Genomic DNA, 66,326 nt, shown 5'->3' on the forward strand with positions numbered 1-66,326 from the left:
ACCCCATCCAGAGGGGAGCAGTGGTCTGGGGAACATCCATCCCAGCATCTCTCGTCTCCTTCTAGACCCTCCTGTGGTATAGAACCCCTCACACCTACCCCAGAGGAAGCCTGTGCCCCAGAGTGTCCTAGAACCTGGCCATGGGTCACCATGGTCCAAGCAGACCCCAGGCCAGCTCAGGGTTGGTTTTATGAGGGCATCTAATGCCTTGTTGGACATTATATTTCTGTTTGTTGTTCAGTCGCTCAGTCATGTCCAGCTCTCTGCGACCCCATGGACTGCAGCACGCCAGGCTTCCCTGGGTTTCACTATTTCCCGGAGTTTGCTCAGACTCATGTCCATTGAGTTGGTGATGCCATCCAACCATCTCACACTCTGTTGCCCCTTTCTCCTCCTGCCCTCAGTCTTTCCCAGCATCAGGGTCTTTTCCAGGGTCTATGCCTGTCATTCAATCCAAATACCTAAATAGGAATTTTCAATCTCAAATTTGTTTATTTATGTTTACCAAGTTGCCTGGGTACAAAATCCCTCTACGTGAAGTCTTCTAACTCTAGAGTGTCAGATTTTGCTACAACCGAAAGGAAGGGCCTCCGTTTATTCTTCATCTTCAAGTGCTTGACTTTTGTCAAAGGTGTGCAGGCTTGGGGAACCAGGGACACATAGCTGCCCTCTGTTCCCTCACCTTCCTTCTCTCCGTGTCCTCCAGAGCACTCCTCCAACTCAGCTCAGTGGAAAAGTACAGCGATTCTTGCATCACGTGGGCTGGATCTCTTGCCTTAACTCGCTGGGACCGAGTCACTGGGACCAAACTAAAGATGCTTCTTGCCGTAGGTTGCCTAAGCTGTCCAGCATGTCATTTATGAAGCCAAGAAAATATTGAATTAGGATACATGAGGACTGTGGATCCAGATGTCCAGCCGGTAGAAAGATCGGTAATGAGGAAACAGCTGACCTCTTCCAGCAAAGCGAGGAAGTGGCAGGGGAATGAGAGAGGCAGCTGCTCGCCGTTGGCAGCTGCCTCGAAGGGCAGTGCTACGGAATGTCAGCAAACGGCATATTTCACGGCCGCTTCTCCACTGCCCTTTAATGATTCAGGAGCAGAGCCATCTTTAACGGCGCTTGGCATGCTGTCTGGTTAAAAGGCAAATAAAGTGTCCTCATTCCAGCAGCCTTTCCAGAGAAAGAGCTGATGGTCAGAATGTGTCCTTCTCATGGGTCACTGGAAAATCAGTTTGCCTAGAAGCGGCACGGGTACACTCCCCTCCTCCACCTTTGCCTGGGAAATAATCTCCCACTTGGCTTTGAGAACACCTACTAAGCTATTTTTAGACCCCAGTTTCACCGTAGCCTCTAAATACTCTAACTAATGTGGATCATAATTTGAGGTTATAACACCAAGTTAAAGCTGAGAGAATTTCTACAGCCAAAAGCTCTAACTAGGGCTCTCCTAATTTAACAGAGAATAAACTTGATTGTCATTCATTGTGACATATTCATTTAAAATAAGCTCTGTCCTTAAAAGTGTCCTCCCCACAGAAGTCACTAAGTCACAAAGATGTCACAAAAGCCATAAAGATATTTCCTCCTAGTTCAACTTTGTATGCATAGCATGAATAAGGAGGATTTAGTGATTAATCATATTTGATCAAACTCAAAGCAAACCAACTAGCGAGCTGTTAAATCAGTCAGTCATAAGGTATAACACTTATAACTTTTACTGGATGTTGACTAGACCTGAGTTCCACAGAAGAATCTCAAGGTTCTTTAATTGATGGCATTTCTGTCAATGTGATGCAACCCAACACATAAAATGTGTTGCGGGAAGTGTGTTGTGTTGTATGAAGTCACGTTCATGCAAGATGCTGTGATTTTGAGACAATTGGCTTGTCAATATCAATTCTGAAGTGCATCGCAAATAACTTGTCGCATTTAATTATTGAAGCAGTTGGGTTTTAAAGTAATTTGCCTTTTGTATTGGCCATGTTTATAAATTACCATTTGTGTGTGTGTGTGTGTGTGTGTGTGTGTGTGTGTCCCTAATGCCACTATTCCCATACATATTCCCTTCAAATTGCTCAAAAAAGAGAGAGAAAAGAGTGATATTGGAGAAATAACAATTGAGTCAAAACGGAGTACAACCAATGGTCAGCAACCATTGTAACTGCCTCCAATAATACTTTCAAATGAGCTCCTCTAATTACCATCTCATCCAGGAGGCCATCTCCCACCTGCTGGTCCTTGCTGGTATGCCCCAAACCCAGCTGCTCTCACAGCCCCCACATCTGAGGGAGACGCCAACCACGGGCTCAAGGTGCTGCCTGCCCTTGCTGGGGATATGCAAGGGAAGGAAGCCCTTCAGAAAACAGGCAGTCGTCCCCATAACTACTGACAGAGAACATCTTCCAAAACTTGCCAACCTAGATGATAACCTTTAAAACTCAAACATCTGAGGCGTGGAGACGATGGGCTCCCTCCAAAGCTGAATTAAAGCAGTGATGGACACAACTTCTGAAATAGTCCAGATTGAACCCACAGTGAGACTTGAGAAGATGGGAAGACGAAACAAGATCAACAGAGGAACAGAATGAGAACAAGGACAGACTCTTGGGAAGACAGAACGAAAAATGGATGGTATGACTTTCCACCTAGAAGAATCGTAAAGGCTAGCTGGAAAAAACTTTTTAAAGCTATGTGTTTTGGCAAATTGTTGAGTAGAGGTGATTATAGAGCTTTTTAAATCTCCCTGAATCCCACCACCACAGAAAAAGAGAAACAAGGATCACATAACGAAGCAGACAGTGATAACGTCTGCAACAAAACTAGATGATATGATGTCCCCAAGAACCTCCAACAGGAGCCAGTGGGAACAAATAGGGCCGCAAGATCCCTGTGGCATCAGCAACTGTGCAGAAGGACCCAGAGGGAGGGGACAGGTGTCTGCCAGCCTCAGAACAGAAGGACGCCACCACAATCACCAGGAACTTTTCATCATTCAAACTGACCTTCAAACATAACGTCTGCAGAGAAGCTGTCGTGTACATTTGAGAGCTCTGGTATGTGTCCCCATGATCCTTCCCTAGAAACACACAGGAAAATGAGCTACAATCAACCAAAAATGACCTAAGAGACCTCGACGATGGGACTGGAAGGGACACAGGCCACAGGGGAACATGGTGAATGACACCATTGGATTCAAACATGAAAATCAATGTATAGGGAACTCTATAGGAAAGGGGGTGACTTTGTCAACAGCAACAAACAAAAAAAGAATTGGGGGTGAACCTATAGATTAAAAAAACACCAAATAATCACCATGTGTTGAAACTGCATGTGTGCAAAGTCACTTCAGTCGTGTTTAACTGTTTGTGACCACGTGGACTGTAGCCCACCAGGATGCTCTGTCCATGGGATTCTCCAGGCAAGAATACTGGAGTGGGTTGCCATGCCCCTCTCCAGGGGATCTTCCCGACCCAGGGATCAAACCCATGGCTCCTGCATCTCTTGATTTGCAGGGGGATTCTTCATACACTGAGCCACTTGAGTTCTGTGTATGTTTGCAATTTTCTATGTTAAAAGCAATCAGAAAAACAAAAATAGATAAATTCTTTAAAATCAGAGACAAATACTAGTCCACAAATTATCATTTGGGTAATATTATGAGAAAAGGAGGCAGCCATCTTAGTAGCAGCAAAAAAAAAATGTATATATATATATAACATCTAGAAATTAACTTAAGAAGTAGAAAAGACCTATAAGGCAGAAACATAGAAGAGCTTAATCAGTAAAGAGACATTTTATGCTCCAAATGGGAAGTCACCATTTAAAGATTTTTCCACAAATGTATCTATTAATGCAATACAACTTCAATCAATATGTAACTAGATTTTTTGAACTGGACCAATTAGTTATAAAGTTCACCTATAAAATAAAAGATAAAATGAGGAGAAATTTTTGGAAAAGAATTAAGAAGAAAGAATATTTGGATTACCAGTTAACAAAATACATTGCAATACTGGAGAAATTAGAATGGTGCTGTGCTGTTTTGGCCTAGACAAATCAATCAGTGAAATAGAACAGAGATTTTGGAAAGAGACACAGTCATTTATAAGAATTTATTATAGAGTAAAGATGGCATTTCAAATCAGTGGAAAAAGGATGGATTATTCAATAAGCCCTGTTGGTACCACTGGATCTCCTTTTGAGAAAGAAATAATGTTAAATTCAATTCTCTGCAAAAATAATTTCCAGACATTAAATATACAAATACAAAAGTTAAAACTCTCAAAATATGAGGAGTTATTTTTATAATTCTAAAAGATGGAAAGCTTTTCTCATCAAGACACTCTGCAGCTTTAAGGCTGTATGTACTGGTATAGAAAGAACTCCAAGCTGTACTGTTAATTTCTTAAAAAAAAAAAAAAGGTACAGAATAATGTATATAACTTACCATCATTTGTGTATAAAAAGAGGAAAATAGACATCTATATTATCTATATTTGTTTGGTTCTGTGTGTACTAAGTCACTTGATCATGTCTGACTCTTTGCAACCCAATGAACTATAGCCCTCCTCTGTCCTTGGAATGTAGGCAAGAATACTGGAGTGGGCTGCCATTTCCTCTTCCGGGCATCTTCCCGACCCAGGGATCAAACCTGGATCTCCTGCATCGTAAGGTGGATTCTTTATCACTGTATCACCCAGGAAGCCCATCCATTTCTATACACAAATATAAACTCTGGAAAAATACTTAAGGTACTAATAATAGTATCTGTCACAACTGGGGAGTACAGGTTCTGAATAGGGGATGACAGGACTGGGAGAAAGATTTTTCACTATACAATTTCACTTTGTGTTTAATTTTTGAATTCCATCAGTGTATTGCTCATCTCAAAAATTAGAGAAATAAATTCATGAAAAAATATTTTCATAACATATTATAAACAAATCGAATAAACAAATGACAGAAGAGAAAATGTCGCCTAGATGACAGAGTTTAGCTCAATATACATAAACCTCTCTATACTAAAGAAGAGAAAAAATAAACACCTGAAGAGAAGAAAAAAACACAAGCAAAACGCACAAACAATGTACTCCCTAAAAAATAAACCAAACAAAGCTCAAAGCCTTAGAGAACTTGAATTCAGATAGGTATTTTTGCATTTCAAATCAGCAAGGAACACCTGGTCTAAGCTGTGGAAACAGCTGGAGCCCCATTCATTCCCCAAATTCCTTCTTGTCTTCTGTCCACGCAGTCTTCACACGGTGGCCCTCGGCTTTAGGGATGTAGGTCTGATCCTGCGCCTCCTCTGACTAAATTCCTCCAGTGGCTTCTCATTGTTCTTAGAGTAGAATCCAGACTTGCTACCAGGCCCTGTGGTAGCTGGTCCCCACCTGCCGCCGGGGTCTCCTCTCAAACTGCTCTGCTTGGAGCTGAGTCAAAGGATGTGGTAGCTCTGTGTGTATTGATATAGGGACAGATCCATGCTGTTTTCAAGGTTTAAAAGCAGGTTACTTTTGGAGAAGACTCTTGAGTCCCTTGGACAGCAAAAAGATCCAACCAGTCCATCCCAAAGGAGATCAGTCCTGCAATGTTCATTGGAAGGACTGATGCTGAAGCTGAAACTCCAATACTTTGGCCACCTGATGGGAAGAGCTGACTCATTTGAAAAGACCCTGATGCTGGGAAAGATTGAAGGCGGGAGGAGAAGGGGACCACAGAGAATGAGATGGTTGGATGGCATCACCGACTCGATGGACATGAGTTTAAGTAGGCTCCAGGAGTTGCTGATGGACAGGGAAGCCTGGCGTGCTGCAGTCCATGGGGTCGCAAAGAGTCGGACATGACTGAGTGACTGAACTGAACTGAACAGGATGATCCCACTTGGAAAAAGATTTAGAGAGATAGATAATGTATAATATATTATACGTTATATGATAGGTAATGTGTATGTTATATGATAGGTAATGTGTATGTTATATGATAGGTAATGTGTATGTTATATGACAGGTAACGTGTAGTATATTATATGTTATATTTTACATGCTGCATATTGTATTTTATGCTATATGCTATTACATAGTATATAGTATATACCTGAGAGTCTCCAAGCTGTTAATCGTGTTTTCTTTGTGGATGCGTTTCTGTAGGGGGAACCATTTTTCTTCGTTATATACTGTCCGTAGATTATACAATAAACATGTACCGTGTTTGGTGATAAAGACAACATTTAATCCCATATAAAATGCATTTAGATTCTGCAGTTTTGTGGGGCTTCCAGCTTGCAGTTTCACAGTTTATGCTGTTAGATTTTTCTGTTGACCCGAGGAGGAAGTGATGCAGCTATAGGCAAAGAAACACGCTTGACGGGCACGCCCACCTCTTCAGAGCACACCAGGGAGAAGGGCGCCAGCAGCAAGCTGGCTAGCCACACGCCAGCTCTTATTTCAGAGTCAAAGGCAGACAAACGATGAAATGAATGAAGTGGTCAGTGACATCACCATCATAAGAGCATTCTGAAAATTAATAAATTCTCAGGCAATTTTTGCGTGAAATAATTTTTACTTGTTCTTGTTCTTTAACGACACATACTTTCTATTTTGTTAAAATTACTTACGGAGTGAAACAATCTGGAAGCTTGAAGTCTCTTTTCATAAATTCAATCCTGTTTTCAAAATTAGATAAGCCATATTTTCTTTGTAAAAGGACAAGTTTTGAGATCTTGAAAAGACTGGTTCATTACTCACACGCTTATACAACATATTTTACGAAGGCCATAAAAATGTGATGTCATTGGCTTTACTTCTCTGCAATACTCTGTGGGGATTCATCAAAATCCAGAAGGATACATGCCAATGCGTGCTATCACCATCACGCATACACAGCCGAGAAAGGGAGGGGGCTTCAGAACCGCTGCTAGTCTAACAAGCAGAGGTCAAAGCCTCATATTTGGCATCTTGACCTTGGCACCAGTTCCATGACTGCCGTCTGGAAAGCTGAAATTCTACAGTTCTTTTCCCTCCATCAATATATGGTCAGAATGCCAACGTTGCAGCATCAAAGCAGTTGCTTTAAAGGTCCTCTAAAGGATTACACACACACTGGGTTTTTGCCTACAGACACTGGAGGCTTGTGCCCAGAGGGAAGCCCTTGAGCTGACCTTAGTTATGAATCCGGTGGTGGAACAGCTCCCTGTAGACCCGGGAAAAAGGTACACGATGGATGCATGTGCCACCTGCCCCCCCCCACCCCCCACCCCCCCGTCCAAATACCCACAGCGACGACAGTGATCACCAATAACCGTAAATCCTAACCAGTGTGACTTCAGAGCTTAGGAAGGGCAGAGCCGTTTTCGTTAAATCCCTGCCTGCTGGTATGGCGCTTTCCCAGTGGCTTAGCAGTAAAGGGTCTGCCTGCAATGCAGAAGGTGCGAGTTCGATCCTTGGGTCGGGAAGATCTCCTGAAGGAGGGGATGACAACCCACTCCAGTATTCTTGCCAAGAAATTCCCACAGAGAGAGAAGCCTGATGTGCTACAGTCCATGGGAGTCACAAAGAGTCAGACACGACTAAATCAACTGAGCATTCTGGGGGATTAAAAACAAGTTTATGAAATAAATGCAAGATGTTAAGCAGTTTCCTCACCACCGTCTCTATCATTTCTCAGCTAATATTCCATTCCTCCTGAAAATGTCATGGGCAATTGTTTTGTTACAACACAATCTATTTTCCATCTCCTCCAGCTGCTTAGAACTCCTGAGAGAAAATGGCACGGGAAGAGTTTATTTTGTTTTTTCACTTCTGTATTTGTTGTTTTTAAAAATGAGGCCGTTTCAAGCAGTGGTGATGGAGGAGTTTGTCTCTTTGCTTGGGGTTATCTATTTATCGGTTACTCTTTTGCCCTTCCTTTCAGCTCCCCTGTGACACACAGGTTGCCTGCATGAACAGCCCTCTGTAGCAGGGGTCCCCAGCCTCCGCCATCTAACGCCTGATGATCTGAGGTGCAGCTGATGCAATAATAATAGAATAAAGTGCATAATACATGCAATGTGCCTGGATCATCCCCAAGCCATCGCACCCCCTCCCCAGTCCACGGCAAAATTGTCTTCCACAAAACCGGTCCCTGGTGCCAGAACCGCTGGGGACTGCTTCTCTGAAGTATCTCAGCTCTCCCGACAGATGCACTTCAGTCAGCAGGTCTACCAACAGGAAAAGCAAAGAGGGGGGCCCCAAGTTTAGGATCCAGTCTGCACACAGAACCACACTGGCCTTCAGTTTCTTCTTCCTCCGTCTTCACCTCCTTGCCTCGCCCGGCTTTGTCAATGATCCCTGAATGTTCTGAGAGCTCCAAAATCATGTGATCATTGGCGTGGGCTGCGCCTGAGGTCTGAGCAGCGCCTGGTGGTCTGTGACTCGGTACAGTGACGCTCCAGTGCCCATGTTCTGCTCAGGGTCCACCCACAGGGGCCGGTGAACCCCACCCGGCTTTGGTCCCCATCTCTTCAAGTCTTCAGTCGGTTTGAACATCCACTTGGAGTCACTCAAGATGCCCAGTCTCCTGGCACAGGGCCCCCTTAAAATCCCATTCTGCACCTTCTCCTCATTTCCTCATTTCCGAAATTCTGAACCTTCTCCACATTTCCTTATTTCTGAAATAATGATGGGCTCCCCTGAGACTGAAAGGAGGGGAGACTGTCACACCCACACACCTCCCAGAGGTGTTCATGACCTATACACGAGCGTCTCCCTCTACTCCAGGCCACTTCCGGCCTCGTATGGGCTAATGGAAACACCAGCAGCCACAGGTGGCCCGAGAATATCCAGACCCAGCCGGGGTGCAGGGGGGTCCCTGCCGGCAGGTCAGGTCACAGCCCACTTCCCTTCTCACGGGCCATGACCGCAGAACAGCTGCTCCCTCCAACTGCAGAGACGGGCAGAAACATGCCCCTCTCAGCCCTCGCACCCTGCTGTCCTCTCTGGCTCGTTCTCAGGCTGACCAGTGCAGGACGACCGTTGGCAAGGGGCTGCGGCAGGCTTTCCAGCTCAAGGGCACGCTGAAAGGAACTGCTACACGTCTTCTAAATGTATACAGTTGACCTTTGAACATTGCCAAGCTTAGAGGCACCGACCCCCCAGGCTGTCAAAACTCTACATGCAACTTCTAGAAGGCCCTGGTATCCACAGCTCAGCGCCCACAGACTCTACCAACACCAGACCACACGGTATCACAGTGTTTACTATTGAAAACAATTCACCTAGAGGTTGACTCACACCCTTGAAGTTCGAACTCTGTTGAGGGCCAACTGCAGTTGTGACCACTCCATTTCCCAGTCCCCAGTTTCTTCCTCTGCAAAATAAAATAAGTGAATTAGAATAAATGATCTTTAATATCATTTCCAACACCACCCACACGGACTTTTTGTGAGTGAAGATGCTGTGTGTGGACACAGGACCCATTTCTGGAAACTTCTGGACAACATGCAAACCAAGTCAACTTAGCTTATGCGTTGCCTTCAAGCTCCCTGTCGTTATAAGCAAACAATCTCTATTATTAAGGGCTTTTTTCTGCATATCTCTAACGCTAAGTTAACAAATGTTCATACCTTCCAACTTGAAGTGCAACAAAATCTTGACATGGTCAGAGGGAAAACACATTCAGTTTAGTTCTGTTAGACTTAAATAGTGTCTTTGGAAAATCAATTCTGTCTTCTCTATACTATCAGAATGTTTTATTTTAAGCATTCTGGAAAACAGCTAGTTACCACGAATAAGTGAACCTGTACTTCTATCAGTGACACAATGAGAACATTTTGGCTTTCTGGAGTTGGGTCTTTAAGACTACTTTTTGATAATAAGCTTTTCCCTATCAAATGTTAAGAATTATTAAGCATTCACAGGAAACTCATTTTGATCCTTTGCCATAAACTGGTAAATTTTGATGTCTAAGAAGCTTCAAATCTGAAATACTAAAATAGGACCTATCTTTTACAAATGTGTACAAAGTACTAAAAAAAAGCAATGGGAGCCTGCTGAACGTCGCAAAGGGTCTGCAGACTCTCACTGGACAGGCCTCTTATGGAAAAGCTCTGGGGTTTTCCCTGGTGGTCCAGTGGTGAAGACTGTGCTTCCAAAGCAGGCAGTTTGGTTTTGATCCCTGACTGGGGAACTAAGAGCTCACATGCTTCATGAGAAAAAAATTAAATTAAAAAAAGAAAAACTCTGCAGAAAGGCTTTGATTCTGTCCTGTTATGTGTGCATTGATTGAAGACTGAGCCATACAACCCCCTCATTGACAGTCTTATAACTGACCAGATCTACAATGCCATCAATCAGACTTGGTTTTCACATAATTATGATCCCAAAGGCGCCATGCTTTTGCATTCCTTTATCTCGAGAGTCCGGACAGCAAGGAGATCAAATCAGTCAATGCTAAAGAAAACCAACCCTGAATATTCATTGGAAGGATTGTTGCTGAGGCACTTGGGCCATCTGATGTGAAGAGCCAACTCCTTGGAAAAGACCCCGATGGTGAGAAAGACTGAGGGCAGGAGGAGAAGAGGGCAGCAGAAGATGAGATGGTTAGATAGCTTCACTGACTCAATGGACATGAATTTGAGCAAACTCCAGGAGATAGTGAAGGACAGGAAGCCTGGCGTGCTGAGGTGGATACGACTTCGCAACTGAACACCAACAGCATCAGTCATTGGGAGCAGCAGGTTAGCTGGCAGGGAGGGTGGACATACTGTCCCTAATCTGGACAAAGGGCTCCTGTGGGTGGAGGGAAGGCTCCAGACAAGGCTATAGCCGTGCGCCATCAGCAGACCACAGGGGCTGGAGGCCCCCCCTGGTACCGTGTCCCGGGCAGAGCCCCGAAGCCTCCACGCCAGAGGGGCCACCGCTGATCTCCTCCGGGGCTGTGGGGACAGAGGGACCGTCCTCCCAAGGCCAGCACGAGCCGTGTGCTCAAACTCACAGGAGAGCCGCAGTGCTTCCCAGTTGGGAATTTTGTGAGGGTTTTTTTTTTTTTAAGTAGGAAGAGAGGGTAACAATAAAGTGCTACCCTTGGAAGCTGTCAAGTTCTTCCCCGAGTTGATAGACTCAGAAAATATGTCCTGAGTGCCTGCTTTCTTCTAAGCCAACTGTGGAGCTGCAGAGGTGAAGAGGCCTTGTCCCTGCCCTTACGTTGCTCGCCGTCTCTTGGGAGGGTGGCCATGGAGACGGATGATGGCTGTTGACTTGGAGATGTGTGATGGCAGGGATGCGGGGGCACCTACCGGGGAGAACGGCCGCCTTGCTCTTGTACCAGGGACCCGCCTACACGGGCTGTGTTCCCACAACACCATGAAGAAGTCCGCCCGGGTTATCACTGAGTACTGCACGCGCCTGAGCAATGACTTCCACACCAACAAGCACGTGTGCAAGGAGATCACCATTATTTCCGTCAAGAAGCTCTGCTGCAAGAGTGCGGGCTACAGCCACCTCTGATGATGCAGGTTCAGGGAGCCCCATGAGAGGGGTCTTCTTGGAGCTGCAGGAGGGGTGGGACAGAGGAGAGACAATTACGCGCCTGAGGTCCCAGCCCAGGATCAGGAAATCACTGACGTAGGTCCTGACGCTAATGCTGAAGCCCTTGGACTTGGGCAGTCTGTCCAACCTGCAGGTCACTTGGCCTACAGGTGGGATGAATCTCAAAACACCACGTGGAGGCGCTTGAGTCTTTCTGCTATGCTGTAATGGGGCCCCACTCCAGTGTTCTTGCCTGGAGAATCCCATGGGCAGAGGAGCCTGGTAGGCTGAAGTCCATGGGGTCGCTAGGAGTCTGATACAACTGAATGACTTCACTTTCACACATTGGAGAAGGCAATGGCACCCCACTCCAGTGCTCTTGCCTGGAGAATCCCACGGGCAGAGGAGCCTGGCGGGCTGCCGTCTACGGGGTCCCACAGAGTCGGACACGACTGAAGCGACTTAGCAGCAGCAGCTGCGCTATAATATTTTCAATAAACCTGACAACAACACAAAAGGAGACAGGAAGGGAGAAGAGGAATCGCTGCCTTATTCTGTGTTTCTCTGTTCCAGGTGCTAGAGACATATACATACACTGTCATTTAACCGCCACAATGGCCCTATCAGATGAGCTTTTTTATTTTCATTCCCCTAAAGCATTTGAGGGCTGCCCAGGTGACTCAGTGGTAAAGAATCTGCCTGCCAATGCAGGAGATCTGAGTTCGATCCCTGGGTCAGGAAGATCCCCTGAAGGAGGGAATGGCAACCCACTCCAGGATTCTTGCCTGGAGAATCTCATGACAGAGGAGCCTGGAAGGCTGCAGTCCATGCAATCGAAGAGAGTCGGACACGAGTGAGCAGCGATTCAACAACAGTGACGCGTACGGGACCCACAGAGATTAGCTGACTTGCTGGCGGTCACACAGCTGGAGGTCTGGTTTCCTAACAAATCCCCAAGTCCGTGCTTCTGACACACAGATGCTGTCACATGGTATGCTGGGAGGGCAAGGAGAAGGCACAGGAAAAGAAGCCCCCTGATAACTTAAGCTGGGAATCCCACCGTAGGGAGTCAACTGGAAGGGGGGGGATGGGTTGTGCTCAGATGGAGCCCAGTGAAGTTCATGGTTTTCGCATTCTAAGCAATTGGCATATTTTAGGAGCAGTCTTGAAAAAGAGCAGGACCCTGTGGCCCTTGCCCCCTCAGTGTCCTTTGCCTGCCTCTTGTCTATGGAAAACTTTAGTCTAAGAATAAGCTTAATCAGAGAAATAAGAAATGCAGAAACAAGGGAAAACAGTCGAAGGAGACCAGATAATAATACTATGGTCATTAAGCATAAACAAGGACAGTCAGCTCCTTCTCAAGGGCTGTAGATAACAGTCAGAACCATATGCTATGAGCTGTCACATAGATGCTAAAACATCAAATGGAGAAGTTAACTACACGACCACCGGACTGTAGCCGTGACATGAGCCGCTACAATTCTGAGAACGGGCCTCGAAGAAGTGGAACAAACGGCCCCTGGAACTGTAGATTAACTGAACCTGAAACAACCAAGGGGACTCTGGTCAGACCACCGACGACCAATTTCAAGACGGCCGACAGAGACGACTGCGCTGTTTCTGCATGAACCCCCCCACTCTGTGTAAAAGTTCTCGCCCCATTGGTGGCCAGTGTGGAGGAGTCGGCCTGTGGACAGACTGCCCCCACCCCAGTCGCCAGCATCTGAAATAAAGAAAATTTCCTTTCCGCCAGCTTGGTCTGCTTCTTCGTTTTTGAGCGGTGAGCAGGCGGACCCCACACCTTTCGGTAACAGTTTCATGGACTGCTCCACTAACAGTTTTGACAAAGAAAAATAAGGTCATGTGCCAGCCCGATACATCTTATCTGCTGAAGCAAGGTAAAACTCTTGCCTACATGGTTTTGGGTTTGTTTTTTTTTTTTTTGCTAAAATAAGGGAGATATATTATCACTGTTGCAATCAAAGTGTCTGTGAATGCAGAAATTCTCATTATTTATACAGCAACGTGAATGCATTTGGCAATTTACCATACATAGCACCTGCTGAACAAACATTCCTCTCCCCCAAAGAGCTGAGGGAAGTACAATATAGGGCAAAACAATGCAGGAAAAAGACAATCTTAGACAAGCAGAAGGGAGTTTGTGGTCTTTATGGCCAGAAAGCTTCATGGAACAGAAATCATTCCCTGTTTAAGTTTTCAGTGCTGAGACTCGGGACACTGTATTTGCAAAACACAGAGTTGCCTGATCAAATCTATCATTTTTACCTTCTTCAGGAAACCGATGAAACCACATTTCAGAATCACCTCTTTGGAAATCAGAGTTGAGGAAAAGCCAGTGGTTTCGGAAATGGAGCTGAGAAGTGGACATAAAAGGCAAAAGGGGATTTAAAATTAACGCAGAGGGGTCATGATTTAGAAAGGATTTGCTTAACAGCTTAGAGAAGGGCTGTGTGTCTTATAGAAATGTGTTCCTGGGTTGATCAGAGCAAGATCAGCTGGCCCTCTGCAAGTTACTTACCTTTCCCAGTGGCTGCTGATTCCGGGTCCATGGTCTGCCCAAGCAAGTCATAAACGTGGGTAGTGGATCGCAGCAGGAAGTGGGCTGGAATGTGGCTTGAAGGACAGAGGTCATCACTATTCGAGACAAGTAATTCAAAGTAGCTATCATGATGGTGGTAATGAATCAAACTAGCCACTATTGAGGAGTTATTTTTAAACTGGTAGCGCTAAAGTTGAGTAATGCATATTATTTAAAATGGTGTGGATGCATGGTTAAAATACCCATTGGTCAACTAATACTAAGTTTACAATATTAATATTAATTTGTTATCTAAACCAGGACACTTTTGTTGATTAAAACAAAAAGGTACTATTAATAATCACCCCAACACATTACGGGCAAACCATGACTGTTTCCAGCAAATCTGGACCTATGGTCACCACAGCCATTTGTGAGCCGTGTACAAAATGAAGAAATGACCAGGTTACCAAGAAACAATCTGTGAAACCTGAACCTTCTTTATTCATCTTCAGCCGTCAGGGAAGGCATTTACCCTCCAGAGAGTATGAGGAATACAAGACTGCACTCCACAGAGCCTCCTGGATGGGAGCCAGAATTAGGTTTCAAACAAGTTCTTACAGAGCATTTGTCCTTATCGCCCACTGCATTTCTTAACCAGTTTCACTGACTTCAAAGAAGCTTTGAAGAAAAAAGAAGAACCTTTGAGATGTGTGTGAAAACCACAACAGAAAGGGCATACTTGGCAGCATTTCTGGCTCATTGCTTAAGAAAATACTACCTGGTGAATGTGAGTCAGCGTTTATCCATTCAGCAACGCTCATTACTGTTCAACAGACGTTAAACTACAGGCCAGCGTTCCTCAACCTTGCCAATAGCGAAATTGGAGCTGGATAATCCTGTGTTGGAGGGAGGCTGACCTGTGCATTATCGTGTTTAACAGCATCCTTGACCTCTACTCGCTAGATGCTAATAGCACCTTCCCCTGAGTTTTAATGACCCAAAACGTCTCCAGCCATTGCCGAGTGTTCCCTGGGGGTGAAAGGGCCCACAGTTGAGAACCACTGGTGCAGACCATGACCTCTCCGTGCCATTTTGTTTGCTACTAACTTGGCCCATGCTCTAAAGGTACAAATCCTCACTCAGCAGGAGGGGATCTCAAAGAAAATGACTCCTCTCTTCCACATGTTTATTAAAGCCCCTGTAACATTCCCGCCATTGGAAGGACTGAGGCTGAAGCAGAAGCACCAATACTTTGGCCATCTGATGTGAAGAGCCTGATGCTGGGAAAGACTGAGGGTAGGAGGAGAAGGGGCAACAGAGGATGAGATGGTAGGATGGCATCACAGACTCAAAGGACATGAGTTTGAGCAAGCTCTGGGAGATGATAGAGGACTGGGAAGCCGGGCATGCTGCAGTCCATGGGGTTGCAAAGAGTCAGACACGACTGAGCAGCTGGACAACAACAACAACAGCAACATCCCAGGCGGGTGGTCATCCAGATTCCGCTTGTCTCTTCCAACACCAGGAGCTCACTTCCTCCTCGCGACACAATCTCTTTAATGGTTGGCGCTTTGAATATGAAGACGTCTTTAATGCTGAGCACAAATAAGCTTCCATCCTAACTTTACCCAAGGGGCACTGAGCAAAGTATCTCCTCCTCGGCTAGTACTCTGCCCTTATGCACGGAGCCTCCTTTCTTCCCAGAGAAGCTCCCCTGCTTCCTTCCACAGCACCTTTCTTAATCCACCAGCATGTCTCTCCACCCCAAGACTTTCCCAATAATCAAAATGATTACGGTGAGGATGATGATGACAATGAGGATGACGGTGGTGGTGTTAACCATCATTTATGGAGTTCCTTCTATGTGCTATAGGCTCTTTATCCATTACAATGTCATCCAGTGTACCAAGCATAGTAACTGTTTGCTTCAGTCGCTAAGTTGTGTCCAACTCTTTGCGACCCTGTGGACTGCAGCATGCCAGCCTCCTCTGTCCTCCACGATCTTCTGGAGTTTGCTCAAATTCATGTCCGCTGAGTTGGTGATACTATCTAACCGTCTCATCTTCTGTCACCCCCTTCTCCTCCTGCCCTCAGTCTTTCCCAGCATCAGGGTCTTTTCCAAAAAGCCAGTTCTTCACATCTTTCCCAGCATCAGGGTCTTTTCCAATGAGTCGGTTCTTCACATCAAGTGGCCAAAGGATTAGAGCTTCAGCTTCAGCAACAGTCCTTCCAATGAATATTCAGGGTTGGTTTCCTTTAGGATCTACTCGTTTGACCTCCTTGTCATCCAAGGGACAAACATAGCAACTACCCCCAAAAGAAACTGGCAGATTGAACTATGATTCCCACCACGTCTTGCCGTAGCTCGTGAGCCTGACCTGGCTCTCCGCAGCACAGCTCCCCCCCCAGACTTCCAGAACACTTCCAGAGCTGTCTGAGCCCATAAGCTTCTCCACTTTACCGCCCGTGAGCATCCAATGCCATCTCCCAGTCCCGTCACATCCCACCACACGACACGTGAGCCCACATCTACGCACGCCCTGATTCTTATTTCCCTGGAACTCCTCCTACTGCCTCTACCCCCACTCGAATCCTGCTCTTCCTTCAGAGCCAGGTAGAATCCTCCTTGATCTACTTCAACAAATCAAATACTTCTTGAGTAGCTCTCTGTGCCAAGCACCGATGCAGAACTCAGCCTGCCTCTCAGAGAGCTTGCGGCAGAGAGGACCTTTAGTCGCCGATAAGACTTCTCAGCCTTCCCTCGTCTGGCTTCCAGCTGCGCAAGACGGCTCTGGCCGGTTAGGAATCTTACCCCGCTTCACCCTGGAAGGAGAGTTCTCCCGTTGCCTCATTGTGCTCGGCAGCTTCACGAAGCGAAATTAAGGGAATGGAGAAAGAGAAGGGAAACACCCAGACAGAGAGGGAGAGGAAAGATGGAATAAAAGGTGCAAAGTCGGGCTGTTTCGTTTGCAAACTTTCAGAGCAGGCACTGACCTGGGGGAACTTAGGAAAGAGAGGAGAGTGACTTCCCAAGAATGGCGTGGTAGACTGCAGTTTAGAGAGTCTTCCGTGTCCCTCCTGAGACACAAGAAACATTTTAAATTACTTTTAGTTACTAGATTATGTTTATTTGACTGCAAGGGCATAAAAACCCTGGATTATGTGGTCCTCAGTTTATATTCCAATGATATCTACAATCTAAACTTGGACCTTGGGACGTAAAAGGGAGAACCGTTTACAATTATTCTGGAAGAGCAGACAGAAATCAGGACTGACTGGACAAACCAAGATGTCCAGTCGCCCTACTTACACTCATTACAAAATGCGGCAAGTGGAGGCGTGTCATGTGCCAGGACGACTTTGGGGCCCAAAGGATAAGCATCTTATCCAGCGAGTGGCAAGAGAGGAGAAAATATCTGGAGAAGAAGTCTTTCCAACTCCAAGGGCCTCCTGTGAGCTCTCTCTCTTCTGAATTAAACACTCTGTATCATCTAAATTACACCCTTTCTCTTGTTAATGGCTAATTCTTGCCAGTAATCAGAAAACAGTTTTAAAAATGTGAAACATCAGTCTTTAGCATCACCAAAAGGAGGAAAGAAAAGAGCATCATTTTCCTACACATCAAAAGTTCTGGGCAGCAGGTAAAGTCCAAAAAAAAAAAAAGGAGTGCAATAAGTACAGGTTGTCTGAGCAGCCTGTCTCCCCTTGACTGGGGGTGTGCACTCATTTTCCAGTTGTTTCATAGCAGCCTCTGAGCAAATGCTCAGTAGCGGGGCCCGAGTCTGATGTCCATGCTTTCAGGCTAGCAGGCATACATGTCTACTTTTGATTAATAGAGACAAGAGTGAACTTGAGTCTCATTTACCAGGCTTCCCCAACACCCCCAAACATCACTTAAGAGTCCAGCACATCCATATACCTACACTGCCAAGTGGAGGTAAACTCTATCTGTCTTCAGCTCTGGAAAAGAACAAGGCTCACGGCTCTCACCACCCTTTTTCTCCCTCCACCCCCAATCTGCTCTGAAGGTGTGCTAGATGGCTTGAGGACAGAATTTCAAAGGCCATTCTGTGACCGGTGGGCAGGATCCAAGAGAAAACAGACCATCTCTCTTATTCAGTTAAATTCAATGTGATGTGATAGAGAACCCAAGACCCAGGAAACCCACACTGCACACTGCCCTAGCAGCTCGCCTAGGGTGCAAACAACTTTCTGGCATTGGTTGGGGCCAGGGTGTGTAGACTGATGCAAAATCATCTCTTTGGCTCTCCAGACGGCAGATGGGGTGATGATGGTTGGGAAAGACCAGTGAAACGTGCCAGGGTAAGTGCCTGGACTCAGACAGGAATACCACAGGCAGGAGAGGGAATCTCTGGCCATTCAAAGTGGGTCTTTTGATTTGAATGTCAAGCAAACACTGACTTTTCGCTGACAAGTCCAAGAATGTTCTCTTTCCTGCCTAACCCGAGGTGGCACCTTCACTGACTGGCCAACTCCGTTATAAATTATTCTTTGGCTGCCGAATTTCATGACATATTACTAAAGACAACTTTCTAGGTTACAGGGAGTCTTCCTGGTAGCTGGTATTTATTCATTCATTTATGTGTGTATTTAATATAATAAAACTCAAGCATTGTATTAAAGGGAAGGAGGAGGCAGAGAACACGGGAGGAAGGGAAGGCGGAAGGAGGGAGGAAAAACCTTTCCTTACAAACAATGCAGGCTGGAAACAGAATCGTCAACAACTCACTGGCTTCTAAAGAATGAAAGACACTTAGATAAACCGCTGGGCAAGTCATACCATCTCCACCTTCTGTCCGCATTATTCCTTGAGAAACATAAGGGACTCCAACCAGACGGATCCTGCCTTCCAACATAAATATTAGGAAGGAGTTCTGCTTCTAACCAAACTGAGACACACACATTAATAACAACCACCTTCCAACTTTTTCCAACTTTTGCCATCATTTAATGGAGACTATAAATGTCACCTCAACTGCAGGCTCGATTCAAGGCATACTCGAACTAGGAACAATCTGTCATATGTATCTGGTACGTTTTATCCTGTTTTGTGACAAGACACTAAACGATTAGGCCAAAGGGTAGGGAGGAAACCTCAGTGAGGTTCTCAGAATCTAAAGAATAATCTGTCTTTTTATTTGGCGGCTGATAAATATTTTATTGTTGTTCAGAGGACATGTAAGTGGAAACACCGATTTCCTTTCTGCAACTCTCCCAGAGCTGGTCGTTACTTCTTCATGAGCAGAAACAAGAATTCCCTTTTAGCTGCTCACCTGTGAATGAAAGCCCACTTATCTATGCAGCCAGCACGCTTGTAAAAGGCCTGGTAAGAGGTCATTTCATGTCAGCTTTAGACATATTTCCAAAGAAATAAATGTTAGACCTTGGGTGGCCTTTGCTAAGAAGCCATTTGCTCCCATGCTGAACTTTTAAGCAATGTGCAGTCCCTCGTGGTTTCATAATTTAGTAATCAGTTCATGGGGGAGATGTCCAAGTTGATTTTCTAAGGCACTTATAATTCCTGAAATTCCCTCTTTCCAGTAATACTCAGGAAAAAAATGTGTTCTACGAAGATTAATCTCCTTGAAAACTGGAGCTGAAAACAAGCTTTCTTTTGTAAGATTTCATTATGTTTGTGAAAATCCCCTCAAAATACATTATACATTTGCCTGCTTTCTTAAACAGAAGACGGTGTGTCTACTGTCCCTGGTGATTTGAAAGCTGTTGTAACCGATTTCAGACAGTACCGGGGAAAGGACTAAAACCTGGAGAAGCGAGAGAGTCGTCAGATTCAGTCCTTGAATCTTCATGTGAGAATCAGTCAGGCCACTTTCTGGATTTGTCACAGTTCTCATCAAGTCTCAACATCTCTAGAGAGGAAGACGTTGAGCCTGAATCCCAAATACCCTATCACCCACCCACCCACTGCCACACAAGCTCACAAGGGGCCACACAAAGCAAAACCACTCTGCATGTCATAATCAGCAGAGGAGCAAACTCAAGCCCCAGAGGGGCCAGGGAGGTGATAAGAGAAGGACGTAAGACACACGGGCTTCCCTGGTGGCTCAGCAGTAGAGCATCTGCCTCTCGTGCAGGAGATGCGGGTTCCATCCCTGGATCGAGAAGATCCCCTGGAGAAGGAAGTGGCAACCCATCCCAGTGTTCTTGCCAGGGAAATCCGATGGATGGAGGAGCCTGGCGGGCTATAGGCCATGGGATCGCAAAAGGGTCAGGACACAACTCAGCAGATGAACAGCAACAACATTGGCTATATATCAGAACCCAGTAGCAGACTGGGGGACCCGAGAGCGGTCTGTCTGAAGGGCATGCTGTGTTCAATTCCAGATCATTGGACCAGGCAAGTCTGCAAGCCCCTTTGCTGCCAGCTTTCCTGACTTGGCAAGAGCAACTGGAGCTCTAGGTGGTCATGTGACCTATCCCCACTATTCAAACACTGTGTGGAATATACACAAAGATTACCTCAGGTCAAACCATCTGAGATGGCCTAAGACCAGCTTTTGTCAACACTGAGTAAAAGGCACTGGACTCAAGCTCTAATGTGGCTACTACTTAATTTTTATAAGTTAAGTTGATGACCTAACTTACCCTATGTGCAAGACACTAAAATCTCACTCTGTGCCTCTGGACAAGGACCTATATAAGAAGTCAATCTATCCAGATCCATCCTGTTGATTCGCTCTCCTAAAGTCTCAAGAATGCATCCATTTCTTTCCAGCTTGCCTCACCTGCCACCTTGAGAGCCGCCTGCACCGACTCCCCGCTCCTCCTGGCCCCTTTCACTCCATGATGCAGAGACCAGGTCCTGTCCAGACCAGGTCACCACCTCACCCTCCTGGGACACTCTCCTCCTTTGAAACACAATGGCTTCCCAGGACGTCTGGAATAAAATCCAAATTCCTTACGGTGGCCTACACGGCCTCAACCTTTGTCCAAACTCACCTTGTACCGCTGTCGCCTCACTTTACTCCACCTTCCCCGGCTGGATTCACCGAGACTCACACATGCAAGGTCCTTCCTGCCTCAAGTTCTATTTTCTATCCTGGTTCTTTGCCCAGCTATCACTGTCTCTCTTTCAGGTCTCAACCTAAGTATCAACTCCTCAGAGAAAACATCCTTGATCGCTGAAGTGTCTCAAGAAAGGGTTTGTTCAAGTCCTAAGCCAGATCCTCGTGAATGTGGAAATTCGGCCTTTGCAGACGTAATCAAGATGAGATGAGGTCGTGCTGGGTCAGTGTTAGTCGCTCAGTCGTGTCCGACTCTTTTCGACCCCATGGACTGTAGCCTGCCAGGCTCCTCTGTCCATGGGGATTCTCCAGGCAAGAAGACGGGAGTGGGTAGCCTTTCCCTTCTCCAGGGGATCTTCCCGATCCAGGAATCAAATGCAGGTCTCCTGCATTGCAGGTGGATTCTTTGCCATCTGAGCCACCAGGGTAGCCCTTGTGCTGGGTTAGGGTGGGTGCTAAATCTAATGACGAGTGTCCTTCTAAAAAGAGAGAGATTTGACGACACAGAGGGAGGACCACCATCTGTAGACAGGTGGAGGGGAACTACCGGCCAAGGCCTGCCAACGATGCAGCAACCGCCGGGAGCCAGGAGAACTCGTGGAAGGACCCGCTCTCAACCCCCAGAGGGAGCCTGGCCCTGCGACACCGTGACGTTAGGCCTCCAGCTCCCAGAACCTGAGCCAACAGACGTGTGTCCTCTTAATCCACCACGCTGTGGTAGTTTATTGCCGCAGCCCTAGGGACTGATACAGTTCCCCAGTGTGGAGTAGCTTCCTCCTGTGGCTGCTTCTTTCCCACCCCAGGAGTGTGAGCTCCTTTCACAGTTTGGAATTATTCCTCAGTGTGTTTGCCTGGGTCTTTCTAAATGCTTAGAGGCCTGCGGTTGGAAACCAGGTCCGTTTTGCTCCCCTGTTACACCTAGAGGGCACCTGTCTTATAGAAGATGCTTTGTAAAGGCTCTGTGATTTTTTTTTTTTAGCAGAAAATATTTTTAAATAACTTTTTATTTCATTATTTAGTTGCTTCTGGCTGGGCTGGGTCTTCGTTGCCACGTGGGCTTGCTCTGGGTGCTGTGAGCAGGGGCCGCTCTTCTCTGCAGTGTCTGGGCTTCTCAAGGCGGTGGCCTCTCTTGTTGCCAGAGAAAGCAGCAGGATCTAAGCGCGCGGACTTCGGCAGTCGCAGCACAAGGGCTCAGGAGCTGCGGCACGTGTGCTTGGCCACTCTGTGGCAGGTGGGGGTCCCGGACCAGGGATTGAACGCCCCGTGTCCTCTGCACTGGCAGGCAGGTTCTTACCCACTGCACTACCAGGGAAGCCCCAAGGCTCTCTGACTTTACCCATGGAGGTTGATACTCTTTGGGGCTCTTACTGTTTGGGGTGGTTTGTCCTCAAATTGAATAGCCTCAGATTGTTGGTCTGATATCTACTAGTTCTGTCCTCCCAGAATCTTGGAATTATAGTGCTGGAAAGAATCTTAGAAATTCACCCAGCTCCCCACCACCACTGGCCCCCAAGGATTTTTTAGATGCGAAAACTGGGCCTCCCGCATGTGCGGCCAGCTGTCACTCCTCACAGTGGCTAGTAATTCCTGATCCTGAGCAGCCACCCTGAACTGGCTCCGACCTCCTTGCCTGAGGGTCTGAAGGCAGTCCTCCTTCACCTGCAGAACCTAGTCCCTGCTCGGTGGCAGCTTTGTTTAATTAGAACAATAGAATTTTAAGCCTGGAATCATTCTCCTTGGACATCATTTAAGCAAAGACATGCGACATGCCCTCATTCAACTGAATATGTCCCAGTTATATACGGGCTTCCCTGGTGGCTCAGAAAGTAAAGAATCCGCCTGCAGTGCAGGAGACTCCCTGCAATACCGGAGACCCAGGTTCCATCCCTGGGTCGGGAAGTTCCCCTGGAGAAGGAAATGGCAGCCCACTCCAGTATTCTTGCCTGGAGAATCCCATGGACAGAGGAGCGTGGTGGGCTACAGTCCGGAGGGTTGCAAAGAGTCGAACGTGACTGAACAACTAAACCACCGCTACCAGTTACATTCACTTCAAATGTGGCAAGATTTCTTGCTGTGAATTATCCATTCTCAAAAAGTTCCCCCAGATATTTCTGAGCATTTCCCGAAAGGCCACCCCTCAATGGGCCAGGGACAAGGCCTTCAAACTTGCCTGCTCGAACCCCATCTGGGGGCCTGCCGGGGCCCCAGGACACCACTTGTGCCTCTCATGGTACCTACAGTGCACCTCTTGTCTCCTTCGTCCTGGATGTAGAGCATCATATCTCACAGCACAGCTGTAAACTCTTGTGACAGCTTCCTAGGATCAGGAGTTGTGGAAGGGAAATAAACACTGAAAACAGTGTGCAGCCATGGCCCCAGCCAGCGACTGTCCTGGGCGCTGTCTGGCTCCGGCTGTCCCTGCGGTCAGAGCGGCCGGCGGACTTCCACCAGGAGAGGAAGCACTCCAGGCCTCCCCAGGCCTCAGCGTCTCCGCCCAGTGGACCTCTGGCCACAGAGAAGGTGGGAAGCCCTTCCTTCAGCTCGGCGAAGGCACCTCACCTGCTACTCCGAGACTGATTCCGCCCCAGACTCTGCTCCCTCTAGTGAGACACCCCACCGCCACCAGCGTCGTCTGGGCCTATGGGCTAGTTTGCTAAGGCTGCCATAACCAAGTGCTACCGACTGGGTGGCTTGAACGACAGAGATTTAATGTCTCAACACTCTGGAGGCTGTAAGTATAAGCTCACGGTGTTATCAGGGTGATTCCTTCTGAGGAAGGGTCTGTGAGGGAGACGGTGCTAACTTCAGGAGGTTTTTCCAGAAATCTTTGGAATTCCTTGTTTTAAAGATGTCACATCTAATCCTGACTCCATCGTTGCACGGCTGTCTTCAAACCCTCTTCTTTCTGGGCGTGCCGGTCACTGTATTTAAATTTGCCCTTCTATAAAGGTAGGGATGTTATTAGATTAAGGGCCACACTAACCACCTCTCTTTAACTTGATTACCTCTATAAATAAGATCCCATTCTGAGGTCCTGGGGTTAAGACTTCAATGCCTCTTTCTGGAAGAAGACGATTCAATTTATAACCTATAATCCCAACGAGACAAGCACAGAGCAGCTTAACATCCATCTCAGACTGTGAATGATTTATGTTGAAGTGAAGCTCTATCCACTACAATCCCGCTTTGTCTGCTTCAAGCTCATTCAAATTCTTCAGCCTCCATCAAGGAAGCCAGGGGTCCAGGTTAACCCAGGGTTATGTGTTTAATACACACACATGATGCTGTGATCCGTGATTATCTGTAACATATCAGGGGTTTGGGGCACCGATTACCCCTCCCTCGGCCCAAGGTTCTGAGCAGAGCACACACAGAAACACAGATCTGATGAGAAACAGAGAAGAGCCTCATCCATCTGGGCAAACGCTTGACATCTCAGAGCCAACCTCTAATAAAAACTTGAGCAGAGAAGACGGCGAAATCTCTTTTTTCTGCATGTAGTGTTTTGTTTAAAATTTTATTTACCTTTTACATGATTTTTAAAGTTTATGCTCTATTTACAGTAATTACAAAATATTCGCTATATTTCCTGTGCTGTACAATACACCCCTGTAGCCGTGAAGATGGCTTAACCTTGAGGCTAAAGTGGGTCTCCCACTTTCCTCTCCAAATTAGGTTTTGGGGCCAACGTGCCTCTGGAAGAACGGAGGGGTAAGAAGAGTGCAGAGCAGATTCCAAGTTCACGAATGCAGCAAGCCTCCCGGAGGAGACCAACTTCAGAGGCTCCTAGAAACAAAGGCCATCGTCCAGCATAAGACGTGACCGAGAGCACGGTGATGGACCCACGAGGGAGAAGTGACTCCAGGAAAACAGGCGCTGAAGAACTAGGAGGAAGTTGAGACTGAGACGCCGTGCCACTCCAGAGCATCCGCCCCGCCCCCCCCACCAAACCACACCCCTGCCAAGGGAGGAGGGTAAGAGTTCTCTCTACAGTCTGAAAACAGGAGCCCAGGACGCAGAAAAGTTTCCACACCCCTGCCCACACACACACACTGAGCTTGTTAAATACAACACTGCGCTTTCTTCTCAACAGCTCCCATCTGGTCAATATTTTTACACCCATTTTAAAGATAAGTGAAACTGAAGCTAAGGAAGTAAATTACTGGACCATATTTTTACAGCAAATAAGTTCAGGGAGGAAGCCAGAACGCAAATCCCACGTCGATCTGTCTGACTCCAAGAGTGACCTGCAGTGTGATCATTTCCACTGTGTTAATAAATCATTCACGATCATCAGGAACTTACTGGTTGAAACCCATGAGGCTGGATTTGCTGGTTTGTCAGGGCGAGACGGATTGACGTCGAAAAGCTTATCGCCAGGAGCCTCTTTATACCCACAAGCGGAAAGGAAGTCTATCCAAAAGTCTGCTCATAAAGAGCGTCCTGGAGCCTCTCACCAGGATGGAAATGAGAGGATGCTCATGCGGGCTCCCAGCCAAGCACCCCTCCAGTGAGCTCACAAAATAATGGATGACATTTGCAGCCAGCCTCACCTCCAGGTCAGGGCTGTCTCTGTGTTTGAACCCTTGACGAAATTACATCGTTCAAAAGCACAGTTGGCAAAAATACGCATCTGGTAAAATGACACTCTAAACAGATGAATTAATTGAACACAGTTTTTAAAAAGCAGATAATACTTTAAGAGGAGGAGAGGTGACATCCAGACGCCTTGGGGAGAAGAGCTGGTCTTTCTCATGTTGGGCACAAGATCCTGACGGGCAGGTGGAGCGTTCACTCTCTGATGACAGATAACTACCTTATAATTGTCACTTTCAACCCTTCCTCTGGGTGTAAAAGAAAATAATGGAACCAAAGCATATTCCACTGAAGGAAATAAGGAAGGAGGGAGGGGAGGAGGGAAGAAAGGAAAGGAGGGAAGGAAGTGTGCAAGGAAGGAAGGGAAGGAAGGAGCTCTTCCTGCTGTAGAATGCCAAGCAGCAAGTCCAGAAGAAATGAGGGAAACAGAGACCCACCACTTGCTGACCACCACTGAGGTGGCTGACTTAGACAGGAGTGGTCGGTGGATGCTAGGGCCTTTCTGTGGAGTCATGAGAAGGACTAGGAAGTCCACGTACTCTGGGAACGCTTCCCCCAAAACACTCACCAGTTACAAAGAGGGAGCAATTAATTTGAGGGAGAGACACCTGGCCAGCCAGGCAAACCAGGCCGACATCCCCCTGAGGGGGGGGGAACGGGTCACACGCTGTCACTCCCCAAGAAGACTCACTGAGAAGAAGTCCCCTCATTTCTGAAGTGCCCCCCTCCACGACTGTTTGGTCTGAGTGCAGTGGTAAGAAAGAGATGGACCAGGGTGAGGTCATCCCAGAAGGAAAGGCTCTCAGGAGGCCAAAGGCCCCGAGACACTGAGCACTGTGAACATTAAGCCAGTTTTGCTTATATTCCTGTGATAAACCATACATGCTTTCTCTTCTGTGAAATACCTTTTCATGTCCTTTGCTTGGTTTTATTTCTGTGTGTGTGTGTGTGGTTTATTCCTGGAATAAACCATACATGCTTTCTCTTCTGTGAAATACCTTTTCATGTCCTTTGCTTGGTTTTATTTCAAGGTGTGTGTGTGTGTGTGTGTGTGTGTGTGTGTGTGTGTGGTTTAAGGAATTCTTTAGTTCTTGATACCAATCTTGATGATTTTGGTAATGTATCCTTTCATTTCCTTTAAGGTGTTACTTGGTGAACTAAAGTTTTTCATTTATTATGGTCAAATGTATTAACCTCTTCCAGTTCGTGCTCTGTATGCTTATTTAAGGTTTAAGAGGGACTTTCCCGATGGTCCAGTGGTTAAGACCCCACGCTTCCAGTGCAGGGGGCACAGCTTTGACCCCTGGTCAGGGGATTAGATCCCACCTGCTTCAACTAAGGGTTCAGATGCTGCAACTTATGATCCTGGTGCAGCTAAATAAATAAAAATTTAAGAATATTCATCTATATATTTCATTTAGTTTTAAAAGATTGGGGGGGTACTATTCAAGTCCTTAAGCCACCTAGAATAGATTTTTTAAATAATTAATTTGAAATAACTTTAGACATAAAGAAAAATAGCCAGAGCATTACGAAAAGCTCCCACATACCTTCATCCAAAGATTCGCTGGGTTTAACACTTGGCTGTGTTCTTCCATGACTGCCTATTCATCCCCATTATCGCTAGTCCTTTTCTGAACCTCAAGAGAACAAGCCACACATATGATGTCTCTTCTCCCCTAAGTACTCCAGTGTGTGAACCCCCAAAGCGAGGACGATCTTGTCTGTGATCACTACGCAACTCTCCCACTGGGAAATCAACATCAGTACCAACTGATGTCCAGTTCACAAACTGCAATCAGCTGTTGCTAACTGTCCCGACAGTTTCTCTGACTTTTTGACTGAGGGTCGTACCTAGGAAGGCAGCTTGCATTTTAGCTGTCTGCACTGTTTCAGTGTGAATGGGGACCACACAGATAATTCGGTTTATGATCAAGCACACCTTTGTTTTGTGACCTCTGCATCTTTGTTTTGGGCATGGCTCTGTGTGTATATTTCATAACAAAAATGTTGATTTTTTTAAAAAATAAAATATGTATTATTAAGTACAAAGCTAATCACACGTATACATTTCAAACATAACGTTTGCTCCCAGGATTCGGATTTCTGCACTAAAGTCAAATTTCTTCAGCTGGTCATATATTTAAGCCCTAGAAGTTTCAACTACCTTTAAAGTGGTGATCAAACATGAAAAGTCACCTTACCAAGCAGTAGATGCAAGCCTCTCAAAGCTGATTTTTATCAGGCCTCCTAGCAACAGACATCTGCAAAAATTCCCTCCCCCTGTATATGTTAATTCATATACATATTTCAATATGGTGTAGTTGTCGGTTTTTAAATTAAAAAGACATATACATTCATAGTTGTATTTTGATTAAGGATTTTAGTTAAAGGAATAAAAATGACAGAGCTTCCCTGGTGGCTCTGTGGTAAAGAATCAACCTGCTAATGCAGGAGACCAGGGGTTCAGTCCCTGGGTCAGGAAGATCCTCTGGAGAAGGGAATGGCAACCCACTCCAGTATTCTTGGCTGGAGAATCCCATGGACAGAGACGGGCTACAGTCCACAGGGCTGCAAAAGGGCCAGACATGACTTAGCGACTAAGCAACAGCAAAGAACATAAAAATGACCAACTAAATTTACGAGCGGCATGCACTGTTAGACCAGCCCATTTTAACATTTAGCAGTGGATTTTTTTTCTGACCCAAGAAAAGGTAGAATTTCCTAACAATTGCTCTGGCAATTGCTCTTGCAAATAATTTCAAAGGCTTTTTTTTTTCTTTTTTTTTTTAAGTGGCAGCATCTGGAAGGTCCACTTATGGTGGACTGGTAGAGAGAGCTGGGACATGGACTGCTCAGAGCTCTGCCCTGTTGCCAATGCCAGGACACTCGCACCCTCATCAGGTGGCTACGTGTGTGTGGAACCCTGCCTGCCGCTGAGATGGGGCTTCAGGACCGCCAACTGAGAAAGAAAGGCAGTGCCAACCAGACTTAGAGACCATGGCCTCTTCCTGGTAGACTTGGGGACAGGGAGTTTTGCATTTTCACGTCTTAATTATGCAGACTGACTTTCAGGGGTACCTCTGGTTCAATTTGATATGTAGATCCAAACAGCACCACTGACTTTTTTTTTTATCTTATCCTGAATAGTATTTGTTTCTTTAAATTTGAATGAAATGATTTATCAAAAGGAAACATGTCCTCTACAAGAAGGCGCCTGTAACTAGCATCCTTTATTCCTTGGGCGGCACCTCCACAGTATTCTAGAAAACCTCCTGTTCACAAAACCCCGAAGGTGAAAACCACCTTGGAGATCACCTAGTCCGATCTCCTCCGTTTTTCAGATCACCAGACCGCAGTTCAGAGAAGCAGGGGCGGGCGGTCGGGCCGCAGGGGGGCGGGGCGCCGGGGGGCGGGGCGCCGGGGGGCGGGGCGCCGGGGGCGGGGCGCCGGGGGGCGGGGCGCCGGGGGGCGGGGCGCCGGGGGCGGGGCGCCGGGGGGCGGGGGGCCGACAAGGGCCGGTCATCACGGAACTGACAACACAAGGCCTGGTTACCTGCGTCTTCCCACTCTAGTCCACTGCTCTTTCGCCTCAAGTATGATGTGGAGTGGACGTTTCAAATTAAAAAAAGAAAGGAGGAAACTTTCTCCAAGTCCACCTTCAACCGTGGGTATTCCCCGCAATGTTCGCAAACAGCCCGCATGCGTTGGTAACTAGGGATTTCGTTATCCTTTAACTAAGAAATTAGGGGGAAACAGCCTCGCAAGCAGTACCAATTGCAGAACGACCTGGACTTTTAAAAATAAAATAATTTTTAAAAAACCAGCATCTGCTTTCAGCCATTCACCCCATATCATTAATGCGTGATACTGACTCTACTCTCACTTTCCAAACGACCCACAGCAGCGAGGGGAGGCTGGGCGAAAGTGGACAAAAGTGGAGAGAAGACCCGCGGGGGTCCCAGGGGCGGCGCCCCTTCCCCCTCAGCACGCGCCCACCAGACGCTGGCGGCTGTGCGCATGCGCAGACCGCCCGCACCCCCGCCCCCCGACTTCACTCCGCTTTATTTAGGCCTTCAGCTCTGCCTGCTCGCACGCCCCCAGCGCCCCAAGTTCGGATGACAGGGGGCGGGGTGGAGGAAATCCCAGGGCACTCTTGGAAGCTCCTGAGTGGGTGGGCAGGAAAAACGGCAAGGACGTTGACAAATATATCCTTTTCCCGCCGCCCCCCACCGCGGGCCTCGCAGCAATCTGGGCTGGGCGCGGGCGCCCCAAGTCTGGGCCGAGCGGGGCCGGGGCGCGCGCTTGGGGCCCCGGGGGTGGGGCGGAGCCGTGGGCGGGGCCTGCGGCGGCTCCCCGAGGCCCCGCCCCTCGGACCAACCTCTCGCCTCGCCATTGGAGGGCGTGGGGGGCGGGTCCCAGGGACACCCCCCCTCTCGCCACCGGCCCCCTCCCCGCCCCCCGCCGCCCCTGTTTTCGGCTCCTCCAGGCGCCCTCCCTGCTCAGGGAAAGGAAACACCCGGGGCGACCACAAGGCTCCGGGACGCTGGAAAGGCGCGCCCCCCCAACCCGGCCCGGCCGCCCAGACCGTAGGCCTGGAGATGTCAGGGAGGGTGGGATACGGGGCCCCGCCCCCAGGCCCCCACCTCTGGGTGCGGGATCCGGCGGGTGCGGGTAAGGGCCCACGTTGTGCAGTCACGCGGTGCCGCAGTCAGGCCCCGCGCTCCCCTTTAGCGCGTCACCCTCCACCGCCCTTCTTTCGCGCCTTCTTCTCCTTTCCGCGTCTATGCCTCCCCAGAGACGCGAGCGCCGATGGCGCGGCTCCGGGGGAAAGTGAATGCGACTCGATGTCACCTTAACCACGCATAGCTACTGCTCACTTAACATCTCGTTTTCTCCTGTAATTTGGGGAGATTTAAGGGGTCATTTTCATTTTTCATTTATTTTTTCTCTTCATGCGCTTAAAGTTGGCCGACTCCTTCCTTAGCATGTGATGAAAGAAGCTAGAGTTTAGGCTTCTCGGTGCAGAGAAAGGGAAGAAAACCAAAGCTTAACGGCGTTTAGGAAGAACGCCTCTCATCCTTAACTCACGCTGCTGGGTAGCAGCACCTCACAGGAGCACAGGCGCAGCTGCAGAAGCGCTTGGTTGCAGAGAAGGCTGCGTCTACAAGGGTGTGCGCCCGAGCACCAAACAGTGCAGGTGTGTGTGGACCGGGTGTGCGTGTGCGTACGTGAGGTACGTGTGCGCGTGTTTGTGCGGCCCAACAACAACAACAACAAAACCTCAAGAGGCGCATCAGGATCAGAAGGAACCCCTCACACTGGTGATGGCCTCGGAAATTTCCCAAAGGTCTGAGAGTTAGTAAATCCCTTGATCCGAAAGTCACCTTTGCAGAGCTCCTTCCTGCCGGCTCTCCCCGCTCCCCAAGATATGTGATGCCGCGTCTCTAGAAGCGGCCTCTTGCCTGCGCGGGCATCACGGAGGGCACGCGGTGCACATTTCAGGGGCCCCGCAGGGGCAGAGTAAACCCCGGGGCCCCGGCGTGTGCGCGCGCTCCGGGCCCTGCGTGCGGGAGGGTCTGGAGCGCTCCGCTGGGCTCGCGGGCACGCGCGTGTGTGTGCGTGAGTGTGTGCTCACGCGCTCCAGACCGTGCCCCCGAGCCCAGCCGCAGGGCTGGAGAACGCGAGCAGGCCAGCGCAGGGGGCAGGTGGGGGTATCAGATTCTTAGAGCTGAGCTGTTTTCCCCTCCAGCTCCCGCTCCTCTGAACCCCGCTGCAACGTAGGGAGGGGGCTGGATTAGCCCAGGAGCTGGTGGAGGAGCGGCCTGAAACAATCGAGTGGGCGCGCCAGGACTACCCGGCTGCAGGCGGGGAGGGGAGAGGGAGCCCCGGTTCTGCGCAGAGAGGGGGCGGGGTTGGGGGGGGGCCCCGGGAACGGCGAGGAGGCGGGGATGGCCGCCGAGCTGGGGAAGTGGTCCCCCCCCACCCCCGGGAGGCGAGAACTCTTCGGACAGCACATTAATTGGAGATAACTGATTAATTCGAGCTGCTGATGACTATAAATGGCGATTCTCTACCAAGGTGTCTTTATTTAAAAAAAAAAAAAATCGTTCCGTGTCATCCCCCACGTCAGGCCGGCCCGTGGGCGTGAGGCTGTGCTTCCTCCGCCCCCTCCTAATGGAGTGAACCATTCCCAGCTCCCCCCCTCCCTCGGCCGCTCTCTCTCTTTCTCTCCCTTCCTCGCTCCCTCTCTTTCTCTCCTCCCTCTGCCTTCCCCGTGCATAAAGTCTCCGTCGCTCCTGGAACTTGTTGGCAATGCCTATTTTTCAGCTTTCCCCCGCGTTCTCCAAACTAACTATTTAAAGGTCTGCGGTCGCAAATGGTTTGACTAAACGTAGGATGGGACTTAAGTTGAACGGCAGATATATTTCACTGATCCTCGCGGTGCAAATAGGTAAGTGGACGGCGGGCCGGGCTCGCGGAGGGCGGCGGGCGGCGGTGGCCGGGCCCGAGGCACCCGGGGGGACCGACTAGCCCGCGGTCGCCGGCGGGTGCGGAGAAGCCGGCAAACCCCAGGGATGGGGGCATCGGCTCCTAGGGACTGGCGCGTCCCGGGTTGGTTTTGCTAAAAAAGAAAGAGAGAGACTCCAAATATTCGCCAGGAAGTGTGTGCGGCCGGCTTTCTGGAGGGGCTGTCCGCTCTTTTTTACAAAGCGCACGTCCGTCCGTATTTGCTTCTTTCTCTTGGGTGCACCAGGTTTGGTGCGCTTTGGGGAAATGCATTGCTCCCTGCCATACTGCAAGGCTTTATTTTGAAGGGTCGAAAGGTGAATGCAGGAACAAGATGGCTAGGCAGCTAGAACTGGAAAGTTTATGTGCAGAATGCAAAGATATTCTGGGGCTCAGACTGCTGCATTTAGAACTTTGTCATTCTCCCGCCCCCCCCACCATATCCTAACTGCAGCGTTCACATCGGGCAGCTCAGACAGGGCTAGGGGGCACATTGAGAATGATAGGAAACCCCAGAGTATATCTTTTAATACGCTTATCATTAAGGAGCTTGAGTTCAGCTAAATATATATGGATATAATTTTCTATGCACATTTGCCTCTTCTTTTCCACACAGGCATCTGTGTGTTACATACAGGAAGGGGTTAAGAAGTGTTTGCAATGTGTGGTGTTGGGTGTTTGTAATTTTTGCTAGTTTGGGATTGCTTATGGATGGATTCACATAGTCCCCATTTCATGTTAAGGAGCCTTGAGTCCTAGTTCCACTGTCGTTGGGGCTTTTGAAAGTTCCTATTTTTTTCCATCCAAAATGAAGGAGGCGTAATGGAAGGGAACACGAGAAAACTCCTTTCTCTGTTGCTGGGTCAGAGCATTAATTAATGTAGCCTCAAAGTGAAAGTGAAGCAGATTATTAATAGAATGGACAAGAGAAAAAATAGAAACTCTTCAAATGGGTTTTCTGGAGAGGAGGGAATTGTTGGCTCCTATCATTTGAGGCTGTAGCATTCTTTGCAGACAAATCCTTGCAGTATTGCGGGAGGGGGGGGTTGCTTTAGGGAATTGGTTTGGTTGGGGCAAGAGATGAAATGCATAACATTCTTCTTCATGAGAAATATGGAACAAACAGGCTTTGGAGTTATCTAGACATTAACATGGATTCTTTGCAATAGGTTTTTATGCATTTGACAGGATTTTCAGAATCTGATTTTCTTTTCTGCATGAACATTGTAGGGATTTTAGAGTGTACAGATGCAGGATGTCGGCGGCATTTCCTTTAATTCCAAGAAACGATTTGATGTTTTGAATCTTTGACATTCATGCAAAGAGCCGCAATAAATAAAGAACATTTCTGATTGCAACAAATCCCTTAGATCTTGGAAATAAGTGGATGTGGTTTTTGCAATGACTGCAGATTTTTAGAGAGCAAGACAGCAGTTGTTTTTTATATAGGGCTTGTAATTGCCAAAGGTTTGGGACTCTGCATTCCCTGTGAGAAATAACCTTACTTTGAACGGAGACTGTGCATGTGAAAAACGCTTGAAACACATTAACCTCGGCCGGGAAATGACCATTTGTTGGCTGTGGAATTAAAATTGAGCATGTTTGTTCCCGAATGCCTGCCCTTTCCCGAACCGGAGGCTCGATCTTTATTAATTCATGGCTGGGAGCTGTCCCAAATCACTGACATTTGGCAAGAAAAATGGGGGCTGGGCAAAGACGGGGAGGTGGAGGGGTGGTGAAGGCGAGTGAAGACTAGGCGGGAGGAAGTTCGGAATGAATGAGAGGTCGAGCAAATGAATGAGCGGAAGGAAAGGGCACAAGACGCGGACACAGTGCAGGGCAGAGAAGTAGCCCAGGCCACCCGCCCGAGCCTCGATGAGCCGGGGCTCAGGAAGGACAGCAGGGGGCCCGGGCTGACGCCTGCCCCTGTGCAGGAGCCTTCCAAACGCGCCCAGGGGCAAGCCCCCGGCCTCCCCAGCCAACTAGAGACCGAGGAGTCCGAGGTGCAAAAGACAGAAATGTTCACGACTTATTTTACACGCGCGCGCACACACACATGCGCGCTGTGGAAGGTTTTCCAGCAGCCCCTGAAAACATACCACGACAGAAGCGCTTCCCGCGTCCCCCCCAGCCCGCTCCGCGACCCCGGAGAACCCAGTTTCTCTTTAAAATATTGTCAGTGCATCTTAGGGGCTGCTTTTTCGCCTCCAAGTTTTGGGGGTGAAGGTGAGAAGAGATTGGGGGCCGGGGAGAGAGGATGGACTGTATTTTATTTCCTTTGCTCGCCGCAAAGCAGCGCTTGCGGTGTGGTTTACAGGGGACGCCGCGCAAGGCTCATTTCATCCGCCCTCGTTCGGTTAGAAAAAAAAATTCGTTTATTCCTTCATTCTAGCTCAGTGTTCTAGCTGATACTGCAGTCCAGGGGCTCTTGCTATTTCGTGAGGGGACCGGGAGATTGACGAAGGTTGACGTATCGGCCCGAGCTTCCCGTTCCGGATTAGAAAGCTTAAGGCCCGCCCCGCTCTCCCTGCAGCAATTTGCAAATGGTGCGCTCTCGGAGGCCTCTGCGGGTTCGGTCACCTTCCCCCTAGCCTGCTCCTGGCCCAGGGACCGGCGGCTGGGAGCGGTGAGGTGTCCGGTCCTCCCCGGAGACACACGCGAGCGATGGAGCCCTGAACGTCGCCTGGAAGCGGCGGGCGCTCAGGACTCGGGCCCTGGAGGCCCCTCTCTCCCCTTCCCTCGCCCGGCAGCGCAGATCTGCGCTTCGCGTGCGTACTCCAGGCGCCCAGGGTGCTTTTGGCCGCTGGCTTAGGCATCTTCAGCTCGGGATGGAGAGAAAGGGCCTTGGCAGCGCAGCCGCCGCCTGGAGCCCGTCTCTCTCTAGGGTCCCGTGCCTTGGGGCTTGGCTGGCCTGAGACCAGCATCAAGGACTCGGTGTCCCCTGAGTTTCCTCCTCCACCTGCTGCCTCCGCTCCGGCTGCGACCCCCGCTCCTCTGGGGGAAGCCCCGAGCCAGAGGCCGAGAGCCCCTGGTGGCAGCCACCCTGGCCCCCAGCTGCAGAGCTGGGGCTTGGAGAGGAAGGGTCGCGCCTCGTCGATGGCTGGCGGAGCCGGGCTGGTTTTTCCCGAGGAGCTGAGCAAGGCAGAGGGAAGCAAGGGACCGGCCTCAGGGATCTGTCCTCCAGGGAGGTGACCCAGGGTCACTAGCTCGGACACATCCTGACCCTGCCGGCCCTAACTGCCCGGGACCACCCTTCCCCCTCCCAGTCTAGGGGTGTAGGGGTGCAGACGGGGACCTCACTAGGAACTCCACAGTAGACAATCCCTGTTATAATGAAACAATCCAAGTCAGTGGCTGCTGGGGGCTTCCAGAGAATTTATTTGTTTATTCGTTCAGCAGTACTTGCCCAGCGCCCACTCTAAGCAGCAGGCCCCAAGCCCAGGGATTGTTCACAGACACTCGGCTGGGCTGCGGGGCCCAGCTCTGAGCCTCCCAGCCCCGAGCCTCCCAGCCCCTTCCTCACCCCTGCACTGTGCCGTCACACCCCTCCATCACCTCACAAAAGGGAAACCGCACTGCGAGAGCCTTGATGGGCGGCTAGGGGTGTGTTGGGGAAGCTAAGCAGGGAGCCAGGAGAAAGAAATAAAGAGGCAGGGGAGGTGAGAAGAGGGAGCGAAGGAAACCGAAAAAGATGCGGAGAGCGATGCAGGTGGGGGTCGCAGGGTAGGAAAGGCCTGGACTCCCCCGCCCCCGTACCTGTGCATGCGGGCCACCTGCAGAAGACGCTGGGTTGCTGCAGCTCGAAAGTTCTCGGCCCCACCGTTCATTCACCTTTCGCCCTGGCGCGCTCCGAGCCTGGGCGCCACTGGACACGGCTGGATGGGGCGATGCTCACTGGGTCCCGACGGGCAGGCTGCGGGGCTCCAGGGCCGGGTGGTGGCACCGCTGACCAGTGTCCCCTGCTCCCCGCAGCGTACCTGGTGCAGGCCGTGAGAGCAGCGGGCAAGTGTGATGCGGTCTTTAAGGGCTTTTCAGACTGTTTGCTCAAGCTGGGCGACAGCATGGCCAACTACCCGCAGGGCCTGGACGACAAGACGAACATCAAGACCGTGTGCACGTAAGTGTCCTCTCTGTTGCGCGAGGTTTCGGTGCTGGGGGGCGCATTGTGGAGGTGGGAGGGCGCCTCACCTCCCGCCCTCAGGCCTTGGCTGGGGCCTGCCCTGTCCAAGGGGACCCTGTGGCTTGGAATGGGCAGAGGAAGATCCTTTCCTTGGGGCCCAGTCCCACGCTCCACAGCCTGACCCGTGCGCACAGAGGCACGCGCAATCCACACCCTGGAACCTCCGGACCCGGGGGTGAGGGGGCACCGACAGCTGCTGGCAGCTCCTCTCCAGGCTTTGAGGCCCTCTTCCTCTTCCTCTCCTGCTGCGGGAATGAGCACTTCAACCGGGACACTTGGTTTGGCTTGAGGGGCGTTTTAGGTAGTTCTACCAGGTTTGCCTATAAGGAAAGGAACTCCCCTATTTTGTCCCCTTCCTCTAATAAAATTCCCCTCTGGCACAGGCCAAGAAACTTCACTGGCAGCAAGTGAGTGCAGATCCCTCTTTCTCTTTCGAGGAGAGAAACTGAAAGAATATTTTATTTTGTGTGGATGGCTTTGCCCACATGTCCAGTAACCATCTCTGCGGAGTTTGGAGCCAATTTGGAGCTTTAGGGTAGCTATCTCCCTCGCTTATCCCCCCCCTTCCTGCATCTGCAAGGTGTCCCCAGCCCAGGGCCGCTAAGGGCCCAACAAGGCCCAGGGGTGTTTGCCCAGAGCCTGGCTAGAAAGCACAGCTCCCACTGGCAAATGAGGGTAGCAGAGTACTGTGGAGGGTCAGTCACATCTCAGCTAAGGCAGACCTTAGAAATATCCCCATCTTCTGCAAGACACATGCACACACACTTTCATTTTATTTTTCAAAAACAGCTGTAACCCTTCCCACCCCCATCACGGCCCTTCCCGTAAAGCCCAGGCAGAAGGTGTTCCTTGTTCCCCAGAGGTTGCGGTGACCACTTTCTGCGCCCTCCCTTGTATACTCTCAAGTCCTTCCTCTCTCCCTAATTCCTTGGGGGTGGCATGTTATTTGTTAAGCACTGAGTAGTTCGATGGGGGTAAATTTTGCTACAGGCTTTCTTCAATACCCTGGTGTCCACCAGAAGCCACAGCAGCCAAGTGGCTGCTACTTTCCTATCAGGAAAGGGACAAAAGGCTGCGTCTGGGATGCACACGCACCTGTTTTAATCCTAAATTCTGATGACAGGGAAGAAAGTACCTTTAAAGATGGGCAAAAGTGTAAATAGAGATCAGCTCTCAATTCCTCCATCGTTTGCCCAGATTTGCTTATTCCAAGCTGTTGGGTTTTTAGCAGGAGAATGGAAATGGGGTGGGGCCCTCCCAGAAGTGGCAGAGACCACAGCTGGGCTGAGAGCCACTCTGTTGGTGGCACTAAAGCCACCTCCTCTCAGTGCTGTGTGCTTAGTCGCTCAGCCATGTCCGACTCTGCAACTCCATGGACTACAGCCCGCCAGGCTCCTCTGTCCCTGGGGATTCTCCAGGCAAAAATACTGGAGTGGGTTGCCAAGGCCTCCTCCAGGGGGTCTTCCCAACCCGGAGATCGAACCCAGGTCTCCCGCATTGCAGGCGGATTCTTTACCATCTGAGTCACCAGGGAAGCCCACCTCCTCTCAGACCCACCTGGATTCTGTCCTCCTCTGCCCAATCTCTCTTCCAGGAAGACCTGGTCCCCATCTGGGCATGCATAAAGAAAGGAGAGATTGAAATGTCCTTTGGGAGGTGTAATTATGCAGAGAGCTGTCCTGCCGCCTCTCCATTTCTCTAAATCTCAGTATTTATTACAAATTGAGGAACATGGAAGGCCTGTGCCCCAGGCCCTGCAGTCCTCATAAATCAGAGACTCAGGGAGGTCATTAGAAAGCAGCCGGAGCTCAAGGCAGTCCAACAGAAGTTTATAACTTGACTGTCAGCCGAAGACGGGGTTGGGAGTTGGAAACCAGGACAAAGCCTGCCTTCAGCGTGCTTACTGTCCAGGCCGGTGAGCAGAAAGGAGGGAGGGAAGGAAAGAACGCACAGATTTCGTGGAGGGCCCTCGCTGGTGACCTGACACCAAGGGCCCTGGCGAAGGGGGAGCCAGACCGGAGTTAGCAAGACGGCACGGATCGACCCAGCCCTGAAAGGAGACAGCGGCCCAGGAATCGATCACGGGTTGGAATTATATTTAGTCTGGAGATCTATTTTGGGTTTTCAGAGGAAAAGGGGGACAATAAAAAAAAAAAGGACGAGTTGGATGAAGCTTGTGGGGGCGGGGCTAGGAGCCGAGCCCGGGAGGATCGAGCGGCCGAGGAAGGCGCGGGCTCCGGAAGAGGCGAGCAGGGAGAACCGGGAGCTGCCCTCGAAGGCCGGCGCGGCGGGCTCTACGCCGGCCCCGGGCCCTGCGCCTGGGGGCGGGGGGCTGGCACCACCTCCCGAAGGTCGCGGGGTCCAGGGCCGAGCAAAGGCCTGGGGATGGGTGAGGGGTCGGGGAGAGCAGGGACCAGTCGCCCAGGGCCTGAGCTCTATGGGTTAAGGAAACTGGAGGAGGCGAGGGAGCCGGCCCGGGGGCACGGGCGCTGGCACTCACCGACTCCGGGGAGGCAGAGGCGGGCGGTCGTCTCCGCACCGGATCCGAGCCGGGAGGGCGAGGCGAGGGGCCGCGGAGGACCGAAGCGAGCGAGGAAGAGGAGGGTGCGACGAAGGGACCCGGGGGGATACCCGAGGGGAGGAGAAAGGAGGAAGACAAAGAAGGGGAGAAGGGAGACGAGGAAAGAGGGAGACAAAAGGCGGAGCGGAGGAGACGGAAGGCCGAGGCGGGCGGGCGCGGCGGCCTGGAGACGGAGGGAGGGGAAGGAAGGGCGAGGGGAGGGGGGCGCGGAGCCGCGGGGAGGGCTGCGCGCCGCGCCGGCCGGCCGTCCTGCAAGCTGAGAGGCATTAATGGGCGGCAGCTTGCGCGGCTTAGCGCTGTTTTCCTAGCTGTGCCCGCAGAGGCCCGCAATCTGTCAGCGCAGGCCCAGGTGCCAGCGCGGCGCCGTGGGCGCGGAACCCGACCGGGAAGGGGCGGCCCCACCTTGGACAGCGGCTCCCGGGACGGGACGAGGTCCCGGGGGAGTGGGTAGAGGGAAGAGAGAGGGGGCGCCCCGGGCTGCAGAGAGGAGTGTCGCCGGGAGCTTGGCCGGGCCGCGAGGGGGACGCTCGCGGGGCGCAGGCCCGGAGTTCTGCCCGCGCCCACAGTGAACCCCCTTCTGCTCTGTTCTGTTCCTCGCCAGATACTGGGAGGATTTCCACAGCTGCACGGTCACGGCCCTTACGGATTGCCAAGAAGGGGCGAAAGATATGTGGGATAAACTGAGAAAAGAATCCAAAAATCTCAACATCCAAGGCAGCTTATTCGAACTCTGCGGCGGCGGCAACGGGGCGGCGGGGCCCCTGCTCCCGGCGCTGCCCGTGCTCCTGGTGTCTCTCTCGGCAGCTTTAGCGACCTGGCTTTCCTTCTGAGCGCCGGGTCGGCTCCCCCCGCGCGCGCCCGCACTCACGCCATGCTCCCGGAAACCGAGAGGAAGATCCATACGTTCTTTGGGGACGTTGTGATTCTCTGTGATGCTGAAAACACTCATATGGGAATTGTGGGAAATCCTGATTCTCTTTCTGATTTCGTTTGGTTCCTTGTGTTTCATTTGCCAAATGTTACCGATCAGTGAGCAAGCGAGCACAGCCCAAACTCGGACCTCAGCTTCAGTCCGTCTTCACACAGAAACACGAAAACGGCAAACCCACCCCATTCTTTTTTTTTTTATTTATTTTTATTTTTTTGGCACAAGAATCTCAGGAACGGCCCTGGGCCGCCTACTATATTAATCATGTGAATACATGACCAATGATGGGCTCCTCCTAACAGGAAAGAGGAGAGGAGAAGGCCAGGGAAATGCGCTGAACAGAACAGCATCTCGTGAATAATTCACGCTCACTGTCTTTCTAACACAGAATCTTGTTTTGATCATTTCCACTGCACATTTCTCCTCGAGAAAAGTGAAAGGACAGATGGTTGGCCTTGTGTTTCAAGGCTACGATGGGGAGAGGGAGGGAGTTGAGGAAACCTCGGGTCAGAGGTACAGGCTGCCAGAAGCAACGCTGCTGAAGTCACTGAAAGGTTAAGCTTTACCTGCTCGTGTTGATGCATCTTTCGAAGTCCACTGCCCTGGTTTTCCCTCTTGTTTTAGCTGTTCCACATACAGTAATACCTGAATATCCAACGGTATAGATCACAAGGGGGGGATGTTAAATGTTAATCTAAAATATAGTTAAAAAAAGATTTTGACATAAAAGAGCCTTGATTTTAAAAAAAAGAGAGAGAGATGTAATTTAAAAGTTTATTATAAATTAAATTCAGCAAAAAAAAAAAAAGATTTGCTACAAAGTATAGAGAAGTATAAAATAAAAGTTATTGTTTGAAATAGGGGTGTCCTCTGTTTCCTGGCCCAAGCCTGCTTTCTTGGCCGAGTTCTCTTGGGGTTCCCTGAAGGGACACAGGATGCCACGTGGTAAATTCACCAGCTCACCAGCCATCTGATAACCTACAGTCCTCAAACCTTGGGTTACCAGAACATCTTGCCGCTTCCCTGAAATCGTGTTTGCTTAAGAGAAAGGGGAAGCTATATTTTACTTCTGTAAGCCAAAAGGCAGGGGTTCTTCCTAGGGGAGGTTTGGGGGCGCTGGCCTTGGGCGCCTCTGAGAATGCACACGCGGACCCACGCGGGTCAGAAGCCCGAGCACCGGCCTACGGGCCGAGCCCTGCTCGCGAGTCGCCGCTTCCTCTGTCGTGGCCGGAGGCAGCTCTCGGAGGAACCACCATTAAGGGCTCCAGCGGAGGGGCCAGAGGCGTGGTCCCTGGCAGGGATCGGGCGAGTCCTTTCATAATTAATAAGACAGTTCAGCTGAAACGGCGAGGGCCCCATCGATCCGGCCGGCGAGCTGCTTCCACCTCTCCTATTTTTGGCCCGCCTGGTCTCACGGAGAAGTAACGGCCCGCGAGTAAACTCAGAGGAGCAGCCTCGGGTCTGGGACTGCCGGAGGAGAGCAGGCTGCGGGAGGCAGAGCCGAAGGTGGGTCCCCGGGTTCCAGGGCGGCGAAGTCGGATTTCCTGGACAAAGTGAGGGTGGAGGTGGGCGAGGGAGGGGAGGAGGGGCGGAAGCTGGCGGACCGCAAAGGAGGCTGCGGAGGCGGCCGCGGGTGCCGGCGCCGGCTCCTAAGGGGGTGCGCGGGGGCCCTGAAATGCAATGTGTAAACAATCGCTGGAGTAACCGTTCATAAATCAAACCCAGTGGGTCGAGCGCAATCTGCATTCCCCCCTCGGATTGAATTCCAGCAACACATGCGCCCCTGCGCCCGGAGCGCTGGGAAGCGGCGAGGATTCTGAACCGCGGCATCTATTAGCGCGGCCGGTCCACGCACGCGCCGCGCCCGCCCCTCCGGGGGATATTCCCCCGCCGCCTCTCCAACCCGCCAGCTCTCCTGCCCATCCCTCGTCTCAGGCCAAACCCAACGAGATCTAGCTGCCTGCGCGCAGTGGTCACCCACTAAGGAGCTCTGGCTGTTTGGTAAAATAGACCTTGGTTCTAGTTGTTTCGATGGTGATTTTCGGTCTCAGTATAAATGGCACGATTCTAACCTGAGCTCAGCGCCTGGAATTCAAATTAAAATTTCTGAGCCTGTCTTAAATACGAATCTACTTAATGAGGGAGGGAAGGAGGGAGGGAAAGAAAGAGGGCTTACACCGGCCATTCTTGTTTTAACATCTTGCCTCCTAATCATGCCTCTTGCTGCCCCCAAAACGCGGGCGAACCAGCGCGCACCACTGGGCCCCTTGCTCGCCAAAGGAAAAAGCAAGCGGCGTTCTCCCCAGGCTTGAGATGGCAGTGGGGAGACCCTCGGGACACACGGAAGAGGCCCCCCCTGCCACGGCGCGGGCTTCCCCCCTGAGAAGCGACCTCTTCCGAGGTCTGGAAGGAGACCAGGAGGAGGGAGGGGCTCCGTCGCCCTCGTCTGCCGGACCTGATGCTCCTGCGGCCTCCCAGGCGGGGCTGCCCTCGAGGGAAGCCTGTCTCGGATCGTCCCAGGGAGTCTCCCGAAAGCTGGGTGCCGCGTAGGGGCTCCCTCGCCTTGTCTCAGGCCCCGGGCCCATCCTCACATGCTCCTGGATGGAGCCCAGTTTCACCGGGCGCACCTGGCGGGTTAGAGGCCGCTCCTTCTAGTTGCGGTGATTGTTCAGTTATTATCACGCCGTCTTCGACTGTAATTTGTTTAACCAGGATGACATCTCCATATGTTAGCTGGTGTTACCGGGTTTTTTGTTTGTTTGTTTGTTTTTAAAGCAGCATCGGGGGTAAGCCCTGATCCCAGCTCAGGGAGGTATTAACCAAGGTGGGCCGCAAGTCAGTCCAAAGGCGGAGAGGGGGTGGGCGGGGGTGAGGAGTGACGATCAAGCAGGAAGGGGATGGGGTCTACCGTGCCGACCACCTGGGCCCGGTACTGCACTGCACGCACCTAGCTGCCAGCCCTGGAGGACCTGGGACAGGGGAAGGGGCCTCCTACCCTCCACCCCCTGCCCAAGTAGACTCAAGACACAGGAGTCCGCCCACCTGAGTGTGATGCTTGGTTATCTTCAGGGAAAACTCAGAGAGGCCCGCTCCAGAGTCCCCGCTCAGCCCGGAGCCCTCGGGAGGTGGCTGTACGGGGGGCGCAGAGGAGAAGTGCAAGGGAAGGAAAAGGCCGAGGGCGTGCAAAATGAGGACTCAGGCCTGGGAGAAAGACGGGGAAACCTGATCCAGGAGTGGGGCGAGTGGAGGGGCTGGAGGGAGGCAGTCGCCTTGGGCTGGAGACCCCAGAGCTGTGGGCCAGAGGCGGGGGTACAGATGAGCCTGCGGCCTGTTCTCATTCAGGAACCTCCCCGAAAAGCGAATCTGCACGAGGCTCCCCACGGAGATTTTCTTTCTGTGTATCTGGAAATTCTTTCACTCTGACGGATTCTGGGCGGGAGAGGCGAGTCGCCGCGCGGGTGGGGGTGGGGGCGCGGTGCGGGGCAGGCTGAGTGCAAGCACCAGGAGTCCAGAGTTCGATGGATGGGTGGCAAAGACAGAGAGGCCTTTTCTCCCTCCCCAAACTCCCTCCAAGCCTAGCAGAGTTGCTTCCGGAAGGTCTTCAGCCCTCCTCTCTCTCCCACTCCCCGCCCCCCACAAGGGGCTCCATCCTGGCAGGACCAGCTGGCGCCTGAGGGGTCCACACTCTGAAACAGTCCCCCACCCTGTCCCCTGGGGCCTGAGGGAGGGCTCCCGGCCACCCCTCCCTTCCTTCCCAACACCCACCAAAGGAGATCAAAGGACTGTGGCCTCACCCCTCGCCCGGGTGTGAAAACAGAGTGGGCGGCTGGAGCCACGCGCACACTGGCCATGGGGCTCTCCCAAGAGTCACTGGCGGCCACTGTCCACGCCTGCCGAGGCCTGCGTGGCAGGAGCTATGCAATGATGTCGTTCGGAGCTTTCCCGGAGGAACAGCATCTCCTGGGACCATGGCAGTCTGGGTACCAAACCCAAATGCCGGAATGAAAAAAATGGGCCCAGAGAGAAGGGAATTGTGATTGCCAGGGAGGGTGGGGTGGGGTGGGGTGGGGTGGGGTGGGGTGGGGAGGTGGACTGGAGGTTTGGGATGAGCAGATGCAAACTACCACATACAGGATGGATGAACGAAAAGGTCCTGCTGTACGGCACAGCAAACTCTGTTCAGTATCCGGCGATAACCATTGTGGAAAGTTATGCTAATGAATATATGCACACATACGCATATACCTGAATCACTTCACTGTACACCAGTAACACAGATTATAAATCAACACTACGTCAACAAAACGACATTTTAAAAAATAAATAGAATGAGCCAGGAAGGAAGAAAGAAAGAAAGGAACCGGGAGCCGTGCTGCCTAGCCGGACTAAGGCAATGTCCCCCACTCAGCCCTGGTGCGGGGAAGGAAGGACAGGGACAAGGAGGCATGTAAACGCTGCATCCAGATTCTCACCCTGGAAGGACATGCCTTCAGGGAGCTAGAAGACCTCTGTCGCCGGCCACATAGCCAAGGCTGGACTCCTTACCCCCTCCAGACCTCACTTTCCTTGGGGATGGTCATTCCTGCCTCATGCGGTTGTACTTTGTCTCAGATGTGATATGGATGGAGCACTTTCCTGCTACTCGCCTCTTACCTGCTGTTAGGTGTTATTATTCTTGTTCACTCCTGCCTCCACACAGGCTTAACCCCATGGTCTTAATGAATTCTTTACAATAATCTGGAGTGGAGAGCTTCATTATGACCTTTAATACTGTGAGGCACATTTCCTTTATAGAGCTGTGTGTGTGTGTGTGTGTGTGTGTGCACGCACATGTGTGCACTCAGTCACGTCTGATGCTTTGTGACTTCGTGGACTGTAGCCCGCCAGGCTCCTCTTGCCGGGATTTCCCAGGCAAGAATACTGGAGTGGGTTGCTGTTTCCTTCTCCAGGGGATCTTCTCAACCCAGGGATCCAACTCACATCTCCTGCACTGGCAGGCATGTTCTTTTCCACTGAGCCACCTGGGAAGCCCCTCCCTTTACAGGCCAGCAACTTAATTTCCTCTTGCTACAGGCTACCCAGTGCTCCAGCCTGTGCTAATCTTCTCGGGAAGCTCTAAATAAGCTTCCTGAGTTGTCAGCCTCTGGAGAGGGTCTGTGTCCCTAGACCCTACCCACCCAACCTGGCATGGGATCCCAGGCCAGCCCCCTGTCCCTCACTGCTTTCCGACCCTCAATCTGGGGTCCCTAGTTCTCAAAACACTAAAGGGTCTGCTCCAGAAGCCTCCCCCACAGCTTCCCTCCCCATCTTCACTCCTGCCCCCCACCATTTATATTAAACCACTCTCTCAAAATTAAACCAGAAAAAGGAAATCATTCCTTGTAATCAGCCATGTGATACAGTGCTACACAGAGCCAAGAATATTAATCCACCCTGCACTAATGTTAACAAACATGTGTATTCTCATACACCTCTCCCCAGCTCGTGAAAACACATCCTGACATATACTCATATGGAGGGTGGGCTTTTTTTTCACTTTTACAGAATTATGATATACTTCTCTTCCACTAATCCTTCAAAACAAACAGCTAAACCTTCTCTTAAATAGTTACACAATGTTTCTTAGACAACCATACTACAATTTATTTCCACCCATCAACGGACATTCAGGCTTTTCTGGTTTTATCTGTGTGTCCTACAAATATTGTTGTAATAAAGATTCCTGTTGAAACAATGTTGTTTGCTAGCATTTTTGTTTCTTCAGTAGATCCGATCCCCCCCAATTTGGATTGCTGAACAAGAAGGTATGTGTATGTGTTTATTTTTTATTTTTAAATGTGTATGTCCTTTTAATCTTTTTAATGTTGGATTACATTCCCAAAGAGTATATGGCTCGTTTGCCCACATCCTCATCAACACTACATGTCAACACTTTCTTGGGGCTGTCCGTACAGTAGGTGACTGGTGGCTCTCTGGAGGCCACACTTCGCAGCTCTGCGTCGGGTGCTCTGGGCCCCCTCTGCCTTGATTGCCACCAGCACCATCACCCAGCTGGTGGGGAAGGTCCAGCTGAACTTTCTGTCCTCCTCCCTCTAGCAAGGGCAGAGTCAGGCCTAATTATTCCTGAAACCCCAGACTTCCTCGCTCATCTAACAGGCACACCCCCTGGAGCCGAGGGTGTGGATCCTGCTGTCCTTGGCCAGGGACCAAGGGCATGTGGAATGGGGACTCGGCCACTTCCACTAAGGCATGCCCCCCGTGGACCCATAGGCCAGTACCATGGCTGGAACTCCTGGCCTGAATGGCGTGGAGAGAGAGGAAGGGAGGCGTCCCCAAAGTGACAGGTGAACTCTTTTCCATCCGATGAGGCCAACTGGGAGCAAACCAGGAGGATGGGGCTACAGAGACCTGGATTACACTGTCTCTTCCCCACTTACTCTGTTTCGCTCCTCAAAAAATCTAACGTACTTTCAAGGAGCACATAATACACGCTAACCATTATGCTAAAGCTTTGCCAACATCATCCCATATTTGCACTAATTTCTGTAGGAGATTGCATTCTCCTCACTTTGCAGATGAGGAACAGGTTTAGAGAGAGGTTAGAAATTGGCCCCAAATCAGCAGGCAGAGCTGAAATGTGAGCATTCATCTGTTTCAGGAACCTGTTTTAAGACTTCACTTTGCTGTTTCTATTACTATTTTGAGCCAAAAGCGAGATAGATAGCACAAGGGAGAAAGAAAGAAAGAAACAGGAGTTCTGTGATAGGGAGAAGAATGACGTTGAAAAGAGTGCTATTCCTCGGATCCTGTGACTGTTAGCAACGTGGCAGAGGAAAGCAAACGCTGCAGATGGAGGTAGGTTGCTAATGGGTTGACCTCAAAATAGGGAGGTTAGCCTGGGTTGCCCCTGAGGACCCAATATTATCATGAGGGTCTTTTAGGTAGAAGAGGGCGGGGTCAGAGGGTGTAGGAAGGCCTTCATTGACCTTTGCTGACTTTGAGGTTGGAGGAAGGTGCCCACAATCCAAGGAATCTGAGCAGCCTCTGGAAAGTGGAGAAGGCAAGGAAACAGATTTTCGCCTGGAATATTCAGAAAGTCATGCTGCCCGGTGAGGTTAGACCAGTGAAATCCATGCCAGAATTCTGGCCCTCAGCACTAACTCTGAGATTAGAGATTTGCATTGCTTAAGCCACCAAGTTTATGGTAATGTGTCACAGCTGCAAACAGAAAAGCCAGACAAATTCTAATTTGGGGGGATTTTATTTAAATTTTTTATTTGCATTGTCGATTGACAATGATAGTTTCAGTTGAACAGCAAGGGGACTCAGCCATACGTACACATGTATCCATTCTCCCCCAAACTCCCCTCCCATCCAACACAAATCTGATTTTTTAGGTTACAGGTATCCAGAGAACACTTGCTGGGATCTGCTCAGGGCCCTTCTCTGAGTTTTTGGGGGTACATGGGGATGGGATGGTGGCAGCCTGGCTGAAGAGGCACATGCGAAGGAAAGGAGACTTCAGGGACCAAGTTTCAAAGGACAAGCAATCAAAAGCTTGCGCTGACATTTGACCACGTGTTGGCATAGAAGCTTTATCTTCTCCTCCATTTTATGTCCCTTTTAGCTGCAAAAGCCTTCTTTTCCTCCAGGAATTTTGGAGACAGGCCCGTGAGTCACTAGTTTCTGTACCAGTCACTCATAGGCCTGCTCAGGTATGAGAAGTTCATGTACAGAGATAGATGGTTTGACGGGACTTCAGTGAAATGAACGTATCACCAGGTGGTTATTCTCTTGATAAATCACAGCATCTAATTTTAGCCACACACCTTATCACCTGGAAAAATCAGGTGTTGGGATGATTTTTGTTTTCTTTTTTAATGGTAGTAGGGTTTCCAACTTTGTATGTGACCTAGAGGACAGAAGGAAGTGGATGAAAGTGAAAGTCACTCAGTCCTGTCTGACTCTTTGCGACCCCATGGACTATACAGTCCATGGAATTCTCCAGGCCAGAATACTGGAGGGGGTAGACTTTCCCTTCTCCAGGGGGTCTTCCCAACCCAGGGATCGAACCCAGGTCTCCAGCATTGCAGGCAGATTCTTTCCTAGCTGAGCCACAAGGGAAGGCCGAAGCGGGTCCAATTTCCGTGGAACTCCTGGAATGAGTCCCTTGCTCTGGGAGTCTAGAATGGGGAGTAAAAGAAACAGGAAAAAGCAAAGCCACGTGGCCACAGGCAGGCACTGCCTTCCACATGGAGAGAAACGAGTCCAAACCTGCTAAGGAGGGGAGGAGAGGAAAGGACACACTTGTCCATCTGGGCCAATCAAGTCACAAATTGGTTTGTTGACATAAGACACCACCGCGGGAGTCTCCTCTTGATTAAGCAGGAAGCGAGACGAGGCAAGCAAACCGGAGGGGCAGGCCGGGCGGGTCGTTAGCTCCGGCTGATGGACAGGCGGAGTGGCCCAAGGCTCCTGTCCGCGGGCCTCATCTCTCCCGGGCCTCAGAGGGTCTGTGGCGCTTCCGGGCGTGACAGTGAGAAATGGCTCTGGGACCCTCCTCCTCCATCGTCTCTCCCCGGGCTGGGGAACTGCGCCTCCCTCAGGCAGGACGGAAATCCCAAGCAAACCGGTTCATTTAATTCTAGCAAAACACAAATTCTTCAAAACAGGCAACCTTGAAAGGGACAAAGAGAATCTCGGGAGTGTGAGCCGCACATTCGTCAATGCCAACTCCACCAGGAGCTGTGAGCATCCCTGCCCGTGTGCCAACCAGCCTCTGGGCGTTCTCTCTGCCCAGCGCGTGGTCTCCACGCCCGCGCCATGCACACTGGCCGCCTTTCGCCAGCAGCCTCGGGCCAGTGCCTTTTCCTGCGGACCTGTCCTCCTGCCGGGTTTCTGCACTATTTCCTGCTCTTATGGAGAAAATGAGAGAGCCACCTGCATGTCCTCAATTGCTTTGCTTATTGGCTGTGTTGTATAGTTTTCCCCTTTCTGAATAGCCCTTGCCACTTTTATAAATGGCAGGAAATAAACGGCTCAAATCTTTATTTTCAGGGATGGCTATACGTGAGTATTTAAATCCAAAATTCATAATGACACAGTCCCTTATTCCTATATTCTCTGCTTCATATGCATCCTCTCTAAGAGAGAGATACAAACACACACACAGTCACACTGCACTTGGGAAACTGACCTTATTCACTCTAATTTGCTCTAGGATCCTGCCTCTTAGGCCCTTAATTGTCTCTGCATTTTGTATCTCATTCTCCAGATGCTCCTTTTCTTCAGCTTACAATTTACACAAATCTCCGGTAGCCTAAAAGATACCCTCCATTTCCATCCTTCTGTCCGCCCCCCCCCCCCCATACGACCCGTTTCTCCATCCACCTCCTGGAGCAAAGCCCAGCCCACAAAGGACACATTGGAAAAAACGTGGGAAAGACTCAGCGTTCCTTCCCGCTCTGCCAGCCCCGCCCTCACAGCCCCGCCCCTCACAGCCCCGCCCCTCACAGCCCAGTCCCGCCCCCAAAGGTCCACCCCTCACAGCCCTGCCCCTCGCAGCCCTGCCCCTCGCAGCCCCGGCCCTCTCCGCCCAGCCCCACCTCCAGCTTCTCTCCTCTCAACTACAGAACATCCTTCTCATTGTCCTCCTTCCTTCACCCTATTTGCATTTAACCATATAAAAATTATTTTATGTATTCTATTTTAAAATTTAGCAAAAATCCACACTCACTGTAGGAAAATTAGCAACCGCAGGTGACCCAAAAGGGGAAAATTAAAATCACCGGCGTTTCTCCAGCCAGTAATATGCATTTTGGTCTCAGTGTATCTTGAATTCTCTTCTTTCTGCATGATTCTCTTCTTTCCGCGTGATTGTGATCACGTGATTTCCTTTCTCAGGAAGCTTCACTTCCTTCCCTTTGCTGAATCATTGCCCAGTGATTCAGGCTCCCTGCATGGCACCCAGGATCTGGCCCCTCTCATCTGGCCAGACTCCTGCCCCCCCGCAGCCCTCGGCGCCCCCACCCGTGCCCTGCAGCCGCTGGGGACTCCGTGCTCCTCCTTGAGCTGCCCCCCAGCTGCACTCTTTGCTCTCTTAGTTCCCCCATCACCTCCCTCCACCCATGGGCAGCCTGCTCTTCAAGACTCCTTCAGGCTCCATCTTTCATGAACTCTTCTCTGACCCCCTGGTCAGAATTACTGGGTATCCCCTCTGTTGACTTCTGCCTTTTCTTAATTTTGTACTGGAATTAGCTGTCTGCTGATCAGCTATGTTTTTAAACCAGAAGTTTCCTGAAGTCAGGGACTGTGTCTCAATCATCTTTGCATCTCCCACGATGCCTAGCACTGCACCTGGCACAAATGTTTACGGAGAAAAGAACATTTCCAACCCCTGCTGCCTCACACACATGTAGTTGTACACCATAATCGTGGAAGGATAAAGAAAGGTATTGTTTCTGTCGGTCCATCTGAGATGCTTCTTGTTAATGCCTTTTCTCCCTCAGAAACTTCTCTGGCGACCTGGGTGTTTATCCTTGTGAGAAGAGAGACATAAAACTCTTGGACATGCAACAAAGTCCATCCAGTGATTAGAATCAAAGGAACAGACATTCCCATAGCAATGCGGATAAAATGAAATGAATGAAAAATTGCTAAAACATAGTAGAAAGAGAAAGGGCTTCCCTGGTTGCTCAGTGGTAAAAAAAAAAAAAAAAAAAAAGTCTGCTTGTAATGCAGGAGATACAGGTCCAATTCCTGGGTTGGAAAGATCCCTTGGAGAAGGAAACGACAAACCACGCCAATATTCTTGCCTAGGAAACATAGAGGAGCCTGGCAGGCTACAATCCATAGGGTCTCAAAAGAGTCAGACATGATTTGGTGACTAACAACAATAAGAAAGAGAAAAGAAGCAATTCCTCCTTGGAATATCCTTTCCGTGCTTCTCAGAACAACTTCCTACACACTTCATTAGCTTTTATGTTCTCTCATGTGCTACAGGGGGTCATGAGAGTCTCATGTTCTTCCCTTCATCCCCTCCCTCTCACCCAAGGAACTCTTGAAATCAGTAACGTTCGTGCTTCCTTGTTTGATGAAAAAGAGAATTCTCCATGCTTCCCCTTCACCCAAATTATGAGCTTATCCCCTCAAGTGTGGACGACGAGTGTGCATGCAGTGGCCAGCCTCTAGGATGACGTCCAAGGGTCTCTGACTGCCGGACTACATGCCTGTGTGTAGTGTGTAGCCACTTTGCACAATGAACCAAGGCTGGCCTCGTGTGACCAGTAGAATATCAATGGAGTAATGATGCATCGCTTCCAAAGCTAGGTCAGAAAAGGCCTTGCAGCTTCCTCCTCCATCTCTCAGATCACTTTCTTTGGGGGAAGCCAGCTGTCATGCCATGAGGCCACTTAAGCATCCTTGTGGAGAAGTTCACATCGAAAGGAACCGCATCCTCCCCCCAGCCCCCAGCACTGACTCGCCAGCCCCATGAGGGAGCCCCGGGAAGCAGGTCCTCCAGCCACAGTATTCACTTCAGATGGCTGCAGCCCCAGCTGATCTCTGACTACGCCTCCATGGAGACCTCAAGCCAGGACCAGCCAGTCAAGCTGCTCTCAAACTTCACACCCAGAGAAACCATGAAGGATGATAAGAGATTCCTGTTGCTATGATGCTGTTTGAGGATGATTTGTTATGCAATGAGAGCTAATAAAATGCATTTGGTATTTTCTTTCATTTTATTCTTCAGTGTCTGTTTGTCCATATGTTCATGTGAATCTTGATAGGTTTTATTTGTGAGACTCAAAAAGAAAAGACTTCATCGAGTATTGTGTAGTGAATAGCAAAGTACTTCCACTGGGCTGTCAAGTATCTACGTACTTTAAACAACGATTGCTGTCAACTAGGAAGCAGGTACCACAAGGCAGCTTAGGAATATCAGTGTGTCCAACAGGAAAAAAGAGGAGTCCAGGTATGTCAGACGTTGTTGCTGTTGTTCAGCCGCTAAGTCATGTCCAGCTCTCTGTGATCCCATGGCCTGCAGCACACCAGGCTCCTCTGCCCTTCACTATCTCCTGGAGTCTGCTCAAGTTCATCTCCACTGAATCAGTGATGCTATCCAACCACCTCATCCTCTGTCATCCTTCTCCTCCTGCCCTCCATGTTTCCCAGCATCAAGGCCTTTTCCAATGAGTCGGCTCTTCACATCAGGTGGCCAAAGGATTGGAGCTTCAGCAATAGTCCTTTCAATGAATAGTCAGGGTTGACTTCCTTTAGGATCAGCTTGTGTTTCAGACAGAGGTACTGTAATACAAGGGAATAGTTAAAATGTGTTAGAAAGGCTGGAAGAGGGAACAGAGTGATGTCACCCGAGGAAACCACTGCAATGCTTAGGTCTGAAGGAGCCAAGGAGAAACAGCATCATGCAGAGCCCGTGGCCACTGTGACAGCCGAGACTGTGAAGCTTTCCTTCCCGCCTTCCAGTCTCCTGCCAGAGCCTCCTGTTGGCAGAAACAAATAGGAAGCAGTAGGCAAAGGAGTCTGGGAATTGTAGTTTGTGAGCCTTTGGCCCTATTGCAGAGAAAAGATAAGACAGGGCAGCTGAGGAGTAGAGAATCCATAGGCATTATCTGTCACGGGAAACAATAGCAGAAAAATGGAAATAAAGGTGTATGTACTTGACAAGGTTTACTCAAAAATAAAATGTCTAACATGCAGTCACTATTTGTGACCAGAGAAAGAGAAATCCAGGTCTCCCCACATTCACCTTCCAAGACGCAGTCCAGGGACTCCTCTAGTGGCCCAGTGGTTAAGACTTTGCCTTCTAATCCCAGGGGTGCAGGCTCAACCCCTGTTTGGGGAGCTAAGATATCACATGCCGCATGGCCCAAAATCCAAAACAAGACAGAAACAGTATTTTCACAGATTCAATAAAGATTTTTTAAATGGTCCACTTAAAAAAAAAAAATCTTCAAAAAAGAGACATTGTTCAGTAGCAGTAGGGTCAAAATTCTAAATTCTTCTAAAGTGCTGCCACGTTAAAGCCCTTTGGATAAATTGTAGATGAGCATATCTAACAAGAACTAACACACGGGGCACAAAATACAGGCCAGGCACTGTTCTAACTACTTTGCAGTCGTTAACTCATTTACCTGCTGCACATCTGCACAAGGTCAGTCCTAGTGGGATCCCTTCTGCAGGGGAGCAAGCTCAGTCCCAGGGGAATTAAGTCCCACAGACAGTGACTCGCAGAGGCCGGGTCCCAACATGGTCGCCTGGTTCAGAGATTCCACGGCACTGTCCTGCGTGCTTTTATCAGCTTCCCTAAAATGAGGGGGCTGCTCATCATTGCTTGTGCCTATGCCCAGAATGTTCAAAATAATAATATTAAATTATAATAATATTGAAATGCAAATATTATAAAATAATAAATATGAAATAATAATAATGTTGAAAGGAACAGAAGTCAAGGCCTGTCAAAGCTCAACCCCTGAGCTTCAGGGCCAGCTTTTCACCCAGCTGGTGCAAGGGTTCCCTCTCCTACAGTGCAGCCCATGACCTCCTTTAGAATTGGAAAGACAGTGGTTATGCAACGATCCGGGTCTCTCAGAGCTTTTCGAGTCTGGAAATATCCAATCCAAATCTGGAGATGGTTAGTAACTGGTACCCAGGGAGGGCTTATAAAACAGACCCAAATATGGAGCCAGTTAATGGCTGATACCCAGGGAGGGGTTGTAAAACAGAGCCGTGTGCTTGGGCAGTGACGAGACTCCAGTCAGAAGAACACTACACTCAGGGGGTTGTTTCCATTCAGTCTGCACCCCTGCAAAAACCTCATCATTTCAACACGCTCACTTCAGTTCCTCTGCTAGAGGGGCAGAGAGGAGGAAGAGATTGGATCCTCAGAAACTTTATTCCAGCATCTGGGGCAATTTTATTTCTTTTCACACTTTGAGGATTTAATCTCATTTTTAAAAGTGAGATAGAATTGATATATACAACATTATGTTACATCCAAGTGTACAACATGAGTTTTTCTTGTTTGTAAACAGCCGGTGACTTGCACCATTTTGAAATAATAAGTGACAGGGTCATCATACCTTGAGCAATTCCAGGCGGAAGGGGGAGGAGAACAGAGCATCGCGGGGTAACACCAGACCCTCCCGCCCTTATCTTCTGAAGACGCTCTTTCTTCCGTGGAGACTGCACACTGGCCCTACTCGGCATGCTTTAAAAGGAAGGAGACAGTAGTGGAAGGTGTGCCTTCCCAAATGAGTTTAGACGGCAGACCCGCAGTACCTGAGTCCCTCTGAGTCCAACACCAGAAGCACAGATGCTTCTGAACCTGCATCAGCGGCTCATGCAGGGCGGAAGGGCAGGCCTCGCTGTGCCCAGGAGCCACCACCAAGTATTTCAGAGCATCCTTGTGTGCTGGGTTGCACTGTTCAAGGTGACCAAGATGGATCCAATTCCTGACTGCCAAGAGGGGCATTCAAACAGAAATCAGCAACAGGGCAACCTAGAGAATTACATGAGCTTTTTAAAAAAATTGAAGTATAGTTGCTTCACACTGCTGTGTTAATTTCTGCTACACAGGAAAGTGACTCCGTTATACATCACCACATTCTTTTTTATATTCTTTACCATTAGCTTTGACTGTAATGAAAGGGATTGATTTTCATGTAGCTTATAGAAAATTAATCATTTTTTTATAAACCTATTTTTTGATAGCCATGCAGCTGTGTGGTTTTGAATGGAGGTACATGGAAAGAAGAATTAATAAACAAAAGATCTTCTCAGAATGAACGGCATGTTTTAAAGAATACATGGTTCTTCCTTTGCAAGTGTGGAGCTAAAACAAAGCAACCGTCTCTGCTGCAGACGTGCACCCCAGCAGGCAGGTGCCATCTCTACTCATGCAAAGGACACGTCTTCTCTCTGAACACCCAACTCAGAGGGGGGGTAACTCCCAAGCTCACACTCACTTATACCAAAGTAGCCTCTTTGGGTTTTGCCCCTCTCTCTGTAATCCTCTCGTTGTGTGCCGAGTTGCTCAGTCGTGTCCAACTCTTTGCTAGCCCCTGGACTATAGCCTGCCGGACACCTCTGTCCATGGGATTTCCCAGACAAGAATACTAGAATAGGCTGCCATTTCCTCCGCCAGGGGATCTTCTCAACCCAGGGAATGAACCTGAAACTCCTGTGTCTCCTGCATTGCAGGCGGTAGTCCTCTCCTTAGGGTCTTTTTATAATACCGCTGTCAGTATGAAAAGGAGTTGGCTCAGCACTGCCGAGACTGATTTCTGAGCAGGTGCGACATTATGAAACGGGGTGAAAAATACCAAGTCACAGGTGTATGTCTGCTACAGGGAAGGGAAGCAAAGAGATGGGAGGACCCTTCAGGGTTTGAATTTTCACTTGCTGTTTCTATAATAGGCCTGTCCCTACTTGGCCCAGCATCTGCCTTATTCTCTGACCTCACCACAATTTCTCTGCCCCAGAGGCCCCAAGCTGAAAAGGTTTTATCGGTTGACATTAACATCTTGCTCAAAATGTCTCCAGAGATAATGCATTTTAAGCTCCATTTGGTCAAATAACATGACTACATATCTCATACACTAGGTTCATTTTCTTTGCGAAGTGGAACACCCTTTTTAACTTGTTTAATTGCTATTTATCCCAACTCCTGGGGAAGTACATGACAACCACTCCAGTGTCCTTGCCTAGAGAATTCTATGGACAGAGGAACCTGGCAGGCTACAGCCCATGGGGTCACAAAGAGTCCGACACGACTTGGTGACTGAACAGTCACTCCAACTAGAAGAGAAGCTTCTTAGAACATTGCCTAATCTAGAGTAGACAATCAGTATGCCTTGAATGCAGAGAAGGCGATGGCACCCCACTCCAGCACTGTTGCCTGGAGAATCCCATGGGCAGGCGAGCCTGGTGGGCTGCAGTCCATGGGGTCGCCAAGAGTCGGACACGACTGAGCGACTTCACTTTCACTTTTCACTTTCATGCATTGGAGAAGAAAACGGCAACCCACTCCAGTGTTCTTGCCTGGAGAATCCCAGGGATGGGGGAGCCTGGTGGGCCATCGTCTCTGGGGTCGCACAGAGTTGGACACAACTGAAGCGACTTAGCAGCAGTAGCAGCATGCCTTGAATGAATGAATTCAGGCAGCTAGGGCCTGCCTGGTGGTTCTTATAAGCAGAGGTATCTCTCATATATGTTTCTGTACCTACAGTCTTGGCTAGGACCTTTGCATAGAGAAGAAACTCAGTACTGACTGCTGAGTGCACATAACCACTGATCATGAATCAAAGAATGAATGAGTCAACAAACAGCCCAATATCTCCGTGCCCATGTCCCTCTGTGAGCATGCATGCCACTTTAAGTGACTTGTAAACTCACGGTGCACTGACGGCTTTGTTGCCTCATGTTCCCGGTCCCACTCCTTAGAACCATCTCGCAGGAAGTCAGAGGGGAGCGTGTCGGTAGAGTCCTAGACATGGTGGCTCTTAGCAGAACTCCAAGTCCAGATCGAGGAAGCACTTACTCCCCTTCCTTCCAAACCACTTTCTAAGAATGTTTTGGCACTCTGCCATCAAAGGATGACTGCCTCATGCGGTGTAAGTTAGTAATATGGGAAATCTGATGATTCAAATGTCTTAAAGGAGGCAAAAAAAGGAAAAAAACAGCCTTGTGACAGTCATCTCTTTCCTGTTCTTTCTATGGAGAACACATTGATTTTTATGAGCTGTTAGGACTTTATAAACTTCCTTTCCGGAGTGATCTATCAGTGTCAAGCATTGTTACCACCCTGTGGTTCCCAAATTCCTCTCTTGTGGGCAGTAATTTACCCTTATTTTTTTTCTCTGTGATAAACCTTTGCATGATGAGTGAGTCTCTAATTAGGGATTATCATCGCCTTGGAGGTCCCAGCAAAGAAAAACGTCAACAACCTCAGATGAGAAGACTAAACGGTCCCCTCGTACTCATTTCTCTCTGAGCCAGATCCATCTAGGATCGTGTCTGCAGCCACTTGCCGCGTCTCTCCCTGCTGCGCTTAGTTGCTCAGTCATTTCCAGTTCTGTGCGACCCCACGCACTGCAGCCCGCCAGGCTCCTCTGTCCGTAGGGATTCTCCAGGCAAGAATACTGGAGTGGGTTGCCCTGCCCTCCTCCAGCGGATCTTCCCAACCCAGGGATCAAACCCTTTAGCCTCCTCAAATTTCATGGCACACCAGCTTGGTTAATTGGAAAGCTTTTCATAGTCATTTTCATATGTGAAGTTAAGAGTTTCCAAAGGAATCATTAGAAATGCAGGGGTTTACTCTTGAAATACCAGATACTTATTTTCTCATCAGCTGACAATGGAATTTCAACATATAAAGCACCGTAAGAAGGCTTTCACCCAAAGCTGTATGTAGAGCGCTTACTTCTGATTGACTGTTCAGATACTGACAGTATAACCGAACGGCGTCTAGTTCACCTTTCTGATTGCATGGCATAACACTCTAGGGCTTTCTGATCACGCCAGAACTGACACAAAGGTTGGGCCTGTCTGAGTTGTTTTGTAGTCTTTTATTCACCTAATATCATAGTTTAAACATTTCCCTATTTAAGAAACTTCACTGAATTGTTCTCAAATGTAAAGATGAGACAACAACATGGGTAAATTTATTACACGGCCAGAAATGGCAACTAAAATTTAGGATCTATTGGTCCACTAAATTGATAAAGATGGGATATTTTTTTCCTTTCTTTAATGTCAGCTCTTAAAACATCTGGATATTACCTAATCCCAGATTGGTCAGATTATCGATGTATTTATCAACTCCGCTGTTTTGGAGCCCAGTCGTTTTGGTTTCTTAATGGCTGAATTATATCAACTGTGCAGAAATCCAGTAATTATACAGAGAAACATGTTAGATATGTTTCTTGTTGAATTTTTAAGAAAGAAAATCTATGGTTATATTCATGACATGAAGTGAAGATGCAAGGAAATTGCACCAAGAGTTCTGTAAAAATACATCCTTAAGGAAAAATCAAGATGCAAGGACTATATAAAAATTTGAAAATCTAGGAAAACAAAATAGGAGGCAATTGAGACAGTGCTTTCTCTTTCCTGGAGACTTCTTTTCCTTCTGGAAAAATAGGGAAAATTTTATCATCTGGGCCCTCTCCCAAGGACCTAACAGAAAGAGAATAAACACATACAACAAGGAAAAGCAAGTTGCATTGCAGTTGATGACGCTGAGGCCAAAAGCCGTGTGAGAAATAAAATAATGGTGTTGGGGCTGTGTGTAAGCTCGGGGGAGGGTAATAATGTTCTGAGAGTTTACTAAAACATAAAGGCGTCCTCCAAGAAACGCCAACAGCTGCAGCTCTGAAATATCAGAAGTGTAAGGCTGGAGGCTTTCCGAGGATTTTTTTTTGTTCACGGAAAAGCTCAAGTGGCTAAAGAAAATCTCTTCAACGCCCAGCACACGTAAATCAAATGAACACTTCTGAGAAGGCAAAACCGTGGTCCCTCAGTGATGACCGCCTCCTAGCCCCTGGAACGTGGACTTCACTTTGCAGACAAGGTCAAAGACTGAGAGAGAGACTGAGAACCTTGGGTGATGCACGTGGGTCCAAAAATGTCCCTCCAAGTGGAGAACATGTCCCAGCTGCTGTCAAAGAGACGGGAAGGAAGGCGGAGACACTCAGAGCGTGAGGGCTGCAGGAGCTGAGGGTGAAGGAAGGGGCCCCAGGTCAGGAGCCGCAGTGGCCCCTAAAAGCTGGGGATGGCCCTCAGCTCACAGTCGGCAAGGAAACAGGGACCCTGGTTTCACAACCGCCAGGAACTGAATTTACCAGCAACCTGACTGAGCAGGAAACAGACTTACCCCGACCCGCAAGGAAGGAATGCAACCTGCCCACACGTTGATTTTCACCTGGTGAGGCCCATGCTGGCCTTCTGACTTACAGAACTGGAGACGAGAAATCTATGCTGTTGCCGTTACTAGGTGTGTGGTCGTTTGTTATGGGAGCAATGGGAAATGAACGCAACTTTTATCAGCTGTTCTCTGCCGAGTCAGCCCAGACAAAGTCAAACACAGCTCTTCCTCAACGTATGATGGGTTTATGGCCTTGTAAACTCATCATAAATTGAAAATTTCGTTAAGTCAAAGAGCGTTTAATACCCCACTTACTGAACTTCATAGCCTAATCTCACTTACTTTGTTTTTTAAGGTGGAGAAGAGAAAATGTGCTCTAGCAGAGGGAGACAGCAACTAACCCACGGCTTCGGAAATTTCTTACTGCCGCTCATGGTTGCAATACATTTCATATTGCTTACCACTAAACGCAGACTACGCATGGGCACGTGTGAAACTGAAGCTCCTTTCACAAAACGAGACTTACCTTGCAGGTCATCCGCATCTCGAAAGATGCCCAGGAACGCTGCTGTCGCGCAGAGCTACCATTGTTAGCCTGGCTGCAGTCGTGGAGAACATGACCTTGCCCATCTGAGTAGGGGGAGATGAGGAAGGGAAATTCATAGGTTTGGGGTCTGGACTCAGGTAGGTCAAAGCAGGTGAAAGAAAGCAGAGTCCAGATTCCTGAGACTGAACACCTCCAAGGATGGAGTTGCCATCAGCTGAGATGGGGAAGGTTGTAGGCATGGATAGTGTCAGACGGGAGGTCAGTTTTCCTGCACGTGGATCTGAGAGGGTTATTAGGCGCCCAAGGGAGACAGTGTGTCCGGGGTAGGCAGAGCACAGTCGGGTTCAGGAGCCCTGGCCTGGAGACGTAAAGTGGAAGGTCAGTACACTTGTGGATCTGAAGGCAAAAGACGCCTAGACCGAGAAGTCGATGCGGGGCTGGGCCCCACTGCACCCCGACGTTAAGAACTTGGGGAGAGAGAAGGAGCCAGCGAAAGGGCTGAGAAGGGAGAAGGTCCGCATCAGGCTCTGCTCTCACCGTCTCCACATCCTCACCCGAGCCCCAGGATGCAGCCAGGAGCGTGCCGGCTCTTGGAGAAGTCCACGCCTCACTCTCCGAGTTGGGCTGGAGCCAGGGCCAGGCAAGGTGGGGAGCCAACCAGCAAATGCGCACAGCGGGCCTTCTACGCACGGGCGCCAGGATCCGTCACATCTCTGCTGTTGGCCCGTTTTCTCGCCATCACTGGTGCACACCAAGAAGACGACACAGCGGCTTCACCGGGTCCTGGCGAGGACTGAGCGAGACCCCCTTAGAGCACCCAGCCCAGGACACGCACCAGACGACCAACGGTTAGTGCCCACCCTTCTTCAGAACACTAACCCTCAATCACGTAATCGGACGGTTCAGAAGCTGAGATTTCTGAGCTGTTCCTCAAGCGCGGCTGCTATTTTCACCTGTCCTCTCGCAAAAGGTTGCAGCCCAGTCCTGCTGTTGGGGAGAGGGCAGCCCTGAGTCACTTCCTCCCTCCCTTTGAAGGTCCTGCTGAGCCAAGCTGGACGGGCCTGGGCTGTCCACAGAGCTGCCCAGGCCTCAAGAGCCCCTGCTTCTTGACATTCAGGAGGGTTTTCATAAAACCCCAGGCCTGGCAGGAGCCTGGCCGACCTCCCAGTTCCTGATTTGATCACGCTTCTTCACCACCCTGACATCCACTTCCCAAAATTGGTCACTGCTCCTCCCAAAAGTGCACAGCGATTAGCAAGTGGCTGATCTTAAAAAATTTGAGGTTGATGTATTTGGACTTCAAATAAGAGAAAAGGCTCCTTCCTTTAAAAGATGAGGATGATGGCATTCTCACGCATTCCATGCACACCACTATAGGTGAAGCAGATAACCAGTAAGCGCCTGCGATAGAGGTCGGGGAACTCTACGCAATGCTCTGCAATAACCTACATGGGAAAAGGATCTTTAAAAAGAGTGGAGATATGGATAAGGATAACCGATTCACTTTGCTGCACAGCAGAAAGTAATACAACATTTTAAATCAACTATACTCAATAAAAGTTAATTTCAAAAATGGATTAATAAAAGATGAGAGTGAGGGTATACCTGTGGCCCACAATCTTGGCTGCAGATCGGAATGACCAGAGGCGCTTAAACATAGCGATGTCTGGGTCCCGCCCCCAGAGACTCTGCGACAATTGGTCTGGGGTGTGGTCTGAGCTTTGGCACGTTTTAGAAAGTCCCCAGGGTGATTTTACTGTGCGGCCCATGTGAGAGCTGACCTAGGTAAACGCTTACGTAAATGTCCTTCCTCTGCCCCCAGCAGGTGTCTTATCACCTAGGGAGCCGCAGAGCACAGCTTGCCTTTCTCTGGCTTCCAGACTCTCCCATGTGCTGTGGGTGCATGTGAGACAGGAGACGGAAGCGTTTGCCCGGTCATGGAAGGCCGTGGTTGTGCCAAGAAATCTGGGCTGGATCTTACTAAAACTTTTGTTGAAGGATTTTCTGAGGGTTTGCAACTTGGTCATAGGAAATGATGTCTAGTAACATCAGGGACAGTATTTTAAAAAGCAGAGACATCACTTTGCTGACAAAGGTCTATCTAGTCAAAGCTATGGTTTTCCCAGTTGTCATGTTCAGATGTGAGAGTTGGACCATAAAGAAGGCTGAGCACCGAAGGAGTGATGCTTTTGAACTGTGGGACTGGAGAAGACTCTTGAGTCCCTTGGACAGCAGGGAGATCAAGCAAATCAATCCTAAAGGAAATCAACCCTGAATATTCATTGGAAGGACTGATGCTGAAGCTGAAGCTCCAGTACATTGGTCACCTGATGCAAAGAGCCGACTCATTGGAAGAGACCCTGATGCTGGCAAAGATTGAAGGCAGGAGGTGAAGCAGGTGACAGTGGATGAGACGGTTAGATAGCATCACCGACTCAGTGGGCATGAATTTGAGCAAACTCTGGGAGATTGCGAAGGACAGAGGAACCTGGCGTGCTTCAGTTCATGAGATCACAAAGAGTCAGGCACGACTTAGCAACTAAACAACAGCAACACCAGGGAGGATAAACTGGCCTGAAGATGGCTGGAGGAGGCCGGCTGACCACTGAGATCCCGGTGAGAGCTGACAGGAGCCTGAAACAGGCGGGGGCTGCGGCAAACATCAGGGACGAGGAGGAGGGAGCTGAGTCTTCACCTCCCGTGGAGCCGGCCCAGGACTGGTGGAGCCCATCCTCCCCACTGCCTCCTGGTTTGCTGGGGCTTTTGTTGGCAGTCCTCCGGGTCTTCACTGAATTCTCTCTTAATCACAACAATGACCACATTTGTTATGGGTCATTTTTGCTCTGGGCCAGGTACATTAAGAACATCTGGCTTTACCACTAGAAAAATTGAGGCTTAGCAAGATTAAGTGACCAGCCCAAGGTCACAAAGCCAGTAAGAGGTGGGGCTGGACCATTGCAGGGTTCAGACTCAGCCCTTGAACCACCTTCTCCCGCTTCCCACCTGTGACGTGCAGGTGCCCCTCCCCCTGGCTGAAGCATCTCTTTTGGAAAAGAGTCTCAGAACCAGCCGTGTCTGCGGACTTCATCTAATTTCCTCCATGTCATTCCTGGCCAGCCCAGCCTTGCAGTCTTAGTGCCGAGACCAACGGGAGATGCAACTTGTGGTTACGTTGGCTTGATTAGCCAAACTCCTAATGTCGTTCGAATTGACATTGTTTCAATTCAAACGTCCTCATAACTGAAAATGCCCTCCACTCCTTTGAGTTTTCCGTGTGCCCGAAGAACTGAAGCTCCGTGATTTCTCCTTTTTGTCAGAAAAAACTTAAAAAAAAATTGTGTTGGTAGTGAACTTAAACTTTAAAAACCATCAGAAGTTCCTATGTAAGACTCTGAGAGGGAATTCTGGCACACTTAGAAAAATCCAGAAGGCAGGGGGCTTGCATCTCAAGAACTACGCTGAAACTGCTGGAAATGCCAACTGGAGTCATGGCCACAATAATGAATCTCTTAAGGTTTGCTGGTTACCCATAGTGACCCTTAATTTGCATTACGTATTCTGTGATTAACATTTAGTGAGCACACAGCACACGGCCACCCCAGGCTAAGGACTTCACATAGATTACCTCTCATTCTGGCACCACATCTTATAAACGAAAACCTGAGGCCCGGATAGGTGAAGTAACTTGCACACGTTTTCAAGCTGGTGTGTAACAGAAACTGTACTTGAAACCAGACCTAACTTGAGCCCTATGCTCCTAACTATTAACTATATTGTTAAGATCATTGATTACAGGCAATTGTAAGCTGATTTGTATATTAAAGCGGCCACTTTTCACACTGCAGTTATTGGCAACATTCTCTCTGAGCTTAGCTTTTAAAAGTATGTATTGGAGTGTCTTTTCCTATAGATAGTATTGTGGTGTTCCCTCTCACTCTAATTTGTAAAACGTCATTACTGGTATGTTTCAAGTAGATTTGCAGTCAGTAACAGTTAATCAGCGAAGGAGGAATGATGGGGAAATCATTTCTTCTCAAGATCTTTGAGCCCTGACTATCTCCGGGCGGTGGGGTTCTGTAATGGAGTCAGTCGTCTGAGCAGCCCAGAACCAGAGTCCACTCAGCCTTCAGCTCCACGTGGGGCACAGAGCCCTGAGTTCCTGGTCTAAAAGGCAAGGGGTCTTGCAGCATCAGCCTTCTGTGTTTCTCTGGGCAGCTGCTGGTGGTACACTAGTGACTCTCTGAAGAACCCTCTGGCCCTATGATCTTACAGCTTCACTGTCGGCTGTAATGTTCTTGTAAAAACAAAAACCCTTCTCTATTTTGGGAAACCCAATCTACGGCATTTATTAAGGTCAACTTCTTGTTAAGCAGTGGATGCAATGTTTCTGAGAAAGCAGAATCATCAGAATGCAGGCATTCACATCTTCTGAATAATAGGGTCCCCTGCTCACGCCCCCTGAGAAGCCAGGTGACTCGGAAGGGCCCCCAAGAGCACTCAGTCAAGCCCAAGTGCCCTCAGCCATCCCCTTCATCAGACGGCTTTGCCGGAGCCGCCTGCTGGCAGTAGCGCTTTCTCTGCAGACTTGAGTGTAACTGCAGTTTTGGAAAAAAGTAATCTCGTCGCCAGTTTGAAAGAGCTCCTCGGTGGTTCCTTGAGGGAAGCTGAGCCTGTTGGCGACATGCATAGCTTCCTCTAACTCAGTTTGGAGAGGGGAATGCTTGTGTGCTAGGTGGTATTTAAATTGTGGCAATTCTGAGATTTTTGGTACCCAACTGGGAGCTCCTCTGCCAGACAGAGACCCAGGGGGTAGGACTCTAGACAATTTCACTAGGCACAGGGTATGTACTCAATGTGTGCTTGTTGAATGAACAAGCATATTAATAACTGCTTAAAATCCAGGATCCAAAGGGGGCTTCAAATTCAAACTTAAGTTTTACTTTATAGGAATTTTGGGGGAAGCTATGTATAATTATCTCCATATTCTATATATTTTATAGATTCTTCCAAGACTGAAGAGGATGGAGTGGTTACTGTTGATGGTTGCTAAGATCTGCCAGTAGGATTTATGCCTAGAGAGTAAGGCTTTTTTTAATATAAAATAATATGTGAACCAAGGCAAGAAACCAGACAGGAGAGAAACAAATGCCAGAAGAATTTTTCTCCTCTGCTTAGGTAGAACTTAAGGAGGCTTTTTCAGGTTCTCCATACAGGAGAGTCTTGTGAAAATTCCCATATGCTATTCTATTGCAGTCAGCTGAAGTAATATAACACCCCAGCAAGTTAAAAAAAAATGTAGTGTCCAAGTTAAAACAACCCCTTTACTGTAAGTATTCTTCAGCTGAGATAAATATAAAAATGGGCCTTCTAGAGTTAACATAAATATCTGGAGAACTTTTTTTAAATGTCACCCCCTGTCTTGGTCAGGACAGAGTGCCACATGTATCCGTGTGTCTCCCCCCCACCCGTGACCAGGCTGAGCACACGTCCACTTGCACGGTGTGGGACAGGACCATGGTGCGGCGGTGGCTGCCACTCGGAAGCTTGAATATGGGACGGTGGTAAAATGGATTTCCCACACAGTCTGTGTCAAAACAGCATCACCCCTGCTCCCTGTGCACCGGCAGAGAAAAGCCTGCCGCTTCTTTTCCCAGGATGGGTCAGCGTTAGGGTTTTCCAGTGACAGGTGGGGGAAAAAAATCCCTCCGTCAAGTGGCCGAGATGATTTGCTGCAGTTTCAGGGAGAGGGGAGGTCCCCTCAAGCGCCATCACTGAGGGGAGGCAGCGGAAGTGGCTGGTAGCAGCTGCTGGACTCTGAGACGCCCTTGGGAGAACCGCCAGCTTTGGTCTCCCAGCAGCCAGAATCGCTGCTTCCCTAGGACTCCTGCTCAACCAGATTTTCTGGGAGCAGACTTCTCCAGCCCTACTCAACTGCCGTGCGCTTCTTCCAGTTAAATCTGCTCCACTGTACTTTGTGCCTGCTTTTATTTCTGAATGAATTCTATTAGAACATTTTCATCTTATTGGACATTTTAGGGAAAAGTGAAAATTCCAGGTCTGTGTTATCCAATCTCCCTTCTAGGTCACCCTGAGCCCCAGGTGACCTCACTTCTGAGTGACCCTGAGCCCCAAGTGACCTCACTTCTGGGTGACCCTGACTCCCATGTGACCTTACTTCTGGGTGACCCCCAGCCCCAGGTGACCTTACTTCTGGGTGACCCCCAGCCCCAGGTGACCTCACTTCAGGGTGACCCTGAGCCCCAGGTGACCTCACTTCAGGGTGACCCTGAGCCCCAGGTGACCTCACTTCTGGATGACCCTGACTCCCATGTGACCTCACTTCTGGGTGACCCTGAACCCCAGGTGACCTCACTTCTGGGTGATCCTGAGCCCCAGGTGACCTCACTTCTGGGTGATGCTGAGTCCCAGGGTTCTGGGAGGCCTGGAGGGGAGCTGTCCAGCTCCTGGGGGTAAACTGAAGTCCCACCTGGGACTGAAGGCCCAAAGCATGGGGTCCACAGGAGTCAGGGGAGGGCAGGAGGGGACCAGAGGGCTGGATTGGCAGCAGGGAGCGGGAGTGGGTGCAGACGGGGACCCCAGAAGTTCAGCAGAAATGACGGCCGGGAGGCAGGACCTCTGCAGGGTCTCTGGGTGGGTGCTGGCCACTAGGCTGCTGGGTTGGTCCTCACAGACAGGCTCCGCTGGCCAGAGGGCAGGGAGAACAAGGACACAGACCTGGAAGCTGAGCAAAGATCTTGCCCTCATGGGGCAACGGCATCACACACAGATTTCACTTGCTCAGATGACTGAACTAGAACCTGTCCTTTATATAATTAAATATTACACCTTAAGGACATGTGGTGACAAATGATTTGTCCTGTTCCCTGACTCCGTGGCAGTAGAAAGCCACACTTGGCCATGGCCTTGCACTGCGGAGAGGCGCTTCCTTGCCCCATGAGTTGGGGCTTGGCCGCATGACTGGCTTTGGCCCATGGGAAGTTAATAACCATCA

The 66,326-nt window shown here is 49.6% G+C and overlaps 1 protein-coding gene and 1 pseudogene across 1 annotated transcript; both read left to right on the forward strand.

Annotated features, from left to right (window-relative positions):
- Window positions 1–11,219: 11,219 nt before the first annotated feature.
- Window positions 11,220–11,709, forward strand: LOC138098008 (small ribosomal subunit protein eS17-like; annotated as a pseudogene).
- A 20,375-nt stretch (window positions 11,710–32,084) lies between these two features.
- Window positions 32,085–39,786, forward strand: NRN1 (neuritin 1). Its single transcript, XM_068961123.1, has 3 exons — window positions 32,085–32,139; window positions 36,168–36,312; window positions 39,558–39,786. Exons 1-3 carry the CDS (start codon window positions 32,085–32,087, stop codon window positions 39,784–39,786), a joined length of 429 nt encoding a protein of 142 aa, XP_068817224.1.
- Window positions 39,787–66,326: the final 26,540 nt, after the last annotated feature.

Source organism: Capricornis sumatraensis, chromosome 22 (genome assembly GCF_032405125.1).
Source record: "Capricornis sumatraensis isolate serow.1 chromosome 22, serow.2, whole genome shotgun sequence".
NCBI classification, from domain to species: Eukaryota; Metazoa; Chordata; class Mammalia; order Artiodactyla; family Bovidae; genus Capricornis; species Capricornis sumatraensis.

Coding starts and splice junctions, on each gene's coding strand:
- NRN1 (XM_068961123.1), top strand. CDS start 32,085: ATGGGACTTAAGTTGAACGGCAGATATATTTCACTGATCCTCGCGGTG. Junction 32,140..36,167: donor GATCCTCGCGGTGCAAATAG/GTAAGTGGACGG, acceptor TGCTCCCCGCAG/CGTACCTGGTGCAGGCCGTG. Junction 36,313..39,557: donor AACATCAAGACCGTGTGCAC/GTAAGTGTCCTC, acceptor GTTCCTCGCCAG/ATACTGGGAGGATTTCCACA.